Source organism: Neovison vison, chromosome 5 (assembly GCF_020171115.1).
Source record: "Neovison vison isolate M4711 chromosome 5, ASM_NN_V1, whole genome shotgun sequence".
Classification (NCBI taxonomy): Eukaryota; Metazoa; Chordata; class Mammalia; order Carnivora; family Mustelidae; genus Neogale; species Neogale vison.
This window is the reverse complement of record NC_058095.1, coordinates 66975462-67036311: the sequence shown is the minus strand read 5'-3', so window position 1 is coordinate 67036311 and position 60850 is coordinate 66975462. Positions and strand designations below refer to the sequence as shown.

At 52.1% G+C, this 60850-nt stretch overlaps 2 protein-coding genes across 3 annotated transcripts; both read right to left on the bottom strand.

Annotated features, from left to right (window-relative positions):
- Positions 1 to 3249: 3249 nt before the first annotated feature.
- Positions 3250 to 19603, bottom strand: P2RX1 (purinergic receptor P2X 1). Its single transcript, XM_044249226.1, has 12 exons — positions 19238 to 19603; positions 9952 to 10099; positions 9580 to 9651; positions 9074 to 9143; positions 8727 to 8823; positions 8313 to 8393; positions 7886 to 8027; positions 6035 to 6162; positions 5540 to 5630; positions 5046 to 5111; positions 4602 to 4703; positions 3250 to 4487 (listed from the first exon to the last, which is right to left on the bottom strand). The coding sequence occupies exons 1-12, from the start codon at positions 19372 to 19374 to the stop codon at positions 4422 to 4424; spliced, it is 1200 nt and encodes a 399-aa protein (XP_044105161.1). The 5' UTR covers positions 19375 to 19603; the 3' UTR covers positions 3250 to 4421.
- Positions 19604 to 25086: 5483 nt separating this feature from the next.
- On the bottom strand, positions 25087 to 58999 carry ATP2A3 (ATPase sarcoplasmic/endoplasmic reticulum Ca2+ transporting 3). Of its 2 annotated transcripts, none has more exons than XM_044249223.1 (21): positions 58732 to 58999; positions 49091 to 49108; positions 48738 to 48820; positions 47157 to 47261; positions 46845 to 46983; positions 46478 to 46558; positions 46288 to 46373; positions 44337 to 44801; positions 42627 to 42715; positions 42353 to 42455; positions 40943 to 41074; positions 40427 to 40552; positions 39038 to 39256; positions 38586 to 38921; positions 36616 to 36836; positions 35498 to 35700; positions 34835 to 34920; positions 30693 to 30826; positions 30115 to 30232; positions 29514 to 29631; positions 25087 to 26501 (listed from the first exon to the last, which is right to left on the bottom strand). In XM_044249223.1, exons 1-21 carry the CDS (start codon positions 58847 to 58849, stop codon positions 26482 to 26484), a joined length of 3000 nt encoding a protein of 999 aa, XP_044105158.1. In that variant the 5' UTR covers positions 58850 to 58999; the 3' UTR covers positions 25087 to 26481. The 2 variants fall into 2 exon arrangements, with proteins under 2 accessions (XP_044105158.1, XP_044105159.1); XM_044249224.1 differs by having other exon boundaries at positions 25087 to 26498.
- Between the last annotated feature and the right edge of the window lie 1851 nt (positions 59000 to 60850).

The window sequence follows — 60850 nt, the reverse complement described above, 5'->3', positions numbered from 1 at the left end:
TAGGGGGTGGGGGGTGGGGGTGGGGGTGGAGATACGCGGTTCCTGCTAGGAGGGGGGGATAGTGAGATCCGCGGCTAGGATGAGGCCGAGGTTGAGCGCCAGGGAGAAAGGCCAGGAATGGTAGACTCGGGAGTTTAGCCTTTTGCTGAGGGGGGCGAGGGGGTGGGTAGGGGAAAGAGGAAGGGGTTTATCACAGAGTGCTGGGGTCATACTCGGATTCATGTTTGGGGAAGAGCTCTATGAAACAGGGAGCAGGAATGGCCTAGCTGGGACAGAGGTCAGAACATCTTGACCTTCACGGTTGCAATTCCTGGGGACTGTGCCCATCCCCGTAACTCTTCTCTGGATCCCTCACCAACTCCGGGTTCAATTATGCTAAGTTCACTTGTGAACCCTTTGGCACCTCACCCCACCACTTGCCCAAAACAGAGTTCCATATCATTCCCCAAACCTGGCCTCTTGTGTCCCTGTCTGGGACCAGAAAACTAGTCTGAGGCCAGAAAACGAGGAGTCACTCTAGCCACAACCAGCCCTGCTCATGCTGGCTCTTAAATATCGCTGGAATCCATTCATTTCTCTCCAGCTCTCTGCCTCTTTCTTAGCTCCAGCCACCATCATTGTGTACCTTGACTGATTGCTGCAGCAGCCTCTTCACCCGCCTCCCATCCCCATCCAGTCTCACTCCTCCTACTGGCCTTTCTCCACTTGGCAGCCAGAGCAATGTTTTTGTTGTTGTTGTTTTTAAGCCAGAGCAATCTTTCAGAAACCCAAGTCTAAGTAAGTCAGCTCCTGCTTAGGAATCTTCTGTGGCTCATCAGTACCCTGAGAATAGGTCCAAACAAGCCCTCCATGATCTCAGTCCTAACCACCTTCCCTGTCTAACTCTTTTCAATTTTGGTTCAATGTCCCTCTGCCAGGAGTCCTTCCCTATGATGTCCTCAGTGCCCAGCATACGTTAATAGCCCCTTCTAGGGATTTCCATGTACTTAGTTAGCATCCATTTACCTGTGTGTTCCCCCTCTGGACAGGGTCTGTGTCTAATGCACCCAACATGCAGTCTGACACAACATGAGCATGTAGGTGCTCAAAAGATGTTTGTCTAATGAATAATTAGATATGGCACTCGGGTTGGATATGTGGGACTAGAGTTCAGGAAAGAGGGCCGGTCCAGAGAGGCAGTTTTGGAAGTTGTCAGAAAAGACCCATAATTCTAAGTGTAGCCATGGGAAAGGGTGAGATAACTCAGAGCAACTAAAGCAGAGGCCAAGGACAGAACACTTGCTTTTAAGGTAGAAAGATTTCTGTATCAAGTAGGATCTATTTTGACTCAGGTAACAGAAATTCCACATAAGAGCTTCAGAGAAGACAACCCAAGGTAAGTAGGTCAGCTCTGCTCCACAGGACCTTCCAGAGGTGGCTCTTTCCACTTACTATGCCAGCAACCTCTGGGTGTGACTCTCGTCTTCATGGTTCAGGGTGGTGGCTAGAGGTCCAGCCATCACATATGCATTCCAGGCAGTGGATAAAGACAAGGATGAAGAAGAGGGCAAAGGATCCGCAGCAGCTCTCCTTTAAGGAAAGTTCCCAAAAGGTGTCACATGATACTTCCACATATATCCCATTAGCTAAAACTTAGTCACATGGTCAGACCCAGCAGGGAGAAGAGGCTGGGAAATGCAGTTTCCATGCTAGGCAGCCACATACCCCGTGAAGAGCCAAGGGTTGCATCACTACAGAGAGGATAGAGACCCAGGGACAACCAGCTGACTCCACCATTGAAAGGGAGGCTGGATGAAGAGGCAGAGTGCTACTGGTATGCCAGGCACTTTACATATACATATCTTATCTTATCCCAACCCGAGTAGAGGCTGTTATTATCCCTGACTCCTCAAGAAGCTTGAAGAGTTAAGCAACTTGCCTACAGACATACAGTGACCCTTGGCAGAGCTGCAGTTGAAAACTCTTTTCCCTATATACTGGTCTGGCTGGAAAATCAGGAGAGGGTGGGTTCTAGGAGCTGTTGGAAGGAAATCTTTCAACAAAGGAGGGCTTGGTCAACAATGTCAGAGGCTGACAGGCCAAGCAGGATATGGGCTGAAGTGTCTGCTTGGATTTGGCAGCAAGGACACTGTTGGTAAACCTGACAAGGGCATTTAGGAGAACTGGCGGTGGGGGCTGGCAGCCAGGTGCAGAGGGTGGGATGCAGAGGGAAGTATAGAAATGTAGGTCTTTCTGGAATGGTGACAGGAAGGTAGAGCAGGAAGAGCTGCAGAGGAACAAGGGCCAGGAGGAGGCAGAAGAGAGGAGCAAATGCAGGTATTGGAGAGGAGAGGCAGCCTCTGCTAGCTAGGAGGCTTCTGGGCCAGATAGGAGGGTTGGTTACAAAGGAGGAATCCTTTGATCATTCAGGAAGGAAGGGGGCAGAAGGTGCAAAAGCACATAGGACTGGAGAGCAAAGGGAGGGAAAAAGAAGGAGTTCCCTTCTTCTAAAATCTAAAGGGTGATTCTTAGCTGGGGAAGAGAGTAGAAAGTCAAGGGCCTGAAGGACAGGGAGAGGCCTGGCCTGTGCTGTCCAATATCATTTCTTACTGCCACTAGCCATGTGTGGTGATTTAAATTAATTAAAAGTAAATAAAATTAAAAATTCAGTTCCTTGGTTTCACTAGCCGCATGTGGCTAGTGACGACTATTTTGGAAAGCACAGATAGAGAATGTTCCCATCACTGCTGTTGGAGAGCACTGGTCTAAATGGAATTTGATGATGGGGGGGGTGTTTTCCCAGAGACCCTTACTGGCCACAGGTCCAGACTGCAGGTCTTGCCCACTGCAGGGCCCCTGGAGAATCCTTCCACATTATCTCCATTCAAGACCTTCCTCCCCTCTTTGGGATTCCCTCAAGTCTCTCTCCCGGAGCAGCCAGTCCCGTTCTTATTCCTGCTTTCCTGAGGCCACTCCAGAGAATATCTGCTTGTCTGAGTGCCAGGCCTCTCAAAGCTGTGTTAGGGGTACATCGAGGACCAGAAGAGGTACATGGAGGTACATGGAGGGTCCAGTGTTTGGGTACAGTGGCCCATGGACAGAGGTGAGCTGACCTCCAACACTGACCCTGCCGGGCTCAGGGCCTAAGTGTCGACTCACCACACTGTCTAACAAGAGATCCAGAGGACCTCAAAGATCTCTCACCTCAACCCTGCATTCCACAGATGGGGACGCCTAGTTTCAGACAGGGAAAAGTACAGAAGGCGGAAGTTTGTCCTCATTCCTTTTATTGTACACCACCTCTCACTTTCCCCAGACCTTGTGTTCAGACAGAATTGGTCAGGCCTTGGGTGCTGAGGCTGGGCCATAAGCAGGGGGCGCAGGGTTTGGCCAGGGCTCCACCCCAACCCGAGGTAGCTGAGTGAGGATTCATGGCTAGAAGGGACTGTCCCGGCCTGACACACTTAGGGAGAAGCCTAGCTCTGTGGAGGTGCTGTTGCGTGGACCATGTGTCTGTACTTGAGGGCATAGGTCTGTCCAGATGGCTGTGTTTGCAGGGCCCCAGCTGTTCAAAGCCAGAGTGTGGATGGGAGAGGGTTGTGCATGTAGATGAGAGTGTACATGGGGGTGTGTACATGAGACACCATGTGGCTTGGAAGTACACCACACACCTACCCAAAGCCTGCATCTGCCAGGTCAGGCAGGCCTAGGCAAAATCTGATACCCAATCGGGAGCAGTTCTTAAACTTTAGCCTTTACAATGGCCTGGGGAGTTTGCCATCCTTGCATCTCCGTGGCCAGCCCTAGAGATGCTGGTTCGGGAGATCTGAGGTCGGCCCAGTTGCCTGCAATGTTGACAAGCTCCCTAGGAAAATCTGGGGCCAGTAAGAAACAGGGCTCAAGCAGAGCCATCCAATAGAACTTTCTGCAATATTCTATGTGGTCCAATATGGCAGCTATTAGGCACATGTATCTATTTAGCAGTTGTAATGTGGCTGGCTAGTTTTAGGAACTGAATTTTTTTATTTTATTCAGTTTAAATTAATATAAATTTAAATGGTCATCTCATCGTGACTAGTGTCTGCCATATGGGAAAGCATGAACCTAGAGACACGAGGCAGTGCAGTGCTTGAGGGCCCAGAGTAAGAAGCACACAGCTCTGATAGACGAGTGTGAGAGGAGCCCTGCCCAACCCCAGGCTCTCTAGACCAGGAGTGCCTGAGGCTGGAACAAAGCTCCCTTGGGGCTTGTGGAGATGGGGCTAGAGCCCAGACTCGAACAGGTCCCTCCCGGTGTCCCCACTGAGCTGACAAGACCCTAGTGTCTGCCTGGCTAAGAGAGCAGAGAGCTCCTGCAGAGACCATTCTGCCCTGGTTGGGACCCCACCAGGGCCCCTGCCTGAAGCCTCATGCTGTGTCCAGTCAGGAGTCAGGGGGTGAGGGTCAGGATGTCTTCATGTTCTCCTGCAGGCTCAGGGTGGAGCTGGTGGCTGCGGGATCACGCTCGCCCTGTGTAAGCATTGGAGGGAACAAAAAGTCAGCCTCAGGGAAGCAGCTGGCCCCCCAACACGGACATGTGGACCTAAGGCCTCAGAAAGGCCCCAACTCAGGGAAATCTCTTACCGCCCCTGACCCCATGTCCTCTGCATACTTGAACTTCTTCTGCTTGTAGTAGTGCCTTTTGGGCAGGATGTGGAGCAGCAACAGGTCACAGAGAACCGTGGCCTGAGGGCAAGGAAGGGGCAGATAGAGCATGGGAATCTTGGGGGCAGGGTCAGAACCCTCCATGTCCCACTTCAGTCCTTTCTGGCTGGGGGGCCTGGCTCAACCCTGCTCTATCTAGACCTCATATTCTGGAAGTGGGGATGAGGCACTGCATGTCCCTTGGGAGATCAAGACCACCCCCTCCCACTTCGGTCCTGCCCCAGCTCTGGGCCTCAGTTTCTTCAGACATACTGTGGGTCTGGGGTGGTGGGCTGGGCTCAGTAAGGATGGGGTAGCTGCCACTGAGATGTGGAAGGGGAGGGACTGACCTTAGTACAATGACCCTGTGACCCTAGCACTTACCACCCCAAAGATGCCAATCCCAGAGCCAATGGTTGTCATTGTGGGGATGATGTCAAACTTTCCAGCCTGGTGGCAGGGTCCAGGGAAAGAAGGATTAACAGTCAGAAGGAGCCAGGTAGAAAAGGCCTTCCTCAGAAACCCCAAGGCCAGACTTGGATCAAGGAGCTCCCCCTTTCTACCCTCTACCCCCACCATTAGCCAGCTCCACAGCCTGCTCCGCACAGCTCTGGCTCTATGTGGGGTCTTAGCTGCTGGTTAGAAGTCCTTGGTTTTGACCTTGGCTCTGCTTCCCTGGACAGAGGGAGTAGTGGAGGAGGTGAGGTCACTGGCTGGAAAGACCTGCCCTCAATGGTTATCAGGCCCATTGGTTATCAGCAGTAAAACTGCTGAATGAAGACCAGTCAACTTCCTGTTGTCTATAACCATGGACACCCAACAAGCACTCACAGGAACTAAAAACGTGTCTCTGGCTGTCCTTCACACTGGACGCTCACCTTGCCATCCACGAGAATGTCAAAGCGAATCCCAAACACCTTGAAGAGGTGGCGGTGGTTAGTCCCATTCTCCACAAAGTGTCTGGCAAACCTTGGGGGAAAGGGTGAGGTTGCAGAAGAGGGTGTGGAGAACAGTTTTGGGTCCAGTGTTCTTGGAGTCCAGCAGGAGCCCTCAGAGGTCCATGAGGACAGTCCCATGCCCCCAACACCCCAGGCCTCATTCCAGGAATGCTGTATTCAATCCTCACCCTAACTCTTGATGTCAGTGATTTCCCCTGCCAGTCCTGGCCAGGTGGGCCTCAAAGGGTGGGGGCTCAGGGTGCCAAGGTCTTGTTCCCTGCAGGCTCCCTGCAGTGGGAGTTGCCGTTTCCTCTGCTTTCTTCCTGGGGACACTTACTGGGCCTCAAGGGGTTCTGGGAGTACAAGACCCACAAAAAAACCCTCAACCTTCTGGGAGCCCAAGGAAGGGTGGACCGGTGGGGTCCTGGCAGGCACCTGAAATTGAAGCCTGGAGACAGGTTTTTGTCCTCATACAGTCCATGGAACTCATAGATGGGTTTGCAGTGGTGTACATGCCAGTCCAGGTCACAGTTCCAGTCAATGGTGATGCCGACCACCCCGCCCTGCAGGGAAACCGGTGTTTAAAACCCAGGCTTCAGGATCAAGAAACTCCTGTCTTATGCTGGTGCCAGCAATCTCTTGAAGTGGGGAGCATTTTTTTTGTTTGAGAAGAGACACTGAGAAGCTACTGCAGGGCAAGGTCCTGTTGACCTCTCTGGCCCCACCTCCCACTCATCACACTCTGAATTTCTGATGGTTTCTAGAATATACCAGGTTCTTTCTACCTCAGGGCCTTTGCATATATAGCTCCACGAGGCTGACCCTTTCTTATCCTTTGGTCACTTTCCCCGAGAGGCCTTCCCTAATGACCGCCTCTAGTCTAAAAACGTGTGCCTGTTAGACCCTCTGTTTTCTCTTGGAACATTTGTCACTTTGAAATCATATATTCATTTTGTGTGATTCTTAGCCCATCTCTTCTAAGACTATAAAGTCTGTGAGAGTGGGGCTGTCTGTCTCATTTGTCGCTAACTCCTGAAAGTTACAGTGTGGAAGGCAAGTAAATAATGTTGAATTAAAGAGTGAGTCTGTAAAGACCTGGGTTAGGAAGAGAAAACTTGAGAAAGTGAAGGTTCTCTGAGCAAGGTGAGGATCGGGGACAGGTGGGGGTAGGCTGAGCAACCGGAGAGCTGGGAAGTGGTCAGAACAGGAGAGGAGCTGGGCAACTAGGCAGGAGGTAGATATACAAGGATCTGTGGATGATAGTGAGGCATGAGAAGTTCCCAGTACAGGTGGCAGGGAGATTTTAGGAACGGGGAAGTCTAACATTCAGCTTTCTGTCTGTGTAAGTGTTGCTTCAGTATAAACTGCCTCCAGGGTTTGGGAAACTGAGGCCAAAGGGCCGAACTTGTTTACATATTTTCTGTGGCTGCTTTTGCTCTCTAACAGCTGACTTGAATAAGGTTGGAACAGAGTCCATATGGCCTGCAAAACTGAAACCTCTGGCCCTTTAAAGAAAAACTTTGCTGATCCCTGTTTTAGATAAATGTGTTGTGAGCAAGTTTTGTGTGTATGTGTGATATCACAGAAAAGAAGCTGATTTCCACCCCTAAATAGGCAACGATAAGAAAAGGCTGATGATGATCACGTGAGAACACGTACCCAGAGTCACCACACGCTGGGCGGTACTGAAGCGCCATCCTATGCATGAACCCACTTGATCTTTGAGACAACCCCACAAGCCTGGTGCTATTATTATCCCCACTATGTAGGTGCAAAAGCTCAGACACACTCAAGGTAAGAGACTAACTAGTCTGAGACCACATTGTTCATTAGGAGCAGAGCCAGGATTTGAACCCAGTCAGACAGGTCTGTGCTCCTTACAAGGTACTGCTTCTCTTGGAACCCCAGGTGACTGTACAGATCCCAGATTCTGGAATTTTCAAGATTCCTGAGCAGGGCACAGGCCTTCTTAGGGCCATAGAGCATGGAATTCAAGCTGCTTTCATCCCATATTTAAAAAACAGTGTGACCTCAGCAAACATCTGGGTGAAAATGTCTGCCCATAACCATTCGTTCTGGGCCACTCCTCTGTGTCAGATCCATACCAACCAGGCTCTGCTGAGGACTCAGGCCTGACCCTCAGGACTCCCCCATATTAGGGAATAAATCCATATAGATACTCAGTCCATACCTGAGAGGCTTGAGAGGGCATTACCTGGGATGGAAAAGCCTTCTTTGACCTGCTTATTCCAGGACCTAGCCCTCCTCATTAACCTGGCACCGTACCTTCTCAGCCAGGGTGCTAAAATTCTGTCCTGACTCCTGTACCACATAGCCAAGCTTGAACACGGGGCACAGTGGGTGCGAGATCTTGTGATAGAGGCAGGTCTTCATGTAGGCCGCATCCACCTCTTCCACCAGGTTGCGCCTACATAGGGGTGGAGAGCATCGGTAGCGGCAGGATGCCAGCAGGGTGGCGGGGGGATGGGGACCACCATGTCCCAAAGCTCTGGAGATTCCTCACAAGCTCCACAAACCCCCCTTCCACAGCCCTTGAGACTAAAGGTGGCCCACCCCAGGAGCCCGGCTCAGGCTTCTTCCCCCAAAGTGAAATCAGTCGAAGTGGAAGGTGACGGAGACAGTTGAGACCAGCTGGAGCAGCCTTGGAGGGGGGAGGTGGGTGCCTGTGTTTCTGCCCCCTTTTCCCACAAACCTGTTGACCTTGAAGCGTGGAAAGCTGATGCTGTTCTTGATGAAGAGTGTGAAGTTCTCGGCCTCTTGGAGAAGGGCAGGACTGGAGGACACCATACTCACTTACTCTCCTCTCCTCAGGAGTCCCCCATGTGCCCAACAGTGTTTGTCATGGGTATGGGGGTATGAGAACCCATGGGATTTCCCTGGTGCCCTGGAGTGGTGGCGGGGGTGGGGGGCGATGGGTGTGCTGTAATGATGGACTCTCAGGTCCCTTAACCAGGGGCCAGAGGGATCATTGGCTTGGGCCATACAGATGGGGTAAGGGTGGGGCTGGAAGAAGGGAGGACAGATCCTTTCCAGAACATGGATCCAGATGCCCCTTTGTCTGGGCCGGGGAACCTGCTCCCAGCTACCTGGATGGATAAGGCATTACCGTGGGACGTTGTCATCCACCTCCACAGGACACCAGCCAAAGATCTCACATGTCCGCACAGTGTCATTGAAAGCCACACACTTGCCTGTGCGTATGCCTGGAGCAAAGGAGGAACCCATGGGTGTCCACTCCAAGCTGGGGACAGAGAGAAGGCCCCTCATCCCTGAGAGCCCCCAGTGATGGGATAGCAAAAGCAGAATCCTGAGGACAGAAATGTGGCTGGGTCTGGCACAGGGCAGGCCAAGGTTAGAACGGCAGGAAGGGAGAGAGCAGGAAGGACTTCCTGGTGGTGGAAGCCTGGAGCTGAACAGGGCTTGTGCAGGGGGACAGGAGGAGGCCAACCTTACCTTGGGCCTTCCTTTCTGCCTTCCCTGGAGTGCAGCCACTGTCATCTGTGCATGTACCCCCTTCTGGGTGCTAGGGGAAGGGAGAGTGGCTGATCCCAGGCCTCTCAGTAGTGTCCTAAGGAGAGCCCCTCCCACCACCAGAGCCCTAGGGAAATCATGAGGCAGTGTTAGCTTTGGGGTGAATTTTGCTTACAGCTCCCTTCCCCAGTACCCTCCCAGGACCCCTCTGGGCTCATGCCAAGCTATGCCAGTGTCAGCTGGCAGGGACCAGAGACGTTAGGGCTTGTGGATTGGGTGGGCACCGTGGCTCAGCATCTTGCTTGACACACAGCTGGGAGGGAAGCATCACTATCAATAGCAGACTGTTACTTTGTGTGAATCTATGCCTAAAATTCCACCATAGCTTTGCCCTGAGAAATCCTGTCTTCAGTGCCCAAGGCAATTTCCTCTTCCATGATATTTTCCCCTGTAAGGAGTAGGGAGAGGGAATGGATGGCGGTCCTCACCTCTGCACAGTAGCCTTGAGCCTGGTGGGGGGTCGCAATGAAATTGGTCATGATCACGAAGGAGCTGTCCCCCTGGAAATGAGGAGTAGGGGAGGGAAGCACAGAGCTCTGAGTTGGGAGAACAGCCCCGAGAACACAAACACTGGCCCAACAAGCCCCTGAAATCCACATGGTACCCAGCAGCCTCCATACCCCGTGACATCAGAATGGGTTGCTACTACAATCTATTTTTGCCCCTCATTCACAGTCAGGGAAGCTGAGGCCCAGAAGGAGATGGGAGCTGCACTAGTCCAATACGGAGATTGGACAGAGTCCAACCTCCACTCTGAGCCAGGCCCTGTGGGTGGAATGTATACCCCTGAGTAAGCTTACCTGGGCGGGGAAGACGTAGTCAGCTACATCCCAGACCTGGGGGCCCAGGCCTGGAAGCTGCGTCACAGCCAGACCCTTGAGTTTCACAGACACGCTGCTGATGAGGCCACTTGAGGTCTGATAGCCCTTCTCGTAGACAAACACCCACCTGTGGGGTGTTTTGGGGGTTAAAGGAGTCAGAACTGGGCCAGGCCACTCAAAGATGGCATGAGGCTATACGGACTGCTGCCCTTTCTGGCACCAGCTAGACATTTCAAATATTTTCCCTTACCCTCTTCAGATGAGTCTCTGAGCCATTCTCTGCTTCTAAAGCTACATCTTGAGCTGGGGGCAGGAGAGCCTCACCTGCTTCCCTGGGCTGGCCTGTACCTAATGTTCCCCCCGTCTTTTTACTAGGAAAAATACTAATTCCTGGAGAGGAGATCCACTGAAGGACTCTTTCAGATCATTTTCCAAGAGCAGGATTTGCTGAGGCCTAGAGTCCAAGCTTCTTGGACCATAATCCTCAAGCCCAGAGTGTTCCTTCCTTCTTGAGATTCTTCCATTGAGAACTAGCAGAGCATGATGGCTGAAAACCTGGCCTTTGTTGCCCGAGAGGATGGATTGGAATCCCAGCTACACTACTCATGGGCTGCGTGATTTTGGATAAGCTATTCAATCCCTCTCTGCCTCAGTTTCCTCATCTGTAAAATGAGAATAACAATAATAGTGCTATTTGTACTTGCTGTGACTTACTGCATGTAAATCACTTAGAACGGGGGACTGGCATGCAGTAAGCACTCCATAGAGATTAGCTATGATTATCTCAGCCATGCTGGGAGCTTCTGGCAAGGGGGACAGGAAGGAAACAGAGGGGGTAAGTGGCCCTCTGCATTATGTGGCCCCAGTTGAGGCCCTTGTGGAGTAACTCAGGATGGAGGCCTCCCAGCTTTCTTTCTTTCTTTTTTCTTTTTAAAGATTTTATTTATTTATTTGACAGACAGAGATCACAAGTAGGCAGAAAGGCAAGCAGAGAGAGAGGGGGAAGCAGGCTCCCTGCTGAGCAAGGAGCCCGATGTGGGGCTCCATCCCATGACCCTGGGATCATGACCTGAGCTGAAGGCAGAGGCTTTAACCCACTGAGCCACCCTGGCGCCCCGCCTCCCAGCTTTTCTAGAAAATTCTGGCCTTCCCTTCTAGCATGAAGAAACCCTGTTCCTTTGGGTTCTCCATTTTCTGTCTGGGAGAGTCAATGAAATTAACCTCCCTCCTAGCTTTGGGTGTAGGGAGGGTGGGGCACATTACCAAGATTTGCCAACCACTGTTCCATTGCCCCTAGCAACAGGGATAGGTCCAAAGATGGACACACAACCTGGGGAGTTTCAGCAATGAGGCTAGGATTTTTCTGGGAATTATTGGGAAAGAATCCTTTCTGTTAGGTAACTAAGCAAGGTAGCCATAAGACCAAAACTATGGTTAGTCATTTTGCTATCTCACGGAGAGATAAGTCTAAGAATGAAGCCAACTTCAAGGAAAGTTAGACCAGGAGATGGAAGAGGGCAGTCTCCTGACAATGGTTGAGGACCCGGATCTAGCCAAGCCTGACTCATGTTTTAAAAAAAAAAAAAATCTACTTCTGGACTTTCCTGTTACAGAAGCTAATAAATTCCCTTTCTTTATTTAAGGCAGTTTGGGTTTTGTTTTTGTTGTTTACAACTGAGAGTCCTGGGTATTTCCTTCAGGAAAGACTGTATGATGTCCACGATAGCCAAACTATGGAAAGAGCCTAGATGTCCATCAACAGATGAATGGATAAAGGAGATGTGAGATACACACACACACACACACACACACACACACACACACACACAGGAATACTATGCAGCCATCAAAAACCCTGAAATCCTGGGGACGCCTGGGTGGCTCAGTTGGTTAAGCAGCTGCCTTCGGCTCAGGTCATGATCCCAGCATCCTGGGATCGAGTCCCACATCGGTCTCCTTGCTCAGCGGGGAGCCTGCTTCTCCCTCTGCCTCTGCCTGCCATTCTGTCTGCCTGTGCTCGCTCGTTCTCCCTCTCTCTCTCTGATAAATAAATAAAATCTTAAAAAAAAAAAAAAACCCTGAAATCCTGCCATTTGCAATGATGTGGATGGAACTAGAGAGTATTATGCTAGGGGAAACAAGTCAATCAGAGAAAGACAATTATCATGTGATCTCTCTGATATATGAGGAATTTGAAAGGCAGGGCAGGGGGTCGTGCAGGGTAGGGAGGGAAAAGATGAAGCAAGATGGGATGGGGAAGGGAGACCAACCATAAGACACTCTTAATCTCAGGAAACCTCAGGGTAGCTAGCAGGGTAGGGGGGAGGGATAGGGTGTCTGGGTTATGGACATTGGGGAGAGTATGTGCTATGGTGAGTGCTGTGAATTGTGTAAAGCTGATGATTCACAGACCTGTACCCCTGAAGCAAATAATACATTAAATGTTAATTAAAAAAAAAAAAAAGACTGAATGGAGGTGCAGTGTGACTGTGTTTGAGTGTGTGTGACCATTTGTGGTACCCATCAGAGTGTGTAGCTCTGTATCTCTGGGGAAAATCTGTGGCTCTGACTGCCCAAGCAGAGTTCAAAGACCCTCTCCTGTTTCCCAGAGCTCAGGTCTCATTGCAGTTCTCTGGACATCTTAATCTCAGAGTCAGTGCTAGGTCTCTGGGGGTGGTCTCCCAGCCCCAGGCTCCAGGAAGTCAGCCCACCCAAATTTTCCTCTCCCCTCCCATGGTCTCCCCTTTGTCTTCTCCAGGCCTCTCCCCCAGCTTGGTGCAGGAGGCGCCCTTCCCAAGCCTGAACATGGTCACTGCTGCCCCCTGCAGGTCCCAGATGGCACCAAGCAAGGCAGGACAAAGGCTTCCAGTCCTAAGTGATTCCAGCTTTATCATCAGGGAGACTGGGCGCATCACCTACCCCTACCCTCCTCAGCCTCCTTCTTCCAAGGAGGATCCTGACTCCATGCCCAAGCTCAGAGGAGCTGTTGGGGATTCTGGGGAGCTTCTCCATGTTCTGAACCTCTCTATATAGTGGAGTAACGAAGAGTGTGGCCCCCTCTCTATATAGTGGAGTAACCAAGAGTGTAACCAAGAGTGTGGCCCCTAACAGAAGCCATGATTCAGGTATCAGCACTGCCACTCACCACCTGTGTGACTTTAGCCTCACCAGGCTAAAGGCTAAACCTCTCTTGAGTCCTGGCTTTCTCAGTAAAACAGATGTGATGGCACTTACCTCAAAAATGCTGCTTTTCATTCAATAAATATGAGCAAGACCCTCCCATGTACTGAGCTATGGGCTGGGTCGCAGGAAGAAAGCAAGTCTAAATGACTGGGGGATTTCCCATGAGTTCTCATTAAGGAAATTAGCATGCAGTAGGCACATAATAAATAATCCTCTTATTTTCACTGTCTTGAGTCTGTAATTCCCCTTAATATGTTCACCTGCCTCCCATCCCCCTGGCTTCTAAGCCCCAGATTTTTTTTTTAATTTTTTTTTTAAGATTTTATTTATTTATTTGACAGAGAGAGATCACAAGCAGGCAGAGACAGGCAGAGAGAGAGAGGAGGAAGCAGGCTCCCTGCTGAGCAGAGAGCCCGATGCGGGACTCGATCCCAGGACCCTGAGATCATGACCTGAGCCGAAGGCAGCGGCTTAACCCACTGAGCCACCCAGGCGCCCTAAGCCCCAGATTTTTATCTCCACTTCTGCACTCTCCCTGGAGATCTAATTCCACACATACATTTGGTGATTCAACAAGTATTTATTGATTGAGTCCTTATTATGTGCCAAGCAGTGTTCTGGGCACTAAAAATACAGAAGTGAACAAAGCCAACCAAAATTCTGCACTCAACAGTCTTAAATACATTTCTATATGACACAATGTTTTGTGATACCAATTCCTTTCCCTCCCCTGGTCCCTCACCGCAGACATCATCACCCTCACCGCAGGTACCTCAAACTCAGCTTAAACCCTTGCAAAACAACCTGGCAATTCCTCAAGAAGTTAAATATGGAATTACCATTTGACTCAGCAAAATACCCAACAGAACTGAAAATACTTCCCTATAAAAACTTGTACACAAGTGTTCACAGAAACATTATACATAATAAGCAAAAGTGGAAGCAATCCAAATAACTATCAACCAATGAACAGATAAATGAAATGTGACATATCTATACAATGAAATAGTATTCAGCCATATAAAGGAAGGAACTCCTGACACATGTTATAACAAACATAGGACTTTACAAATATTATGCTAAGTGAAAGAAGCCAGACACGAAAGGCCACATATGATTTTATTTCTATGAGATATCCAGAGTGGACAAAGCAGGCTGTAGAGAGAAAGAATGAGGAGTTATTGCTAAGGAGTACAGAGTCTCCTACATGTTGTAGACTAGATAGTGGTGATGGTGACACAACTTTGTGATTATACAAACAAGCACTGAACTGAATCTTCCTAAAGGGTGAATGTTACGGCATTTCACTAATATCTCAGAACAAAAATTCAGTGTGACCAAACTGAGTGCCTCATGTCCCCTGCAGAACTTGCCCCTCTGGTGCCCTCGTCTTGGAGGATGGCACTATGCCTAACCCATCCTCCTCAAAGCTTCACACCCTCATTTTCTATTATCCCCACATTCTTTGTGGCCCTCTGTCCTCTTGGCTTTCATCTAAGGACCAAAAGGGGTTTTGCTGTGAGAGGCTGAGACACAGAGGAGCTGGGGCAGATGCCAGGGCAACTCTGGTGTGGGGATGCGACGGTAGGTTATGGCTTGTGGGGATACAAGGTGCAACCATGGGCAGGAGCTAACCAGACCAGGCAGATGCTATGGGGCACAGCAGCCTTGGGAAGAGGCAAGACCAGACTCCAGGCCCGGGAGGGATTGAGTTTAGAGCTGGGCCCCACACTGAGTGTTTGGAGATTAGTCTACATGTTGTCTACAGATAAATTAGGCTGACAATTCATGTTTAAACATTTTTTTAATGAGTCACCAACCTCTAAATACCAAAAGGCTCCTTTTGCTCATAAATTCCAATTTCTCACTGCTCTTAAGAAGTCAAGAACTCAAAAAAAAATTAATTAAAAAAAAAAAAGAAGTCAAAATCTCTGGCTGTGCTGGGCCATGAACTGCTGCAGCAATAATGGGCAGAAACTAAGCAGTGGGCACCCCCTCCACACACACACACCTCCCTGGTGTGGGGCTCACCAGGATGACTACTTCTGTTTTCCATGCTCACTGCTTCTGCCTTGGCATGGCGTCCTCCTCCCCTCCTGTTCCCTCCCCATCCCCTGCTTGCCCTGGGCCTTCCCCTGCTAGATATCCTTCTATGGCTCCCCAAAATCTGTAGGAGAAAGCTCATGTTCTTCAGTCTGGCATTCAGAGGCCTGAATCAGTGGCTGTATTCACCCTTCCACCTCCTTTCCCTTGGGTCCTTTCATGCTCCACAGCCTAACCTTAGTGACTCCTTTACTGTTCTTTTCCTGCCCCAGAGCCTTTGCTCACTCTCGGATTTCCAGCAGGAGTACCTGGACCACGTAGACACATGACGGGACTCTACCTACCAAAAGGGTTTTTCATTTCCTTGGCCATAACAATCGGTTTTGTAGTAGTCATTTGGTCTAATCCCTGCCAGTAAGAATTAGATCTGGGAGTTTTGCTGGAAGTCTGGAAAAAGAGATAGTCTTATGCCCTAGAGATGGCTAAGTTGGTGAGATGTCAGGTTGCAGATGCTGGTGGTCATTTTGTCACTATGAGGACAGAGAGACTGCCTAAGAATGAAGCCCAGAAGATAGTAGAGCTGGGAAAAAGAGAAAATCCTGGCTAGCTTCTTTGGAGAACCCAAATGGGACCCACCTGAATTCCCCATCTCCCTGCAGAACTTGCTCTTCCTGTGCCCTCAGCATGGAGGAGCCAGCCAGGCCTGAAGCCTTTACTGATTTTTTTTTTTTTCAGTTGCATAAACCACTTGATAGCCCCACTCTTCTCTAGGAACCAAAGGAATACTGGATAACTCATCCTCCACGCCTCACTTTTCCTTTGGTCACCCTGTACCGCACCTCTGTTGCATGGATCCCGGCACAGCAATAGGCCCAGAGAAGATGCTGTAGAAATGTCCCTGGGTGTCTTTTTCCGATCAATAATTTGTATCTATCCTTATTCCTGATTGGTATGCTGAGGGACCCATTTAAAAATCTCAGAAGCATGCAAACTCGAGAGCTCTGTGTGGAGGTAGATGAGGGAGGAGGGGGTAGTGGCAAAGAGAAAGCCAAGAGCAGGCTTGCCTGGCTTATAGCCCCCAGGCTTTTTTGCTCAAGGCTGGTTCCGCCACTCTGTTTTCTCTTCCAGGAAGGTTTCCGGGCTCCATTTACCACGTAGCATTCACAAATCCCATTGGGACCCCCTGTGTACCACAGCCAGACCTCTGTCCTCCCCAAACCAGACCTCTCCAGGCAGGGATACATCCCAGTACACTCCTTGTTTGGGCCTGTTAGGTCATGAATGAGAGCCCATGTATACTGCCTCTATACTGAGTTACAGAGAGCTCATCACCTCCCAGGAGACAGTTCTGACTGCATATTAACCAATTTGAGACAAAAAGAGTGTGATCTTAGCTCAGCCCACCAGGGCCTCAAGGCCCACTTGCTCCCTCCATTTGCCATGGACTCCCCAGAAGAGTGTGACTGATAGAGAACACAGCTTCAGTTTGCCTTCTCAGTGTTTGCTTGGGTTCTCAACATCAGCCTCTCGGCCTCTTAGTAATTGGCCATCTCTCAGTCTCAGGACCTCTCTCTTCATCTGAGTGGTTGTGTGTCAGTGTCTTTCCCTCTGTCTGGTTCTGTCTTTGTGTCTGCCCACCCTCCGTGCCTCTGTCTCTGGAATGCGGGAGTCTGGCTCGTCTCCCATTCTCGCCTTTGAACCCTGCAGCACCCACAGGACCAGACATTCCGACAGACAGGGGCCTTGGGAAGAGGGCTAATTAAGGAAAGGCATCCCTCCTCAGAAACGAGCCTGTGGACAGCATCTTTAGAGGGTTCCCCCCAAACCTTGGTCCATGGGACAGTTGGGAAACTAAAACTAGGGATAGTGAGACTAAGTCCAGGCCGGTTTCTGTCTGCAACTGAGCTGTCAGCAAAGCAGCGGGCAGAGGCCGGACAAGGATGCTAGAGACGGCAAGAGTTGTAGTCAGAACAGAAAGTCTGGGCTTGAGAGTGGGGTTGTGAGGGGGTGGGTGTTGTGGGGGACCCTGCCTTCCGCTCTCCACTGTATGACTTGGGCATGTCAATGCCCCACTCCCAGGATGTTTCCTTTCCAGGCTATGAAGGCCAAATTTGGAGCCATGCAGCTGGATTCAAATCTGGTTTAGCCTCTTTCTGGTTGTGAGATCCAGACTAAATCACCCATTGTCCCTGAGCCTCACCAACACTGAGGAGGCCACATCCATGTGGAAACCGAGTAGACTATCCTTGGAGGGAGGAAAGCAAGGAGGGAGGAAGGCAGGTCTCTGTTACTGGAGGTATGTGTTCAGGACTGGATGTTGGCTTGCGGGATACGGTACAATGAGGAGTGGGGTGGGAGGGCTGTCACTTTCCCTCTCACAGTCTGCCATCAATGCACAAGAGGGCCCTGGCACTGCTCCCACTGCTGACTTAAAGCAGAAATAAGGGGCAATAGGGCCACAGTGAGGACAATATTCTCCAGCCTCTTCTGGTGAAGCATGGGCTAGGCCTGGGCTGGCCTAGAAGGTCAGGAATGCAGCTAATGCTGAGCGTTTAGGCCCATCCTGTGCTTGGTATCAGAGCTTCAGTGTCCCATTACAATGTTCTCAGAGCCCTAGTGAGGTAGGAAAGGAGAAGGCAGTGCTGAGGACTGGGGGTCAAGAGGCCTCAGTTCTAGCTGGGACTTGCTATGTGACCACTACTCCTTTCTGGTCCTCAGTTTTCCTCACAAGCTCAAATGGCGTTACAGATGTCAAATTGGTCTGTGAACAGGAGGGAAGCAGAGGCTGAAAAGTGGAACAGGGTTAGCTCCTGGCTTGGACTCCACCTGAGCAGCCCTGAGGACTTGGGGGCCAGACAGGGTAGAGGGAGAGATGTTTTGGATATCAGAGGCCCTGGAGGGACCAGAATGATATGGCCGCTGTCTGGCCTCCTAGTCAGCCCATGCTGGGCTCTAGTCCCACAGCAAAAATGGGGATATGGACAGGAGAGGGGCAGGGCCTTCAGAATCCCACAGCACAGAGATTCTGCCGGGTATCCCCAAACCCCCTCAGCAGGAGCTGAAACTCCTTCATTGGCCCTGGGAGCTCCAAGAACCCTCTGCTGTCTCACCCTGAGTAGACATGATGCCCCCCTCCCACCGCCAGGGCACCCACATCAGGTGCCCAATCACCTTAGCCACACGACATACACATGTGGGTACTCAGACACAGAGAAACACCCAGCAGCCATCCCGTAGGCATGTGCCCAGACACAGAACACGTGCATCCACACAGAGCTCCAGGTATGACACACATACATACACACACCACCATGCACATGTGTGCTCATGGAAGCACACATATGTGTAAGCCATGATCAGGCCTGTCCTGGCTCCCAGGTTGGCAAGACTGCAGGGGAGCACCACCTTACTTCTGCTTCTGCTCTCCTGGGACAGTGGGACAGGTTTCAAGATGCTTAGAAAGGAGCAGTCATCCCTGGGACCAGAACTGACCTCCAATCCCTGCCTGACAGGCCACCATTAAGGTACCAGGTGTTCTGAATTTGGAAGTTTCTTTACTCTGGGGGTTTCAAGTATCTCAGGATGCCTCTAATTTAGGCAGGGCAGGTGGGAACAGGGCCTGTCCTATAAAATGGGGTGTGGCTTTGAAAATGGGGTGTGTCTCTGCCTGGCGTGGCAAGGAGGGTCAGAAGTAGAAGGAGTCTGGTTGTGGTTTGCTAGGGCCCTGGCCTCCGCCACCACTCACCACTTGAGAGACCGTTAATAGTGAGTCAGTTCCTTAGGGCCCAACGGCTTTGCCTCTTGTTCACCATATGACCCAGGGCAGGACTTCCCCTCTCTGCCGAACTGTCCCCATCTTGACAGTGAGTTAGCAGGCTTTCATTCCTTCTGAGTAACACTACAGTCTGTTAGGGAGGATGACAGCCAAGGAAGAGGAAGAGGCGCTCCTTGAGGTCATGGGAGCCTCCCAGAGCCTGGAGGAGAGGCCCAGGTTGGAAGCTGGTACAAGAAGGGTGGCAGGTAGGGGGCCCAGACTCACCCAATGACGTAGACCAGAACCACGAGCTGGATCAGGCGGAAGACGACGCCCACCTTCTTGTTGCGCACGAGCACCATTCGGGGAGTGTCATACTCAAAGAAAAAAGCAGCCAGTTCATCCTGGAGCCGCTGTGCCATGGTGGGCCAGGCTGGGGCCCGAGAACTGAGTCCTTTGCACAGCCTTTGCTCTTGAGGTGAGCCGGGTATCAATGCCCACGTCTACAGCGGAAGCCCGGGGGGCTTTCTGGCCCCTTAGGAAGGGTAGGACAGGATAGGGCAGCTGGGGCCAGAGGTCAGGAGTCAGGGGTCAGTGGAAGGCACTTGGGTTGAAAAATAGAATCCTTGGGTGATCAGAGCAGCTCTTGGCCCCTGGCAGGCAATGCACTGCGGGCCAGCAGCTTCTGTGGACAAATAAATTCCCAAAGATAGATGGGGGCGGGGCTGCTGGGGCCACCCAAGCCCAACCCCACAGCTCCTTCTGGCTCCGCCTGGGCCCTGCTGAGCCTCCGGAAAGAGGAGCTGTTGGCAGGAAACCACGGGCCACCCGTCACAAGGCAAAGATAAAGCTGCCAGCCCCCCATGAACCTGGGGGAACAGAACAAGGCCAGGACTTGGGTGGAGTGGCCTCAGGCTTAAGCCTTCCCCAAACCAGGGACCCATTCCGAAATCCAAACATCCTCCCCATTCTACCTGTGTCCCCAGGTGGGGAGCTCAGTCTCTGGGGGGTTTGTGGCCAGAAGAGCAGAAGAGGAAGTAGGGCCATTTCTGGAAGTATCAACTGTCTGATACTTCCAGTGCCTGCAGCAAGACCCCCACCTCTGTCCTTATAGCCCAGCTTCCGTCCACCTGTCCCTCTGAGTCCAAGCCTGGCCTTTGCCCAGTCAACCTTAGCATTGGCTGGCATCTCTATAGCTCCTCTCTTCTCTCCCATCATTTGTTCTGTCCCAGCCACATCTCCACCTCCCAAAAAACAAGCCGAAGGAGGCAAGTGCCTAAAAGATTCAGGGGCCACTTATTGCCACTGGGCTCCTGAGACAAAAGCGGGAAAGCCTGACATTGACATCAGACAGCCTCAGTTAATATCCTTGGCTCTGCTGCTAGCTGCCTTCAAGGTCTTGGGTAACTTGCCTCACCAGTCTGAACTTGCATCCTCATCTATGAAATGGGGATAATAATGGGATTCCCCTCCTTGGTAGAGGCCCCAAGGGGATGGGTCCCAACAACACTGAGGACAAAATCCTGAGGCTATTACTGATCTTAAGGTATAGACCCTCTGCAGACCCTGTCTTCAACCACAGCCCAGGGCATGAATGCAAGGGCCCCAGGGGACTGGGGGTGGGACAGAGGTATTACGTTTGCTTTTGGAGCCCTAGAGCTGGAGGCCTCCCCTGACCCAATGCCTTATTTTGCAGATGAAGAAATGAACTCAGAGAGGAGAAACGAATCGCCCAAACTCACCCTAAGCAGTACCAGAGGCCTCAACTTGAAGCAGGAAGGCCTCCCTCGTTGGCCATCAACCCTACCAGGTGTTCTTGGGACTTCCTCTGGAGATGGGAGATGGAGACTGGGTGTCCCCTGGGGGTGTGGGAAACTTCCCTGCAGTCCAAGGTGCCTCACTATGAAGGCTGATAGGAATCTTCTTCCTGGCAAGTCTTTAACTGGGAAATTGCTCTAGGCAATGAGCCAGGCTTTGGGGCTGGAAATCCCAGCCGCCTGTCTGAGTAGAGGGGCTTTCCTGGCAGCAAGGGCCTCCACAGAGGGCAAGTCCATGGCCCCTTCCAGCACCCTAGACCAATCTCCCCTCTCAAACAGATCAGCCTCATCAATCAGGCCCAACTGTCTGTCCAACACTACCTTCAAGAGGGGCAGGTCAGAACCATATCCTGGGCTTTCTAAGGAAAAAAAATCCAGAGATGCTAGGAGCCAGGCCTGTGGGTGTAATGTCCTCTTGGCCTGGTCTTGATCCCAGACAAAACGGCCTATTCCCTTTCCAGGTGATCCCATGGCTCTTGGGATAGCAGGTCCCAGGACGTGAATTGCTTGCAATCAAGCATGGGGTTGGGTGCTGACGCTGTACAGGAGCTGTCTCTGTGTCCCCCTCCACCCATGATTCCTGGACATTCAGGAGGGTAACAAGCACTAGATGAGGTGGGCAGAGGGGAGGAAGGAGAGGAAAGGAAGTCAGACAGTCATTCTCCAATCTGCACCTGACCTTTTCACATCATCACCATGATTTCATCCACCTCCTCCATCACCCCCTCTCCCCACTTCCAAGGAGAGAGGCTTCTGACAGATGGACTAATGGAAATATGGCTTCCTTTGCCTGGCTAAATTTAGCAACCACTGGAGCACAGAGGGGCCTATGCCCATCCCGAAGGCCAGCCCAGGTCCTCAAGCAGTTCGGCACAAGGCTCCGATGGGTCTCCTTAGATACTCAGACACCCTTGCTTGGAACACACACCTGTGTGTGCTCCTGTGCTCCTGTTAGAGCCTCACCTAACAGGACCTGTTAGGTCCTGTTCTGACCCTGACAGTTAGCAAACAGACTATCATGGGGGACTATCTCATTTGGGATTGTCATATCCAAAGCATGCCCAAAATAAAAAGAAATAAGAGCAATTATATTCATCTTCCCAATTATAAATCTCTTTTTTTGCTAATAACTTTGCCAGAGTACATACAACAGGCAGCTGCTAGGACCAATACCTCTTTCACTGATTCTAAAATACACCTTTCCATCCAGGCCTATGCTTTCCCTCCTTGCCCCAACTCTGGCATCCCCAAGAACAGACATCTGTGATTATTCTAGGCATCATCAGGGGGTGGTACAAAGATGAGCAGGGCCAGGGTCAGAGTTTACAGAGGACACAGTACTTTCATACTGAGCAGATTTCTTTTTTAAAACAGTCCCCCTGAAATAGGTACTGGAACCCCCATTTTACAGATAGGGAAACTGAGGCTCTAGAAATTGAGTGGCTTGCCCAAATAGCTTCCATGTCTGCTTGTGGCTGGAAGGAGGCTCCCCAAAGTCTGAGAGTTTGGCCAAGAGCCCACCCCAAGACTCCAGCACTTGAGAGCTTCTAGACCTGCCTTATAAGCCCAAAGGCCGAGTGGCCAGCTCCGGTAGTGGGCCAGACCTTGTAGGGAGACAAGGCAATGCTGCCAAGCCCTTAGACCCAGGACAGCCTCCTCTGCCTGGCTAAATTTAGCAGTTCTGTGGAGTATGGAGGGGGCCTGTGTCCACCCTGGAGGCCAGCCCAGGCCCTCAAGGGGTTTGGCACAGATTCCAGTGGGTCTCCTTAGCCATTCGGCGTCCCAAGGTTGCGGGGATGACACCTCTGCTTGCAGACTTCAGTCCAATTCCCCACGCTGGGCATGTCAGTGTCCCAGGGCTCACTCAGTGCCACTCAGCCCCTTAGATGCTGGCTAGAGTAGGGCCCTGGGTCAGCCTAACAGAGACTGTCCAAGGGAGGTTGTGGGAATGGGGATCTATAGGGAAGCTGCAGCAGGGGTCCTCGTGCTTTGTTTCTCCTCTTGCCTAGACCTTGCACAGCTCCTCTGGCCTTTTCTAATCCTCCCCACCCCCAACTATGAGCTCCTTCTCCCCAGCATCTGAGCCATCACAACCCTCTGGTTCTCCTCCATCCTGTTGGGACATTTCCTCTTGGTCCCCATCCTCTTCCTGTCCCTGGAATGTGGAGACTCCTTGGGGCTCATCTAGCTCCCTGCCCCTCAAACACTAAACACCCCTGGGGAGGCTTGTCTCCTTGCCTCCTGAGGTTGCTGAAACCTCTAACCCCCATGACAGCCACATGCCCACCCCCCTCCTCTGGCTCCTACCTCTTTCTTTTCTTCTAAATCAAGCTGTATTGAGGTATAATTGATGTACAGTAAAATGTACCCATTGTAGACACACAGTTTAATGAGTTTTGACAAATGCATATAACCCCTGGCATCACCATCTGTCACCCTAGAATGTTCGCACCTGCTGTTTCGCTGCCAATCCCTCCCCAACCCAGGCAATCACTGGTCTGTTTTGTCACTACGGATTTGCTTTGCCTTTTCTAGACATTCACAGAGGTGGAATTGCACAGTACGAGCTTCTTTTACTCAGCACAAGGGGTTAAGCTTCATCCACGCTGCGGCATAGAGATGTAGTCTGCTCCTTTTGATTGCTGAGCAGTATTCTGTTGTGTGGGCATACCACAGCTTGTCCGTCTCCTGTTGATGCTTATTTTGTTATTTTGTTTCCTGTTTGGGGCTATGATGAGTAAAACTGCCAGGGTTCAGCTCTTTGTGTGCAGATTAGGTCTTCATTTCCTAATTTTGCCCTTCCATTCCTCCCAGTGAGGCACCAATAGAGTCTCTCCTAGCCCTCTGTGGGGTACAGTGTGGGAGACATGGGGAATAACACAACAGGGGCCGATGGAGGGGGCAGGGTGAGGCCTTCGGCATTTTGGCAGCTGCCCTCCCTGAGCCAGTGAGAAGTGTGCCAGGGCTTGCCCTGGAATTCCCTCTTGGGTGAGTGGCTGTGAGGTAGGAAACCTCTGTTTACCTTGGCTGCTCAATCTTGACCTGCGAGGCTCCATGCTGTGGACTGGCAGGGCTGCACTTGTGCAGGCTGGTTATGAGCTCCAGCAGCTGATGGGAGTAGCAAAGCTGGCCTGTCTCCTAGCCAACCCTCCAAGCCCATCTCCACTCCATGCTCTGACCGCCATGATGGAACCAGCTAGACAGTCAGGCTTTCAGAGAGCTTCGGGGTATTCATCTGTAGATGGGGCCCTCACCCCTGCCTGGCCCGCCTCAAGGAGTCAGTCGAGTGCCCAGGGAGATGAGGCATATGGAATGGTTTTGGGATCTGAGAGGCCTCCTGAATGGACTGTGCAGAAGGAAGAAGCCTTCTGCCCATCCTTGGCTCCCACTGTGAACTATGCACCAAATGTTGCCCTTCCCCAAAATAAAAGTCAGGAGCTCCTGAAGGTGGGTTTTGTCTCTTCCAGACATAGCACCTAGGCAGCAGCACAGAACCCCCATGCCCAGAAAGGCCCTGAATTTCATTTTCATACTCTGCTGTCCCTTCTAGGAAACTATTAATGGCTAAACAAGGGATCCACATTTTCATTTTGCACTGAGCCCCACAAATCACATAGTCAGTCCTGCCTCTGGATCTGTGGGCAGGGCCTGATTTCCCTTTGCAGGGCAGCTGGGCAGAAGATTAGATACAGAAACTTCATGAGTGAATCTACCCTCCAGAGGAAGGAGAGGAAGGAGACAGGGACACATAGCTATTCGTGCCACAGAGTCCCTGCTCCTAGAGAGTAGGGCCGCCTGAGTGAGTCAGGAATGAACACCAAGCAACCTCTCCAAGGTCCCTGGACAATCTGAGTTGAGGGAAGCCTTGGGGAGGTGTTCTTGAGCTGGGCCTAGGAGGGCAAGAAGTCGATGGCATCCTGGGGTTCAAAGAGGGCAAGTAAACAGAGAGAGAAACCTCAGGGAGAGATGTAGGACCCAGGGAATGGCCAGGGCTGGAGGCTCCTGATACTTTGGCTCTAGGCCTAGCCCTGCCCCAGGCCATCATGAACCCCTCCCAGCCTGTTTCCCCAGTGACGACATTTGAATCTTAACGTGTGCAAAGGGCTTTGAACACATACACAAACTATCAAGTGCTGTCTCTGTGAGCAGAGTCATGCATCTGCCCTTTGAGTGTGGGTCAGGAAATCAGTGCATCTCCTGGGTCTTGTCTTAGAAGACAGCAAACCCTGGCTGGCAATGTGGGAATCCCAGACCCTGGCTCCAGTTTCCTGATGTGAGTGGGTGTGGGTTGTGGGAACCCAGGTGAACACACAGGCGGATGGTGGAACCACTCTCTAGGAAAACAGAAGGTGACGGTCCTCTGTTGCCCCAGGCACTCAACCTTTATTTCTCTACTGGCTGCATGTCAACAGATGGGTACAGAGCCCTGCCATCCTCCCCCACTTCAAAGACTGCCTTCCCTCCAGCAGGAAAGAAACAGAGAATCTCTGTGGGCTGGTTCCCAGGGGAGCCTTGCCCAACCCTGCATCTCTTATGGCCTCTCTGGAGACTTGGAGGGCACAGGGGAGGGAGGAGAAGAAGAGGCCACGGTACCTGGAGCCCATTTGCCCAATTTTTGCCAAAGGGGCAAAAGCTGAGTTAGAAAACATTTGTGTCCATCAAACACTTTTCCCATCATTTGACATGATGTGACAGGCATTCCTCCACCAAGGAGGGAGGGAAAGGAAGTGCCCTTGGGTAACTAGCCATTCTCATTGACATCCTTTCAGCACATGGGGATGTAGGGTTGGGGGCAAAGAGTGAGGCCAAGAGTCTAGGGCACTCAGAACCACCCAGCCATGCAGACTGTGGGATGGTGCACACAGGACAGGGCTGGGCTGAAAGGGCACAGTGATTAGGTACCCAAGGATGTCTGGGTTCTTAGGCACCAGGGACATGAAGGGCAAATCCGTCCTCTGCTTGGCAGACTGGGCAGCACCGAGAGAGACTTGGCATGTCTCTCATTTGCTTAGGACAGGAACTCTGAGTCTGGGAGTACCCAGAGCAAGGCAGACAAGCCAGCTGTCTCCTGGGAAGGGGATCCTTGCCCAGCCCCCTTCCCCTACCACCATGTCCCTCTCTCTGACCCTTTAATCCACTGTACATATAAACAGTAAGAGGCTCAAGCCCTCGTGAGACCTCTGTTTGTGGAAACAGAGTGAAGGGGGGTTGTCTGCCCTTGCTGTGCACAGCTGGGCCCAGATGTTTCCCCTACTTCACTCGCTTACTGACCAGGCCCCAGACCAGTCACTAAGCAAGAGGTCAGAGCTGGCAAGAACTCTGGGAGTCCTCCATCAGTCAGTAGAGGCACCAGTCACCAAGTAAATGACCAGCCTCCAAGCAAGAGGGTGCCTACTCCAGAGTGTGCTCATGGATTTGGGGGTAGAGGGCTCTGCATGTCTGGACTGACTGCCAGCTCTGGCTTCTGGGCAGATCTCCCCCAACCCCCCATCCAGGCTGTAGCTCCTGGGCTAGAGCTTCATAGGTGAACTTCCCAGGAGAGTCCCAAAGACATGAATTACAGAGCCCCCGTGTGTATGGAAGCAGGGACAGAGACTCTTGGCAGGGCCCGGTGAGCAAGCGATGAACGTGATGGCAGTGTGGAGAGCAGAGGGGAAGGCCTGGGCATCATCAGTCTGAGGTACACACCGGAGACTCCACTGTTCCCAGAATTCACTTCTGGTCCTTTTCTTCTGGAAGAAAAACCCAAGAGTACACTGAGAGATGTATGTGTGACAGTGCGTACCCACACTGGTTCCTTCTATCCTCCTTCCTCCTTCCATCCTCCATTTCTCCTGGGACAGCTGCATTCTCCCATAGTGTTCATCAGGGGATCTCCAGTTCTACTGTGTCTCCTGATGTGCCCCACATATCCAGATGCTGCCCAGACACATTTCTCTGAAGTCCACTGGGCCTCTTCCATTCCACATGTTCTATCAACAACCCCAGCCCAGCCCAGGGCATATTTTCCTCTTGATTTTTAGTTTGGGAGGTAACTACCCAGTAGGAGGAGATCCAGAATCTGGTGATATCAATGCTTCATTCATCTCAAACACTCAGGCCTGCTGATTCTACCTACACCTCTTGAGTTCATCTCTTTCTCCTGCTGCCCCCAGGCTTCAGGTCCTCTCAGCCCTGCCCTTAGCCCCCTCTTACCTCACCGTCACACTCCCTGGCATCACACTACAAATCCAAGCTATCATCCCCTTTGGTGGTTCTCTATTGCCTTCAGAATAAAATGCAAGCCCACCTTGTATCCTGGACTCTCCCAGATATGCCCCCACTTAGTTTCTCCAGGCCTCCTCTCCCTTCAGTCTGGCCCACTGGCTTCTGCTTGATAGCTGCTCAGCCACAACTGGGTACAGCCAAGAGACGGGGCAAGGGGACCCCCGCCCCCACCCCTCACCTACCCCCTGGAGCTGACTAGGCATCTGTAATTCTCCCCAGGACACATCCCTCATAAATCAGAGGGAAGCTGCAAGCATCAAGCCTCAGCAAAACTTCCCTAAAAGGCCACCAGGCTGGCTTGGGAATGCAACAGGGTCCCCTCTCTCACCCCCGCGCCATCCGGCTTTAGGAGGCCCGAGGGACTGCAGGCACACAGGGCAAAGCTGTTTGGCTTACAGCAGGCACACAGCACTCCACCTCTCAGATGTGGCCACAGATGCCCAGCCCGAATCTTTCTTGTGGGCCCCACAGCCACTCCCTAGAGCAGGACACCACCTTCTCAAGCCAAGCCTCACCAGGACCATAGTCAACATCTCAGGTTCATGGTTGAGGTGGAGGTGTTGCCCAGAACCAGCTTGCTCTGGGCTGGACTCAGTGTCTGCCCTCAGATCAGCTCAACACAACCCATCAGCCTCCCTGCCTTGCCCCTCCCATGTGTCCTCCATGTTATCCCAGTCCCTTCCATGCTTCCACCCATCTGTGGCTCTCACTGCCTTGAAGATAATGTCCAGAGTCCTTAACCTGGCATTCAAGGCCCTTTTCACACTCTAGCCTTACTTCTCTACCTTGCACTCTGAGCCCCCAGCCCCACTAGAGACGCCAAACCATGCTGCTTAGCTCTTTCTCCACCAAGATCCATCCTCCCCTTTCAAACCTCTGCTCGGACTTGTCTCTTCTAGAAATCACCTCCAACCCTTGGCCCAGCAGGGATTGCTCCTTCCAACCTGCCCCATCCTGTTAGGGGCCCCCTCCCAAATCCTCCACCATCCAGCAGCTGGGACTGAACAGTGCCCGAGACACAGGCTCTTCCCCATTGGCTAAGAAATTTTCTAAGTTTTCTTAAGAAAATGTGCTGAACTCCTTGGCAGTTGTGGCTGCTAGGGAAAGCTCTCAAGGAAGACAGAGAAGCTGCCTGAGCTGCCAATGAGGCTTGACTTCTCAAGTGAGTTAGTGTGATCAAGGTTGGTGGATGGATTTCCTGGTAGACCACCTCTGGGCTTCAGCCAGAAATGTGGAGGCCTTGGGCTCCCGAGGACAGAGTTTTAGATGATCGACCCATTTCACTTTCTTCAGCTCCCTAGGAGTATCCACAGTGAGTGGGTCAGAAGGAACCATACAGGGGGCAAAATGCCTTGCCTTGCTTCCTACTTCCTCACCCATGTGCTCTAACAAGGTCTTGCATTGGCTGAGTACCTACTTCTACCCTCAGGTAAGCCCCTCTGTGTGTGTCTGCTATGGACAGACCTGCGGTGGGCCAGCTTCCCCAGAGAGAGGAGGCTGACTTGTTTTGGCCTCTTTAATAAGATAAAATGTTTGCAGCACCCAGGAGCACTGGCCAGCGTGGGAGATAGGAGCCGATTGATTGCCCTGGCCCCTATGGAATGACAAGCACGTGATCTATTTATAGACCCTCCAACTCAGACTCCCTCCCGAAGCTGGGACACATTCCTGCCAGAGATGGCCCTCAAGGACCCAGCTGCTCCCGGGCAGGCCTTGGCCATTGCTGGGCCTAATCCAGACCCTCCGCAGCAGCCTGGCCTGGGGGCTACTGCCTTGGCTCACACTCCCAGGAAAAGGGAGGTTTTTTTTTGCCCCTGCTTCTCACTCTAAGCAGCTCTGACAGTGAGAAGATCCTGGCTCCCTCACCCTCGGGAGGTTCAGAATCACCCACTCTCTGAGGCTCCTCTGCCAGCAGGGGTCCCCAGCTTCCCCCACGACCCTGCCCTCAACCCCGACTCTGCCATTTTCCCTCCAGTACCAGATTAAGGTAGACCCAGAGCTGTGAGCTCAGAAACAGAGAACCCCCTCTTCTACCCTCCTATGAGGTGACACCAAAGAGGCCAATCCAGTGTGGTCTGGGGTCCCAGAGGGGGTCAGGAGCTGCCCACTCCATGCCCGGGAGACTGTCCTGAGAATGCCTGCCTAAAGACAGGCTGGGTTCAGAGGAGTTAGAGGCCAAGGCCCAAAGGAGGGTCCAGGGGGCCTAGCCATGCAGGGTTGGTGGCGAGTGAGGAGAAGGAGGGAGCAGGGCTCTGAGCGGTGCTCTTGGCCCCTATAGCATAAGACCCTGCTGATACCACAGGCCCTAGTCACCAGAGCAGAGCCCCTACTTGTCCTCCACTTGCTGATCCAAGAATACTTCTTTTCCCCGGGCAGACAGGGAGGCTACAGCCTGGGAGCGGAGGCAGGCAGGGAGGGGGGCAGGGAGGCAGGCTGGAGACAAGCAGGGTAGGGAGGGTCTGGAGCTTCCCACTCACCATCCATGTGGTTCCGGGACAGGTACTTGAGGGCTTCATCAAGCAGGATGACAGGCAGAGATATCTGGAGCACGACCACCCACTGGCGCCCGCTCAGTGGGGTCACCTGGAAAATAAGCTGCGGCGGGGGAGGGGTGGTTAAAGGTATGCCCCCACAATCTATCTGCTTCATACACTTGGGCTACAACGGACTCCTCATGAGCAATTTCAAGACGCTCCTTGAGGTCCCACCTCCAGGTCTTTGTCTACCCTGGGTCCTCTACCAGCAGTGCCTGCCCCCGCCCTCACCCAATTACCAAATCTTCCCGGTCCTGTCTGATAAGTGGGCGGGATTCTGCACTGGGGAGGAACATAGTCTCCTCCCACCCTGGCCTCGGGGAAAGTCCCCATAGCAAGAGGTCTTATCGCTGCCTCTTCAGTTCCCCAAATCTGAGGGTCCCCAAGGCACAAGCTGTCTGTACCAAGCACCTTAAGATCTCTCCATTCCCAGTCCTCCATGCAAAAGGTCCCAGAGAGGTCCACTGACCAACCCAGGGCCAGGCTGTTGCAGGAGGGTTTGGACCCTGTCACAGAAGAGGATTGGGGCAGGGTGGAAACTCACGGGCAGGGGTGGCACCAGTAGGATGAGGAAGTGCAGGGCCATGGACATGGCCACAGCGGCCAGCAGCCAAGGGTTCAGCCAGGGTGGCATCCGCAGCAGCGACTGGTTCTCTGAGACACTGCCGAGGGCACAGGGTGCTCACTGCAGGCCTGGACGTGAGCATGCCCTGCTGTGGGCAGCCATCAGGCGTGGGGGTGGCCTGGGCTTCAGCATTTCCCTAATTGGGCCTGTAGGCTGGAGCACTTCTGGGAGGCCAGTGTAGCCAGAAGGGGTGGGTCACAGTTATTTGCTCAGGCCCCAGTGGCCTGTCCCAGGGCTTGGATGCCCTTTCTCTGTCCCTCAGACCCAATCTTGTCCCCTCTATTTATTCAGGCCCTGATCATGGCCTTCTTTGTTCCCTAAATCTCAATTCTGGCCCCACTTACTCTCAAAAGCCACTCTGGGACCCTCTGACACTTGGGCCCTAATTCCGACCCCCCTGATCCTCAGATCTGGGCCCTGACTGACCCTCAGCCCCCCAACTTAGGCCTCACTCCCCCTCTCTCAGTCCCAGCTCCAGGCCCCTCTGCCTAGCCCACCTGTTGAGGGCGTTGCACATTTCAATGGTCACCAGCACAGACAAGGCCATGGTTGTGGGAAAGCGTGACTCGAAGACCTCACAGTCAATGTCAGCAAAGAGCAGGTTGTCCTTGGAGCACTTCAGGAAGTTCCTCTGAGGGCACCAAGGTGGGGTGGGGTTAGGGAAAACAGTGATCAGGGAGGGGCCAGTGTGTGGGAAAAGGGAAGCCTGGTTCCATCTTCAACCCCCATCTGAGAACATAATACAACCACTGGGCAAAGTGCTGCCTTGCGGTGGGCCCAAGGAGGGGCACTGATCAGGGATGGGGCCCAAGGAGGGGCTACATGGTGCTGGAGAAAAAGGCAGGCCATTGTGGGGCAGGAGTATGGAGGGACAGAGAGAGATCAGCTAGCATTAGGATGGGGAGGACAGAAGAGGGCCCCGGGCTGAGAGGGAGGAGGATATGGGGGCTCTACCCTGAAGGTGCCTGGAATATGGGAGGTGCAGGAGTGGGGGTGGTGACTTACTGGGACCATGGAATAAGTAAATGTACATGAAATCCAATCAGCCAAATTGCTTGAATAGAATTCACCTTTGGTGCTATTAAATAAGATTCCATTCGTATCTCCCTCCATTTCTGCCACTGAAATTGAGCTCTACCAGACTCGCCTTTTGCTTACAACGTGGATTAATGAATTGCTAGGTGCAGGCTTACTACATGGCTTCTTCATAATTAAGAAGGAGATCTCAGGGCTCTATAGAGGATGTGGCCACTGCCGCTGCAGTCCTAGGGGACAGTGTTCTTCCTGTTCATAGACTTCGCTTACAGATTCTGCTGTGATAAGATGCTGAGCTGAGGACAGGCGTGAGAACTACTCTGTTTTCTTCCATAATACTGGGATGAGTGTGAATGTTTGTAACAGTTAAACAGCTTCCTTCTTCCAATAACATAAAATTTTTTCTCTGGACTATCATCTGAACACAGAGATCTTTTCAGCTAAAGGTTTAAAACCTGGATCCACCCTCGTAGAGAAATCTATACGATGACGGGCTGTCCGAGTTCCTGTCCAGTAAATAGATCCGTTTTCCCACACTCCATAAATATGGGTAAGGTGAATGTCAGCCAGAAGGGGCCGCTAGCACTTTCTTCTTCTCTCTCCTGCAGGATGAAAATTTCTAAAAGACTACGGCTTGGTTAGATTTCTTATTTTAACAAAGAGATGGAGATTCTGGTCTCATTTAAATCAACAGGGAGAGTTTCTCCAAAATCAAGCTCCAGTATTTGGAACAAGTGCATGTTTTTATTTGGCACTGATCATAGAGCAAAGAAAATGTCCTGAAATTTGATTCCACCCAGAGAACAGGAGGACCAAGGGCCACTTTGTATTTTACCACTCTGGTCAGGCCCCACTTTCCCAGATCTTAATGGCCTACGCAGACATGTGCATACAAATGCAGTGTACACACCTTCCACTTGAGCTTGTGCAAGCCTAGAGCCTTATGCATGTGCAGGGCAGAAAAAGGACAAACAGGATCATAGCAAGATGTTGCTATAGAAAAACGCCCTGCCCTTTCAGACCTTCTGGGTTTGTGCCCCTGGTCATGAGTCATGGTGTGGCCTCTTGAATTGTTTATTAGAAGGTACTCAGGGCTGGAACTTTGGTCTCATAGGTTCATTGTGAGCCTTGTGGGGGTGGGGGCTTGATTTCTCTGGGTGACGCCACTGTTCTGCCTACTCCTTCCCTTTGCTTCCCTGGCTATTTCCTATTTACCTCATCCTACACAGCCTTCTCGTGTTTCATTAATATAATAAATACTTACACAACTCTTACTACGTGCCAAATGTTGGTCTAAGTACTTTACAAGAAATCACTCCGTTCATCCTCCTGACAGCCTTATGAGGCTGAGGCGGGGACCATTATTACCCATTTTATAGATGAGGAAGCTAACTGAGATGTTAAATAGACTGTCCAAAGTTACACAGCCAGTGTGCGGCAGAACTAGGCTCCATGCTCTGTGCTCTTAACCACTCTGTGCCTTCTGACAGCTTCCTTCAGGAACCAAGGGCGGTTCTAGGCAGCTCTGCTGAAACTCCAACAACAGAAGCTGAAAGTTCTACCTTAGGTCTAACCATTGACCACCTCCAAGTCCCACAGCCACCTGTATATTTTTGGCTAAAGATTTTCTTTTGTTTTCTTTTTAAAGATTTTATTTATTTATTCCATTTATTTATTTATTTGATACAGAGAGAGCGTGCACAAGATGGGGAATACTAGGGCGAAAGGAAAGGGAGAAGCAGGCTCCCCACAGAGCAGGGGCAACCCGATGTGGGACTCGATCCCAGGACCCCAGGATCATGACCTGAGCCGAAGGCAGTCGCTTAACCAGCTGAGCCACCCAGGTCCCCGGCTGAAGCTTTTCACCTTAAAATGTGACTGCCACTTCCATGCTCTTCCCAGGTCTTTGCAGAGCCTTGGTCTGCTTGGTGACTGGCATCCAGTCGATGCTTACTAGCCATTTCTTGGCCAGATGGATAAATGAGAAATGGAATAACCTGAAGACAGTTGGTAAGGTGGCACCAATGGGACGGGGGACTAATGAGTAGTGGGTGTGGGGTATGACCTCCAGCTGGCTGGCATGGGTGACCAGGTCAGCAGTAGAACAGAGATGGGGGTAAAGGAAAGGGATTATCTGGAGAAAGATGATAGATTTGATTTTGGTAAGTGCAATGGGCCTGTAGGGCATCCCAGAGGAGAGACCCAGCTGGATATATGGGACTAGGCTCAGAAGAAAGATCAGGGTGGGGGTGGGCTGTCCTAGGATGTTTGAGATCTACTGATAAAGGAGGGTAATAGAGAGAGTGCTGGAAGAAGGCATAGACAGGGTGGTCAGCACACCATTGTTCTATACCTTGCTGCTCCCGTAGGAGCTAAATGAGCAAAGGGGGCCTGAGCCTGGCCTGATTTGCCTTTCTGGCAAGGGCTGGGGGCATCAGCCTTTGGGATGAGAGTGCAGGCCTATGCTCTGCACTGCTGCCAGGTCAGAGAGCCCACATGCTTGAGGGCTAGTGGGTACCAGGAAAGTGTCCCTGAGCTAACTGTACCTAGATGTGAATACTGCAATAATGCCCGTAATCACAGAGCCTCCCAGGGACCACAGCCAGTGACATGGCAAAGGGTGAGGTACCCCCTTTGAGCTCTTCTATCTACAAGAAGGTAACAAAGACAGGTACACTCAGAGGAAGAAGATCCTAAATCCCTGCAGCTCTCAGCTTTAAATGAAAAATTCACAACTGGCTTTGCTAGATTTGGTGCAAACATTCTTTGAGGTAAAGGAGATGCCCAGGCAGTGGTGCCCAGGTGGCACAGTCAGTTAAGTGCCCAACTTGGTTTTGGCTCAGGTTGTCAGCATTGTGAGATCTACCCCCGCACTGGGCTCTGTACTCAGCATGGAGTCTGCCTGTATTCTTTTCCCCTTCCCTTCTTCCTCTCTACCCCATGTTTATTCTCTCTCTCTCAAATAAATAAATAAATATTTAAAAATAAAAAAAGGAAATGCCCAGACAGAGGGACGGAGTGACAGACAGCTGCTGAGGGGTCTCCTTGGTTGCTTCTAGAGCTATGCTGAGCTAAGCTAGCTCTGTTGTGAGCACCTGCTAACCAGGTGACTTGAAGAGGTCAGTGGATTCCTTTCTCAAGAAGCGTGTTGTTAAAGAGGTGGAGGAGGAGCCTGGCAGATTCCTTCCTTCCACTCTCAGTCCCCTTTCTTCGACCCTCTGCCTGAAGTTTTACCTTTCAGGGATTCATATTTCTGAGCCCTCAATTATTTACAGCCCTCAATTTATCAGGGGTTCCCTGATAAAGGTAAGATACTTCTTGCACAGTTACGCCCCTTGCTAGCCCCCTAACCAAATGAATGGGAGAAGGAGTAACCACTTCTCTGGCTCAGGAGCTGGGCTGCTATCTCTAGTAGTTTCCAGTGGCTTCTGAGATTAGCTCCTTAGATGGTGGATGTCCATGTATGTGTATGGGGGTAGTGAGGGACAGCCATGGCCAACCATGGGGTTAGAGATCCCTTTCCCCTGGAACTCCAACAACTACTTGGGCTGTGAGTTCTACCTCAGAAATAATCCCAACATGGTCCCTGGCCCTTCTTGCTTACCAGTTGGTAGAAGGTGACGTGAGGTCCCTCGGCATCATAAAGGAACCACCAGGTGGCGGCAGCCACCGTGGCCAGGCCCACGTATACTGCAAGGAGGACAGGAGGAAACTGGCTTTAGTGGCTAGCTGTGGTTTTCTGGCAACCATTTCCCCTTCCTAATAATCACCTGAATTTCTGTCAGGGAACCACCTTCTTCCTCTCTGAGCCCCGTGGTTTGCAAGCACCTGTCCCTAGTAACAATGGTGGGCCCTGATTGGCAATCAGCATCTGCCACACCCCTGGCCATGGTGATTAGCTAGGAGATAAGCAATCTTGACCCAATGTGGGCCAAGAACAGGCGTGAGACTTTTATCATATTACTGAGGGATAGCTCTCTCTTCTGTTGAATTTGGGGTTATAATGGAGTAAACATGACGGCTACAGCTGCAGCAGCTATCCTTCTACTCCAAGGGGCACCTGCCTAAGCATGGAGTTGAGGCAGAGCCAAAATGTGCCAACAATACTGAGGCCTGGATGCAGCCATACCTGAGGCATGCACTAGTCTTTCCCATTGGATGAGTCCACAATTTCTTTTGGCATAAGCCAGGCTCAGTCATACTATATGTACTATGCAAGCCTATGTGATAGAAACTCTCAAGAAACTCCACTGAGGGCCCCACTCACCTCCAATAGCCAGATATCGAAAAAAGAGCCAGCCACTGATGAGGGCCTCACGAGGGTTTCTTGGCAGCTTCTCCATGATGTCCAGGTCTGGTGGGTTGAAGCCCAGGGCTGTGGCAGGTAGACCATCTGTCACCAGGTTCACCCAGAGCAGCTGCACAGGGATCAGGGCTTCCGGGAGGCCCAGAATTGCCGTGAGGAAGATGCTGGAACCAGAGTCATAGGCTCTAGTCCCCAGCAACTGGAGGGTCCTGCTCCTACTTATACCCCAGGCTGGGAAGCTCACCTACTGTCTCCACAGGAGCCCCTTCCCACTTTGCTAGTTCTGATGTGAGTGCATGGTCCTGCCACACACTCGGTCACTCCTGCTCCCAATCTCAGCTCTGGAGCCTGGACATATCTGCTCTTTAGGCCTCTCCTCTTTAGGCCATAATTCCTTTAGGGCATGTATGCATGTGGACAACACATGCCTAAGTACATACACAGGGGTTTTTTTTTTTCCAGACAGGAGCAAAACTTAGCACAGGCTACACAATCACACAAACACAAGTACCTAGATGCTTATCTGGATATGTAGAGATGGCAGAATTCACATGTGTCCAGGCAAACATGTGCTCACCATTCCCCATAGGCATCTCTCACATATGAACCCAAGAATGTACAAATTATATACTGGCACAAATCCTCTGTGCTTATATGTATGCCCAAAGATTCCCAAAGGCACACATGCACACGTGTACACACACTTTTCACTTGGGTACACACACATCATGCTCACCCAACTGTGTGCACACATTCATGTACACATGTAAACACATTACCGCCCTGAAGAGCAGCTAATTCTCACATCTTGCCAACTCTGAATGTAGGAGTTATGGCTAGAGAGATGATAGGGGACTTTTTAGGCACCTCCTAGAGGGCTGGAGTACGTACTCCAAAGCCTCTGGAGGAATGATGAGGAGCTCCTGCCCCTGCCCTCCTTGAGGTGAGATCCTAGAAGGCCCCAGCCAGAGCAGGATATGTGTCCCTCCATCCCTATAGCCCCATCCCAGGATCAGGCATTTCCCTTGGTGACCTAGAGCTGGTCCAGAGAGCTGGGAAGAGGAAATACAGGGCCTCACCAGACAACCTCGCCTACATTGGAGGAGATGAGGTAGCGGATGAATTGCTTCATGTTGTTGTAGATGGCCCGGCCCTCCTCCACTGCAGCCACGATGGAGGCAAAGTTGTCATCTGATAGCACCATCTCGGCTGCCGACTTTGCCACAGCTGTGCCAGAGCCCATGGCAATACCAATCTCTGCTTTCTTCAGAGCTGGGGCGTCATTCACCCCATCTCCAGTCTAGGGGCCAAGTTAGGTAGGATCATGCCTAAGGAACTTCATTCTCCTTCCTTGACTCCCCTCAACTAAGCCTATCCCCAAACCCAGGAGATGTCCCCAAGGAAGCAGAAAGCTGAATAGAAAAATGGTAAGGTTGAAAATGAACTTAGTGATTGGGCTGGGGATGAGGCTTAAGGAAGGCAAGGGTTGCAGACCAGCACAATTTTGAAGAGGAGATCAGTTTGAATGTTCTCATCTTCCTGGTGAGGTGGACTTGGGAAAGAAGGTGGATCTCTGATGATGGTGGAGATGAAATTCAGGTTGGATGTGGTATAGAAGATGAAATTGAGGTTAAGGACAAAATTAAGGTTAAGTCAAGGATGAGGTCTAGGCTGTGGCTCACGTAAAGGACCAGGTAGGAGTGATAGCTAAGGTAAAGTTTGAAGCCAAGGTCAAGGTCAAGGTCAAGGTCAACACTGGACTCAGGTTCAAAACTAAAAATTAGACTAAGGTAAAGGTCAAGTCAAAATCGGATGACAAATCAAGGTTATGGTCCACATCAGGAGTGATGTTACAGTCAAGGTTGGAGATGCAGTCAAGGTCAAGATTAGAGGCCATTTAAAGTTGAGGTCTACATAAAATATTGGGTTAGGGGTCAAGATCAATGTCAAGGATCTGGTCAGGGTGCAGGTTAAGACTGCAGCCCATAATAGGGTTGAGCTCAAAGTAAAAATCAGATTAAGATGGTCAAGTTCAAGGTCAGAAACCAAGTCAACATGAAGGTCAAAAATAGTCAAGAACCAGGTTACAACTGTAGTCAAGATTGATGACCAACGCAGTGTCAAGGTCAAGACTGGGCCCAGGTTAATATTAAAGTCAAGATGAAGGAGTGGGGGTGAAGGTCAACAGAGGCCAGGTCAGGAGTGAGACTGGGGTCAAGAATCAATCAGTGTTGCAAATAGGTCTGTAATCAAGAATGAGACAAAAACTGGGCCCAAACAAAAGGTCCATCCAAAGGTGAATGGATAAATTGTGGTTATATGTACATGGTGGAATGCTACTAATGATAAAAAAAGCAGTCATCTACTGATACCCAAAAAACATGGGAAAATTTCAGAAGAAAAAAGCCAGACACAAGAGTACATACTATATGATCCCATTCATATGAAAATCTAGGACAGGCAATTTATGGTGAAAAAATGGCCTGTTGTGAGAGGGGAGCCCATTGGAGAAGGTACATGAGGGAACTTCTTGTGTCCGTAGTAATGTTCCTCATCTTGATAAGGGTTTGGATGACATGCAAAGGTGTGTCTGCACTTATCAAAACACATCAAATGAATGATATGCTCAAGATTGTGCATTTTATTGCATGTAAGTTTTGCCTCAAAAAGGAAAAGAAATAGAACCACAAAAAAAGGCTGCTCTCTAGAGCATGGATTCTAAATTATGTGAAGGTGAAGTGTACTGACGTCTGCAACTTACTTTGAAATTTATTTAAGAAAAGATGGATTAAGGTTGGATAGATGGATAGGTATTTGCAAAGCAAATAGAATGTTACTTGTAGAATCTAGATCATAGATATTTCAGGTGTTTGCTATAAAACTATTTTCATTTTTTTCTGTGTTTGAGATTTTTTTTTGTAATAAAATGTTTGAAAAAATAAGAATGAATCAGAGGCAGAGGTTGTATGTGTTGCTCTTGCTAAGCTCCATGGCCAGTGTTCCCTCCACACCTCCCCACCTCCTCTAGGCTCCCATCTGGTGGCCTCACCATGGCAGTGATCTCGTTAAAGGACTGTAGGTTCTCTATGATCCGGGACTTGTGCACAGGTTCTACACGGGCAAAACAGCATGCTGTGCGACAGGCATGGCGCTGCTGCTCAGGGCTGAGATCATCGAACTCGCGACCTGTGTAGGCCTTCCCTACGACGTCCTCTGTGTCCCCGAAGATGCCAAGCCGGCGGCAGATGGCCACAGCTGTGCCTTTGTTGTCCCCTGTGATCATGACCACACGGATGCCAGCTTGGTGGCAGCGTGCGATGCAAGCAGCCACCTCAGGCCTTGGGGGATCCAGCATGCCCACGCAGCCCACAAAAGTCAGGTCCGTCTGTAGGGAGGGGGCAGATGCAAGTGGGGTCTGGGCCCATGCTCAACCTCCTACCTGCCCAGCCTTTGCAGGGAGACACACAGCTCCCAGCCCAAGGGTTCTGCCCTGCCACCCACCTCGTACTGTACAAACTTGCTACAGTCGTCCAGCTGCATATCCTCCTTCCGTGGGGGTGCATCCCGAGTGGCCAGCGCCAGGCAGCGCAATGTGTCTGAGCCTGAGCCCCAGTCCCGAATCTTGGCCAGGATTTGCTCCCTGGAGGTGGCATTCAGGGGTACCGTGTGGCTTCCCACTCGGACTGAGCTGCAGCGCTCAATCACACTCTCAGGAGCCCCCTGCATCATGGGGGAGGGGAGAGGCAACTCTGTCAGTCAGGACCCCTTCCTTCCTCTCTTGCCCAACTGAGGAAGTTAAGGCCCAGGCATGGGAAAAGGCCATCCAAGAGGACACAAAGTGAGATAAGGACCAGATTCCATTCTTTGAAAGTTCAGAGTGAGAATCAAGGGGACCTCGCTGTGAGGAAACCCAAAAGGAATGGGGGTTGTGGCTGACCATTGGATGGTACCCTCCCCCTACGAACTCAAGGCTGAGAAGGTCTGCTGGAGCATTTGGGGAGGTGGGGATAGAACTGGCAGCCCTCCTACAGGCAATGCAACCCTGCCAATCCAGTACTGCTGGGATCCCAATTCTGTAGGGGTCTCAGCAACAGGAGGCAGGCTGAGCCCTGCCTGGGGACCAGAAATAGAGCCATGCTGAAGGTGTGGCTCTGGGAAGGTATTCTTGGGGGTGACAGGTTCCTCAGCAGCGTTGGAGTCTCAACTTGGGGTCTTGCTCCTATTCTCACCTTGGGAATAGCCTCTGAACCCTCCATCAATGCCTCCTCCCTCTCCTCCAAAGGGCACCCCAAATGCTAAGTTTTCAAAGTGGCCTCAGATCCCAATACAGAAGACTTTTCATTTCAAAAGGGGTTCAACCCTCCATTTCAGTGTGAAGTTAGGGCTGTCATTCCTACTTCAGGTTGAAAAGCAGTGAGAGGCTCTGCGATGGGCAAAAGTCTAAATGAGAAACTTCCCTCCCTAGGACTCAGTTTCCAGAACATGTAGCACCAAAGATGGGCACCAACTACCTCAATACCCCGTTCAGAGGTGAAAAGCTTCTGAGACCTTCCAGCTTAACCTTGCCATTCAGAAGGGGAGACTGAGGCCCACGGAGGAGCATAGGAGACCCCAAAGTCATGTGACAAGGCAGTGCCTCTCAGTCTAGAGCTGGGACCATGGTGAGCGGCAGGCCTTGGTGCCTGGCTCTGGCTTTATCTCCACCAAGACTGGATCTGTCCCCAGTTCCCCATGGCGGGCTGACCACCCTCGTTCCAGATTCACTGCTTTGACAATGGGCCTCCCTCTGTCCCCCATAATTGTAGTCACTAGCTCTTCAGAGGATTGAAGATCAGATCTCCCAGGGACTCCTCGTGCACAGAAGCCCCAGGCCAGTTACGCAGGTCCCACCTTCACAAACATCTTGCTGCCCTGGGCTGCCAGGTCAGGGCTAGTAGGTATGCAGTATACGGACATGGACTTCCTGTCTCGGGAGAACTCCAAAGTAAACTCCTTCCGCATCAGCTGCTTGATGACCTATAGGGGTCAGAAGGGTCAGGATGTGAGGGGCAGAGCCAGGCAGAGCCTAACTGCTTTCTTCCCAGCTTCCTGGAAAAGAGCCTCTTGCTCCCTGTGGGATGGTGTCTATCCCTTCTCTCATCCTGACATTTGAGCCCCCATCTCCCTCTTCAGCCTGAGAAATGCCACAAGGTTGTCACTTCCTGACCATGCTGTGCACTTCCCAATTCTGGGTCCTTGCCCACACTCAAGTCTTTTCCTTCCTTTTCTCTCTAGCCAAGTCTTATTAGGGTCTGAGGTCCGTCCTCCTCCCAGAGACCTCCCAAGGCCTTGTCCTTTTCTCTTTCTCCTCTAGATGCCCAGAAGCCCAGCTACGAGGCCTGTGGCCAGAGCCCTCACTCTGCTCACCGCATTGCAGGCGCTGGCTCGCTCCACCAGTGATAGGGCCCGTAGGTTGGTGTCAAACACATTCATTTTCTCCACCAGGCAAGTCAGAGCCGTCTCCGTGGCCTCTCCCACCTTCTCATACACGCCCTTAGCCTGGTGGGGCCCAGAATACAGGGTGTGAATAGCAGGGTCTCCTCCAGGGGACCCCCCAAGCCTTACCTCCCACTCACTCCCTGACCCCTGGAGCTCCCTTTACCACAGTTACCTCTAACCTCCATTGCACCAAGCCAGTGGGGCCCTTCCCAGTCCAGCTGACATGGGGTCTGGGTAGTGTCTGATACTGAGACTTTCCTTCCCTTCTGACCACGCCGCCCCCCTGCCCACCCAGGCATCAGTAAACATGGATCCTTCCTGCCATCCACCTCTCTCTCCACAGGCTCCTTCTCAGCCTCCTTCCCCAGATTCCCCACATTCCTCTTTCTAGACTCTGCTGTCCAGGCCCTGCTCCTTCTCTCCCACCTTTTCTCCCTAAGGCCTCATAGACCCCCCGCTTCCCCACTTTTCATGTGCTTGACTTCCGGTGCCCAGCCTGGCAGTGACATTTCCCTTGAACTCCGAGCCCACATATCTAACTGCTGCCTGTTGGACTTGGTTCCTTAGTGACCCTCAAGTCACCTCCCCTTCTCCCTATATTTGCCGCTCCAGCGACTGTCCCAGCCAGGACAGCAACCAGGAGGTACCCTCTCTCTCTTTCACCTAACTAGTCACCCAGTCCCATCCTAAATCTCTAACCCAAGCTTTCTTCCCTTTCCCTGAAGCCCTAGCTAACAACTCTCTGACCTGGAGGACCACACAGGGGCTCCTGAATCCAGTCTTGCCCCGTCTGTTCCATCCTCCACACAGAAGCTCAGGTGATCGGTTAATGCAGTTCTGACCCTATCACTTCCCTGCTCAACACTGCGTGGTGGCTGCCTACTGCCTTCAGCTTATTATGGAACAGGATTTGGTCTGGTCAAGTCCTTTCCCCAGGCAGGAGTATCTTCATGCATGTTCCATTCCACTGCTCCAGCAGCAGGTAAGGGCATTCACTGCCTGCATCACATCAGGTTATGACTTGTGGGACTTTCCTGGGCTGTGTCCTCTACTTTAAACACCCTCTCTAGTCCTATTTCCCAAATCTCTTCCTCTAGACACCCTGGCACTACAGTCCCTTACATTAGTCTTCCACAGCCCAAGAGCCCTAGGGCACAGTTTCAAAGCCAGTGTGCGAAAGGAGGGGTAGTGGGGGTATTCAGGGGTGGCAGTGTTCCTGGGCTGTGGCACTCCAAAAGGGCAGGGACTGCCAATCCTGGGAGTTTTGAGACTCTGGGAGAACGGTCTGTCCTGGGCACCCGGACACTAGTGAGGTCACAGAAGAGAGCTGGGTCCCACCTCATTGTAGTCCAGCGCTGAGTCATTGCACAGGGCACAGATCGTCGCCAGCTCCACTAGCCCATCGAACTGCCCACAGCGCACGAGCCGCTCCGCCTGTCTCCTGTGGGGCTGGGTCTTGGTACAAGGGCATTTGGCCCCATCCCTGGGAGGTGCATGGCCTCTCGATCCCACCCCAGGAAGCCTTGCCCACTCACAGCTCTCTGAGCTCTCTGGTGTAGCCCAGGTCCCCCGGGGAACCCTGCCCACCTGCAACCCCTTGCCCAGCACTCACACTTCACCCTCCGGGGCATAAGTGGTGCCTGAGATGGTGAACTCATGCAAACGGCAGGAGCCCGCTTCGGCCTCAGCTACCACGAACATCTGGGGAGCACAGAGGCATGCTTAGGCAAGCCCTCACCTCTCTCCTCTTTGGGCAGCCAGTCTGAATAGAGCCTGACCAAAGGTGGGATCCTCTGGGCCCCTAAAGAAGCTGCTGGCCTTCCCTCCTGCCAAGGTCTGGAAGAGTCGGGTTCAGGCCAAGGCAGGGCCTCTGCTCTGGACCCCTGAGGGGTATATGGCAGATTCTTCAGTGTCCTGGATGGAGCCCTGACACGGGGTAGGAAGCCTGGATCCTTGCCCATTTTGTTATGTGACTCCTGGCTGAGCACCAGAGCATTAGTTTCTCCACTGGTAACAGGAGAAGAGAGTGGGATCCGAGTACAGCTGCCCCTCTTTTTCCCTTGAAAGGATGAGTTCCTGGCCTCTAAGGGTGGAAACCCACATACTGCTCTGAGACACAGACCCCTGCCCAAAGGTGTTCTCACACAGTGAGCTCTTGCCTCCAGGGCCTGCTGGGTCACCCAGACCCTACCCGTGTATCTCAGTGTCAGGGCTTTACCCCTCCCAGGGTGGCCCATTTTCTTGCCTGGAAGCCAGCTTTACCAAGGAGATAATTCTTGTTTCCTAGAAATTGCCTTGGTGTACATTTCCAAGTCAATGGCCAGCTCAGCACACAGTAGGTGCTCAACAAATGTCCCTTTTTTCGTGCTCCCCTCCCTACTCCTGAGGGGACTAGGGAGAAGCCCTCCAGCCAGCATACCTCCTGACAAGTCAAGTTTCTTTGGCCCCCTCCCAACAAGTAAGGCCTGTACAACTTCCCTGCAGTATGTTTTTTAAACCTTTATTTCAATGAAGGAACACTCTGTTCCAATGAAGTCCTCCTAGAGATTTTAACAGGTCAGGGGACGCAAAATTTAAAACTTGCTTGTGCCCCTTCCCCTGTGGCAGGGCTTCCTTCCCCTTCCCCAAGGTTTTGGGCTTCCAGGTTTTGGATACAGAGTCTGAGTTTCCCAGTGGGCAGATCATGGGAGCAGAGGTGGGAGAAGAATGACTGGGACTCTAAGAGGGGTGGGAAACCCACAGCATTCACCACTACCCACCCACCCCTCTGCCCCCTAGGCCTACTGGAGTTTCAGCCAGAATGCCTGGAACATACAGGCAACAAGCCCAGGATCTGGGATTGAAGGCCAGGAAATGAATAATTCCTTTCCCAGCCCTGCCCAAGTCACTGGAGCTGGCATATCTGGTGACTGGTGACGGGCATCGACTGTGGAGTGATGGAGGAGCGGGACAGAACTTGTTTGGGTCCAGGCCCAGCTTGGCTCAGATGCCAAGGCTGTAGTTGACCCCCTGCAGTATCCTTTATGGTTGTCTGTCCAAGCTTGCATACCCAAACTTCAGATGAAGAAACTGAGGTTCACAGACAGACAATGACCTGCCAGGGCCGTACAGTGATATCTGGGTCCTAGTGATACTCATCTGGCCAGACCTTGCTGCTCTGCCCCATGAAAAAGGATCTCCTCCCCACTTTGCGGGTAGCCCACAGGTTCTCTCCTCCATCCCCTGCCAAAAAGGAGTTGGGGGCAGCCCCAAGAAGGAGTTCAGCCCGCTGAGCTTCACACAGCAATAGCAGCGGGACCCCAAGCCGGCTGCAGCCACTCACCCGGCACACAGACATCTGGTTGGTGGTGAGGGTGCCCGTCTTGTCAGAGCAGATGACGGAGGTGCAGCCCAGGGTCTCCACAGACGGCAGGCTCCGCACAATGGCATTCTTGCGTGCCATACGCCGTGTGCCCAGAGCCAGGCATGTAGTGATAACAGCCGGGAGGCCCTCAGGGATGGCGGCCACCGCCAGGGCCACGGCAATCTTGAAGTAGTAGACGGCGCCACGGAGCCAGGAGCCACCATGGGCCGGGTCGGCAAAGTGGCCAATGTTGATGACCCACACAGCCACACAGATCACAGAGATGGCATGGGACAGCTGCCGCCCAAACTCATCCAGCTTGCGCTGCAGTGGCGTCCGCTCTGGCTCCACTGCCACCATCTGGCTCCTGATCTTCCCCAGCTCTGTGTGCAGGCCTGTGGCCACTGCCACGCCCAGGGCCTTCCCCGATGCAATGTTGGTGCCCTGGCCAATGGAGAGACAAGGAGAGCTGCTTAGCATCCCCGCAGGGCCTGGGACCCCTTGACCTCTACCATAGCATTCCTATCCCCCTACTTGGCTTGTTTTTTTCTCCATGTCACTTAATGCTCCCAGGCTTACGAAGCTATCTAGTGCTAAGCCGTGGCTGGCATCCCCATGACAGTGTTAGCTTCACGAAGGCAAGGACTTGGTTCAGCACTGTATCCCCAGTGCCTATCACGAGGCCTGGCACACAAAGCACTGGACCAATACAGACTATGTGACCGACTAGCACAGCACAATACCAACCTATAAAAATGTGATTTGTAAAAAGCCAACGTGGCCACATGGGAGTGCCAGGCTGACTGTGATCCTAGGTAAATGATCTGTAAATATTTGCTGAAGAATCCAGAAAATCTGAGCTTAAGTCCATCCAATCCCAAGGCCCACGTAAAATCCCTAAGTCCCAGTAAAAAAGGCTAATTAGCCTTGAGCTTCTAGCTTGTATAAAATGGTTCAAGAAAGGAGCTGCTCAGAGGAGGCTAATGATGTGGTACCCTTCAGAAAGGTGCCCTGTGCTGAGGCTGGAGAAAAGGTAGGGACCTCTCGTAACCTCAGCTTCTCTTCTTTTATCCTGAGCAATGAAACTTCCACTCCCCCATGCGTCCGCCCACTTGCAGGCCCCTCAGCTAAGGAAATAATCTGCAGTTAGCCAGAGCATCTTCCTTAGAAAGCTGCCTAGTGACAGCTGCTGATGCTTGATCTTGCCTTGTAGAGTCCCCTCCTCACTTCAAAGCAGCTTGTCTAAGGCTTCCATACATCTAAGCAGGAGGGGTCTCCTTAAGAACTCTGGGTGAGTATTGCTTTCTCCATCTCTGTCCGCTTCTGGGGAGGTTTTCTAGCCTTATAACTTGGTGCCCTGGGCCACGGCCAAATGGCCTGACCAATCCTTGTGGCTTCCATGTTCAGCTTCAGGCTGTTTCTGGGCAGCTTGTAAGCATCAGTGCTCTCTCTGAGGCCTCAGAGGCCTATCATGCCCACCAGTGCTGAGCTGGTTTTCCCATCTGAGAAATGGACTCCACCACTTTGGTAACGCTTATCACTAGAGGAATCTCCATTGGGTGATTATAGGCTAGCTCTGTCCCTCTCCAGTTTAAAGCAGGATAAGCCTAGCAGGTAAGAGGAAAAGCTCTGGATTCAGAATGTCTGAGTTCACATCCCAGCTCTACCATTCACTGGCTGTGTGACCTGGAAAATGCAAATAACAAGAGTACTTATTTTAAAAGCACCGTGAGGACTAAATATACGTAAAGGGCTTAGAACAGTTGCAGGCACACAGCCTTGAGTAAACACAAGCTGTTACCAGTACTATAAATTTGTACATACTGTCAATAATTGATGAGGTTCATTCTTGTTGGGCTTTAACTGATTGAGTGTTAAAGTTTTTATTATCAGTGTCCAGACAAAGGCCCCAGCCATCCCAGGAACTTACAGAGAATAGCATGTTCTTCTTGTCCTGGTTCACAGCTCTGGGATCTTGGATGGCATCTGTGTGCTTGGTGACAGATACAGATTCACCTGGTCATGGAATCAGAAATGGGAAACCCTACATGAAGACACCCCCATGCCTGGACCTGCTCAGCCCTGCTCAGCCCTGCTCAGCCCTGGTCTCTGGGCCTCACCTGTCAGGATGGACTGGTCCACTCTCAGGGTGGTGGACTTGATCTCGATGAGGCGGAGGTCAGCGGGTACTTTATCTCCCACTGTGGAGAGAGAGTAGCTGAGTGTGGCTTTTTTGGGCACCACCCCTTGGCAGAGCCAGGAGGACTGCCAGGAACCAAGGGTGAGAGGTAGGGGCCTAGGCTGTGATCCCTGAGATAGACGCTGCTCCTTTGCTCACAGTGTCCTTATCTGTCCAACGAGGTTTTGGCTGAAGAGCTTTGGAAGGATCCCACAGCTCCCTGCTCTGTGTATATAGCCAGAAAGATGGGAGTACAGAGAGGGAAGGGCTCACCAGCATCACATAATGGAAAGACACCCCCAGTGTACCTGCCACCTCTACGATGTCTCCAGGGACGATGTCCCGGGCTCGGACCCTCTGCACACCTTTGCGGTCTGAGCGGATCACCTTGCCCATCTCAGGTTCATACTCCTTCAAGGCCTCAATGGCACTCTCAGCATTGCGTTCCTATAGAACAGGAGGCAGGTAGGTGCTCTGCCCTCACTGGCCCTTGCAGGCTGACCCCTTGGAATGACACCCCTGGCGCCCGGGATGGAGCTGCAGGACTCTTAACACCAAGTGGCAGTCACATGGAACAGCCAGGACACCTGAATGCCCAGGCCCACCTCTGTGCCTCCCACCTGCCATACGCCCACGATAGCATTGGCCACAAGGATCAGCATGATGACCAGGGGCTCCACGAAGGCTGTTGTGGTTTCTTCGCCCTCTTCGAAGCAGGCCAGGACCTATGGAGTCAGAGCTGGTGAGCTGGGGATCTTCTGTGGCCCAGGGGCTGCTCCCTATTTCCTTTATACCCTGGGTCTGCTGCCTCCTGCCTTGGAAGAGATAGCCCTGGGGAGGCCTGGGCTGGGAGAGGGCTGCACGGAGGCCTTGGCTTATCTATAGGCAGTGACTGCCACCATTCACGCCCCACCCAGCCAACTTTCAGGATGTGGGGCAGTTGTACAGCTGGAGGTCTCACTCTCTGCCTAGATGTGGTTTTCCAAGTTTGATGCCACACTGGCCACCACAGTATCCCATGGAAACTTGCTAAAAACGCAATTCTCGGGGTCTATCCCAGTCTTCCTGTGTCAGAAACTTTGGGGTGAGGCCCTGCAGTCCATGTGTTAGCAAACTCAGATGCTCCCGCTACAGGCTCATTTTGAAGTCCATTGGCCAGAGAGGTATAACTCCAGCCAGAGCCCAGGCCTGGAGGTAGAATACCTGGTTAAGGTCCTGTTCCCACCTCTTGGCCCAAGGGGGCACTTCTCACTCCCTTCCACGGGTCTCAGAGTGTCCATCGCACTGTGGAGGGGTGCTGACACCATTTTAGCTAAGCTGTTATAAGGCACCTGCCCCGACAGGCTTTTTTCTCTGTAAGAGTCATCAGTTTCCACAAGAACAGCTGCCAGGAAGGCCAGACACAGCTGGCTGGGCCCCTGCTTCCCTGCACTCCATGTCACCAACATGAGGTCTCCTCCCCAGGCCCTGCTGGGCACAGGGCCAAGAGCAGGAACTGCATCCACTCTCAGGGTGGCCATTTCCCTGCATTACCTTCGGATTTCTGCTGCTCAGCCATCAGTGACAAGTAGTGTTCCACCTCCCCAGGGCCCAGCAAGGTCCAGGAGGGGTTCAGGCAATAAGAATGGGGGAAGGGCAAAAGGAGAGCAGCCACAGACAAGCTGTAAGAGGTTAAGACCCACATTCTTCTGTGGGGCACTGGGAGCCATGGAAGGGGCTCTCCACGAGGGATAATTTGGCAATATCTGGAGACTTTAGACTGTCACAACTGGGCAGTACCACTGGCATTGGTAGGTAGAGGTCCGGAATGCTTCCGAATGCTTCTAAATATTCCCGAGCTCATAGGACAGCCTCCAGACAAAGAATTATCTGGTCCAAAATGTCAACAGTGCTGTGGTTGAGTGCTTAGGTTGTGCCCTAAGACGGGGAGGGGTAGGGATCATACCTGTGCTTCTGAAAGTTCACTCTGACAGCCAGAGTGGAAGGGGACAGATGGGAGCAGTCCAGTGTGTAGGGGGCAGGCTTTGAGGGTTCAGGCAAGGGAAGCTGAAGTCTGAGCAAGGAAGGGAATGGGTAGAGGCCCAGGGATGTCCATGGCTGAGAGAACAGACCTCTAGTTCAGAGTCTGGGCCTCTGAGCACTGCCCCAGCCTGGCTTTCCCTTCCAGGCTTTCTGATGCTGTGCGATGGGGCCTTACTTACGAAGGAGACCAGGGCAGCCAACAGCAGGATGCGCACCAGGAGGTCCTCAAACTGTTCCAGCACCAGCTCCCACAGCGACTTCCCTGAGAATTGGAGCACCATGTAAACCTTGGGTCCCTTACCAACTGACCTACCCTCATTCAGAGCTGGGACCACCTAGGAGACCACCTGTCCCATTCCCTCCCTACCATTCAAAGAGCAAGAGCCTGAGGCCTTAGAGGCATAGATGGGTGATACTGGTGGGGGAGGGGGAGTGTGTGTCAGCAAATCCTCACTCTGTTGGGGAGAGGGAGGAACACAACCCGAGAGTGAATGGCTCAAGGCCTTGCAGCCCACCCTGGCCCAAGACTCACCTTCCTCAGTTGGGAGCTCTTCAGGATCCAGGCAAGCCACAGGAGCCATGAGGAGACAAGAGATAACCGAATTATGCAGTAGGACCATGGAGGAGTCTCAGCCGTTCTCCCAGCTGTGCCTACCCGGGCCATCATAATGGTCTAGACATGCTCCCACAGCTCTCTGAGGTCACAGAATGGATGGTCTGAGCCCAGAGGCTTCCATTCCTCCACTCACTTCATCCCACCCTGGTTAAGGAAGATCTGGTATGGCCTGACAAGACCAGAGCCAGGAGGGCCCTTCTGGTCCCTCCCCCATGTACAGAGGAGTAATGGACCAAACTGAAGGAGAGAGGGACCCCTGAGATCACAGTAAGTTGACAGCCCCCCTGTAGTGCTCTTTCTCAGATGGCTGCACAATCCTATTCAAGGCCCCACATAGCCACAGCAAGGGAGTCCCTCCCGCAAATTGAGATCATCAGTCCAGGCCACCTCTGACATACCTGCTCCTCCAGGAGCACTGAGGTAAGGCCTACAGTATGGCCAGGCCAGCCTGCTGAGCCCTGCCCTACGTGGGGGTTCCCTCCGACATGACCTCAGCAGCCAGCATCCCAGGCAGTGTCTAACCTGCCATGGTTCAGTTCCTGGAGGTTGAGTCTCAACTTGTCCCCTCCCAGCCCCTCTACTTGGGGGCAAGCCCCATCCCATATGTCCAGTCTGCAACCCACAGAACATTCTGAGGAATGATGTTCCCAAACACCACTAGGACCTGCTGTCACTTTACAAGCTCTATTTGTATCTCTTACATTTCCTGAAGCACTTTTTATTCCAGACAGAGTGGGCTACCTGGGTACCTGAAGTCTTTGAATCTTCCTTCCCAACAGCCCAAAGGTTCACAGGGCAGGTGTTCACCCTGTTTCACAGCTGCAAGAACTGAGATCCAGGGTGGAAACATGACTTGAACAAGATCACACAGCAAATAGGCAGGTCTATGGGAAGAGGCAGGAGCTGGCCCTCAAAGGGTGGATTCCAATGGGCCTCTCTCTCCATAGGCTGAGCTTAGGTCCTGCTGAGGCCTGTCTGGGGTACCTCCCAGACTGAGCCTACCCGAGCCCCGCTGCTGAGTAGAGTTTCCAGGCCAGCAGCATTGACATCACCTGGGAGCTTGTGAGCAATGCAGACTCTGAGCCTCTACCCTAGGCTGGCTCTCCCTTCTTCTTCCTCCTTCTTGACACAGGCCCTTGTATCTGCTCACCTGTTTTTCACTCAGGGATCAATAAAGACTTTTCCTGTGGGAGCCCTCTCCTGAGACCATCTGTGTGGAAGATCTGGGGCACCTGGCAGCTGAACCATGGAGAGTACCAAGCAGCCCACTGGACTGCAGGAACCCAGGAGGGAAACATATAACCTAAAAATACATTTTCTAGCTTTTTCTCCCTGGTCCTATTTTAGGCAACAGCTGACATTTTCCGTGGAAAATGTAATCTCCAGTGTCCTGCATTGAGATTAAAATCAAACAGACTTTTTCCTTCTGATCTATTTAGCTGAAGTGAACAGGAAAGGCAGGGGGGAGGGCCAGGCCTGGTTTTCTGGGCCAGTTCTCCAATGGAGCAGGGTCCTGTAGAGGTCATCTCTGCCATGCACCGGCCTTGGCACAGAACTGTTCTAACCTCATGACACACATCAGTCTGCTTTTGCCACGCTCTACCCAGGAGAGACTTCTAAACCCCCTACCTCTGTGAATGCCTTCAAGGTTCCTGACCAGAGGAAGAGTTTATCCATAAGATTAACCTGAGTCCCTCCTGTGGTCTCCCTCACCCCTACCCTCTGTCAGGCATGTAGCCCCTAGACCACTGTAGAAGGGCATTCTTTCTGGGCAGGGTCAAGGCCTGGGATTGGGAAGCAATGTCACAGGGCACACAGAGCAGCTTGAGTTCCCCACGAGCTGCCCTCTGTCTGGCTGGGTGATCTCTCATGTTCTCCCCTTCTGCATTCTGACCCAAAATCTGACTCAGGAACCACTCTTTGGTGGTCATTTGTTCCCCCAGATACTTCTGATTCTTTCCCCCCTGTGCGCACATAGTAGGACTGCGGATGTCGTGCAAGTTACAAAAAGAAGGATGCAAGTTAGTTCTGGCCAGGGGCACTAACGTGGTGGCAGGAGACTCTGGAGTTAGAAAAGGCAGTGTCCTGGAGAACTTTCTGTACTGATGGAAGTGCCCTTTAGCTGCACTGTCTCATACGGTAGCTACTAACTGCACACACCTATCGAGCACTGGCAATGTGGTTAATGTGAGTGAGGAGCCAAATTTTAAATTCTACTTAATTCTCGTTCCTTTAAATAAAGAACCACCCAAGGCTAGTGGCTGCGTATTGGACAGTGCAGATTTAGAGCTCTCTGGCCCTCTGTGGTCCAGTAACCAGCAACCTGTCAGATGGTGTCTGCTCTGTGAACCAGAATCACAGAATATAGGAAACATGAAGCCCCCAGATAACCTGCCACTGAGATATGTATATACATACAGTGTGAGGAAGAAATGACCTGTATGAAGTCATTGAGACATGGGGTTTGTTCCTGGATCCTGACTGGCACCCCCATCTCCCCAGACCTACAAGGTTCCCCTTCTACCCTTACCCACTCCCTTGGGGAAGGCTCAGCCAGCCACGAGGTCACAGAAGACCTGCCTACCTCTGCACAGACAATGTACACGCTTCTAGTCTTGCCTGAGCAGCTGGCTCCCCAGTGCAGTCCTGAACCTCATTTGGAAGGTAAATCCTGAATGGCTGCTGTGAGGATTATCATCATTATTAATAAAAACCACATTTACCGAGCACCTTCTATGTCCTAAGCAGCGTGCCAAGTGCTCTACCTCCATTATTTCCGGAGATCGATGGGGAGGTATCATACACAAAGCATACACGAGGGCCCTCCACAGCTAGAATAACTACAGCGGAATTATTAGTGTTGAGTGTGCCAGGTCCCATGCATCATCTAGTGCTTTAACTCTCACGGGATTCCCCAACAACCTGACAAGGAAGAGACAATTATTATTCCCATTTTATAGAGCAGACAACTGAGGCACAGAGAGGTTGAATGACTAGTTTGTGGTCATACAGCTGGGAGGTGGCAGCCCTGAACTCAGGTGGTCTGGCTTTTGTCCCCCTGCTTGGCACCTCCTGATTAGCTCCTAAGCTGCTCTGCCTTCCTACCCCATCCCACTGCCTTCCCTGGCCAAAGTTACTTGAGAGAGAAAACTTGGCATCCTATGTCCCGATTGTTAGGTTGGATGCCCTCACCACATCGACTAACTCACCCTTCCATTGTGACCCCAGAACCACTAGCCAAATCAGCCCTGCCCCAAAAGGCTCTGCTATCCTCACAAGTGGTTTTAGTGAGGGTTTTTTGAGAGTTACTAGGCTCTGTCTCCTCAGGCCTGGTCTTCTTCAAATTCTAATCCTGCCAAGACCCCAGACAACCCAATTTTCTCTTCACATGACTGGCTCTCTGGGCCATGGAGGAACTAGGAGGGGCCAGGAGACTAGCAGCGATTAGGAGAGCACCCTCCCAGCCTCTCCCCAGGCATCCCTGTTAGATGTTATTTCCCTCTTGCTATCCTCAGGCTGTGTTGGGGAGGGAGTTGAGCCCTCAGCAGTGCCAGATACCCCACTTTTTCAATGGGGAGAATGGCCCAGCCCTGCCTGCCTCTTGATGTCATTCGCCAAGCTGTGCAGGAAAAGATGGCAGTAGGAAACACTGCCCCCATCCTAGCTGGGCCTGCCTGGTGGGAAGTAAACCCTCATTATTCTTCTGAAATAGTGTAGCTCTGGCCCTCCCACCTGGTGGACTCTGCCAGACAACCCCTGCTCTGGGTCACTGATGCCAGATTGAGCTGGCCTACACCCCCATATGCTCAATGTGGGGCTGGCCTGGAGGGGTCTGAAGTTAGTCTGTGGGTCCTGGGGGGCAAAAAGGAGTATATGATCAGAGAAGCTTCATGGTTTAGAGCAAGGAGTCTGGCCCAGAGGGCTAAGTTCATGTCTTGCTCTAACTCTTGATAGTTCTCTGGCTATGGAAAAGCTACTTAACCCCTTCTGTGCCTCAGTTTCCCATCTGCAAAATAAGTATAATAGTAACTCCTCTTAAAGTCACTGTGAAGATTAAATGACATGCTATTCATAAATTTCTTAGAACAGGCACAGCACATGGTAAGTACTCAGTAAACATTAGCTACAATACTAGTTATTAAAATGAAGCTCCATGCCAGTAGGATTTTGTTAAGTGCAGTGTTTCCAGTGTTTCCAACGCCTGAAGCAGTGCCTGGCACATAGTAGGTGCTCAAAAATATCTGTGAGCGAGTGAATGACCCTTCCTGTGCCCTACTCATGGACCCTCAATGGCTCTTCTTGGCCAGCAGAATTAAGACCAACCTTAGGATGACCTTCAGGGCCTTCCTGGATCTGCCTGAACCTGGCCATCCAGAATCCTCTTATGGCTTAGGCATATGTCCGTCTGCCAGCCAAGCGAGATGCCTCAGAATTGCTACCACCTTCCCTGGTTTTGCTAAAGCTTTTTCCCCCTCCAAGAGTTTGTTCAGGCCATTCCTTCTGCACAGAGTACCCTTCCCTAACCCCCAGCCTTTCAGGAAGGCTTCCTGGAAAGCCCCTCTCCCTATCACCCTGCCCTTCTTTACCAGTCATCAGTATCAGGGCCACCCGCACCTGACTTGAGCACTTCCAGGGTGGGGAGGGACTGAGTCATCCCTGGGTCCACAAAGAGCCTCACAGAATTGTTTAATTGTTTACTCAGTTGCCCCATGGTTCAGCTAAAGGCCCTGGGCCCAGTGCCTGGAGCCCAGGAGAAGTGGGTTGCAGGGCCAAGGCTGCCCTAGGCTCCATGCACCACCTGTTCTCCTAACCTACCCTCTCGACTCCTTTCTTCTCATCTCAAAACATTGGAAACTGGTATTTCAACTTCTAAATGTCGGTTCCAGCCTGGAGAGGCAAGAGCTCACCAAGGTCTTCCTCAAAGGTCAGGTTTACAGAGCAATTAAATCACCACTTGCAGAGTCAGGGAGACGCCTTCACTGAGCAGACCCCACCCAGCCCACCTGGCCCTGTCTGGGTCTCAAGGACCTACCTAGAGTGGACAACATGGTTCTGCTCTCAAGGGGGCCTTGGGAAGCAGCTGTCCCAGTGCAGGGATCTACAGCCAACCTAGCTGATCTGGCACTAGGAAACCCTGGCAACGGGGTTGCTTAGCATCTGTGTGCCAGCTGTGTGCCAGCTGTGTGCTATGGACAGACTCAGCCTTGCCTCAGGGAGCTCCTGGTACAAAGGGAGTGGTGGCTGCTCCTGGGAGGGGGCTCTAAGACTCCAAGAGGGCCAGTGGGCATGGAATCTACAAGGAAGCCTGAAAGACCAACACCTGCAAGCAAAACAAACCTCCCTCAGATCCCAGAGCCATTTCACATCCTGAAAGGCCTTCAGGAGATCTCTTTAGGGGTTCCATGTCTGTAACTGAGGAGGACACTGAGGTCAAGGAGGGACAAGTCTTCCTGAGGCCAGCCAGCGATTTGGACCACTCAGACCTCACCCCGTCCTCCTGCTTGGCCCCACTCCCCTTGGCCAATTTTCCAAGGGCCACAAATCTGTATTTTCTGAGTTCCAGAGGCCAGCTGGGGTATGGGCTGAGGGCAGGAGATAAGGTCACAGCCCCAGGGACCACTGGCAGTAATCTAAATCTGGCCATCCCTTCCACCTGCAGCTCTGGTGCCACTGTATCCATGACACAGATGGGCAGTGTAAGGCCCAGGATAGCAGGCTCTGGTTCCTGTTAGAGACCCTCCTCCAGAAGGGGAACAACCCCAGACTTCTGGGATCTTGCATGACTCCCATATCACTGGGCTCTCCAGGACCACTGGGTGTTGGTGCACTTGGAAGGAGAAGCCCAACACGATTCAGCCTCTTGCTTTGGGCTCATGTCCAGCAAAGGTGATGGGCAGTCCGTTCAAGGACATGAGGAAATCAAATAGCTCCTAAATATATGGAAAAATGCCCAACCCAATTTGTAAATAGTGAAATGCAAAGTAAAACTATGAGAAGACCCTTTCTTTACCACCCGGTAGGCACGGATCAAAATGTCCGGTAATGCACTGCAGTTGTGCAGGGGTGTGGAAACAGGCATGTCTACTTTAAGGAAAACAACTTAATAACAGCTGTCAAATTTACACTACAGATGCCTTTTGACCCAAGGATTCCACTTCTAGGAATTTAACCTTTGGCAATATTGACAAGTGTGTGAGGACAAGAGTATGCCTTGTAACGAGTCATAGGAGAGGCTATGAACAATTCAAGTGCCCTCCAAAAGCCAGGCAAAGAAATACTACAACAGCCACATGAAACTCTGCAAAGAAGACTGCAGACCCCACATGGCACCATCTCCAAGAGTGATTATCACGGAAAAACAGGGGCAAAACAACACTCACGATCATTACTGTTTGCGTAGAAAAGATCACAGATCTAGATGTGTATGTACACAGAATATCTTGGAAAGGAGACACAAAGCACTGGGAACACTGTGGTTGGGGACAGGTCTAGAGAGACTTTATAATGTCTTCTGTCCCCTTTGAATGTTGTACTATGTGCACAGTTTCACAGTTTCATTTAAAAAAAAAATTGAAAGGATGTAGAAAGCCTTTGGAAGAAGCTGAGTCCTGTGGGCACCTCTGGGACCTACAGAGCAGGGCATGCTCACAAGAGGTGCTGGGCCAGGAGCCTCCTACTCACTACCCTGTTGGGGTTCCAGAGGACATTGTCTATTCACTGGTTGAGATAGGCTGTGTTCTGTGCATATGGGGGACTCCTGGGTGGCAAACTCACCAGCACTGCTGAGGAAGGAGGAAGAGAAGGTGGCAGGGCAGGACCCCCAGTCCCTGCTTTACAGCCTCCCTTCCTCCATCCACCAGCAGAATTTGCAAACCCTAGGACTTAAGCAAATGAGTTCTTTGTGGTTTTTAGCACTAACGACTTTGCAGGTGCATAGACTCCTGGGTGGGGGAGGACACTAGTCCCTGGGGTGTTTCCCTCCACCTGTAGGTTTGGCTCAGCCCCACCAGCCAGCTGGCCTGGAGCCTGGCCCAGACTCTTCTGCTACAAGGAGGGATGGCTTGGTGTACGCACTTACAAGCAACCCTATGATGAGGAAATCAAGACACAGAGAGAAGTGGCTTATTTAGGATGACACAGCTATGAAGAGGGCAGAGCTAAGGTTCAAAACTCTGTCAGCCCTACCCAAGAGATGCGTATACCACTCCAGATCACCCAAGAGAGAAAGACCTCCCCGGTGCCTATAGAAACTGCAGGACCCCCATGCCTCCTCTTCAGCTGGGGCTGATCAGAGTAAGAGTGTCAGGCAGGAAGGGGCAACTGGCTCCCCTCTCCACCTGAAATGCTTCCAAAGGAAGAAGCCAGTCAGTGATCCGAGGGATCTCTGGGGCCGTGTGAGGCTGGTGGCATTGCTGGGATAGCTACTGCCTAGTTAACCCACCTCCTAGCACAGCCACCAATACCACGGATCCAAGGCCTGTAGAACAAGTGACTCCCTTGTACAGACAGAAAAAGTGAGGCTAAAGAGGGTTAGGTACCCAATACCAGTTCTACCAAGTATTGTGTGACCTTGGGCAAGCTAATATGCTGGTGACTCAGTTACCTCCTCCATAAAATGGGAGTGACAACAGTTGTTTACATGGAGTTGTATGGAGGAATAAATAAGAGAGGCAAAGTGTTAAGAACAGTGCCTGGCACATAGTAAGTGCTCAGTGATCACTAGCTTTTATTATTATTATTATTACCAAAACACAAGGGGAACCCATCAACAGCCCCCAACCAATGGCTGCATTCCTGCCATCCCCTGAATGCACATCCACCTCTTCGGGGACCTATACTCCAACATCCTTATCCATCACCTCACACAGATGCTCTGTGGCTTGCTCACCCCCAATCCCCTTACCCACACAAAACAACATAGGGAAGAACAAGAGGTTCCCTCCTTCTCAGGCAGCCCCCTGCTGGATCAATGAACACATGGGAACCAGGAAGAAGACGGTTGTTTCCCAGGGCTACACAGGGCGTCTGGAGGCAGAACCAAAGGCTGAGTCTCCAGTTTTCCTTGGGATTCAGGACTCCCAAGATTGAGGCCACAGCAGCACAAAAGAGGCTATGGAACCCCAGATCTGCTGCCCTAACCCCCATCCCCACCCCAAGGTTCGGGGACAGGTCCTGCTGTCGTGCCCTCTAGCAGCAATGACACCCTCCCTGCCAAGTCACTAATGGAGGATATTAAATAATATTTATCTCTCTAGTTCCTCCCACAGCTCAACTAAATATAGCAACTAATTTTTTCGGAAAAGGATTTCTGCTCCAGAAAGATAATATTTATATAAGAGGTGGTTTTCATAAGCCAATACAAAACCCAAAGCTTCCTTTCTGACAGCTCTCAGTAATTTTAGCCATCCCTGAGCCATGAGACACTCAGGCCCGAGCACTCTCCCTTCTGGCTGGCTGGGATCCCTGAATGGGTGAGGCCCCAAGTCCTAACACAAAGTGGGTCCAGGCTGCACTTTGGGGATGGAGGGGACATTTTCATCTGGATCCCTAACATTGTGCCCAATGCCCTGGGGGTGGATGAAGAGAGTGGCAAGTGACTTGACAAGGGGGTCTCCACATTTTCCACCTTCACAGGGCCTCCAAATGTGCCTGGGGCCCCATCTGGATAGTACTTGGTATTTGTTATGCCTTCTGGCAGATGGAGAATCACAAACTCCTGTGAAGCTGAGGAAGAAATAATGCCATTTCCACCCAAACAGCAATAGCGGGAAGGCTCCCTCCCAGCCCAGAGATGGTCAGGTGCTGCTCCAGGTCACACAAGAAGGAAAGGCATTCCCTGGCTTCCCGAGTGAGGCCTTGAGTCGGCCCGCCCCGCCCCCCGCCCCCGCCCCGCTCCAACCCCCGCAAAAGGTGGGTCTCCTGCCTCAGCAGTTCAAAGCCCCCACTGACTCCCGCCAGCCACATCCGCCTTGGGTTGCTGAAAGAGGAAGACCTGGGGTGGGGGTGGGGGCACCAAGGCTGCCAGCTGACAAGCTGCACCTTCTGGAGGTTTTACTGAGCCCCCAGGGAGACCCTCAGGGCCAGCTGGGAGGCTGGGTCTCAGGGTCCCTGACTGGTCCCTGGCCAGCTGATCTCTGCGTGTGCATCTGCATGAGGAGGGCAGGCTGCAGGGCGGACAGTGTCCGCCCTGTGTGCATCTGCATGATGAGGGCGGCTGCATAGTCCTGGATTCACGCTTAAGGGAGTGGATAGGGTCGGGGGTGTATGTGGGAAGCTCGGAAGGACTGCACGGGTCCCTAGGTTTTGGGGGAAGGGGAGTCAGGCGTCAGGTCTCTAAACCCGGAATCCGCCCAACCTCCCGCGAAGGTGGCCGCACAGCCCCTCCGAGCGCCCCAAAGGCATCTGCAGAAGTTTCCGGAGCTCTCGCTTCCTGCCAGCCTCCGGGGACCCGAAGGCTGTAAGGGGGGAGGACCGCTCCCCGGTATCGGAGTAGGAGAGTAAACTGAGACCGCGGCGCGTGCGGCCCCTAGCTTCCCCGGCCAGGCCCGCGCTCTCACCGTTGGGGCCGTAGCGCTCCCGCGCGTCAGACACCTGCTCCGGCCTCAGGCCGCTCTCGACCGTCACCGAGAAGTGCCTCAGCACGTCGGCGGCCGGGAGCAGGTGCGCCGCCTCCATGCCGCCCGCCTGATTTTCTTCGCGGTCGGCACGGTCGAGTCCGCCTCTTCGCGGGGCTACTGCGCGGGGCGCCGGGAGTTTGGGCCCGGGCGAGAGCCACGCGATGTCATGTCAGCGCCAGGACCTTCCCCGACGGCAGTGGCTGCAGCGGCTTCGGAGGCGGGCGCCAGGATGCAGCGTCCTGGGCTCCCTCCCCGGGGCGGGGCGGCGCGGAGCCCGCCCCCGCACTCACACCCCTTCCGGCAGCCCTCGGAGCCCGCTGCCGCCCCGCCCCCGCAGCGCCCCAGGACCCGGAGGCCAATTGGTTTGCCGGTTCTGCTGAAGAGGGAACTGAGGCAGCCTGCGAGGAGTGCGCCCAGCGTGGTCTGCAGGGGTGTCATTCCCTGTCGGGAGAGCCCCCAGGGGCGGAGAGCTGCGGCGGTCTGCGGAGCACGGGTCTGTGAGCTGCCTTCATCTGACCCTTCCTGGGTCCAGGGAGGTGGCAAAATAGAGGTGTCCACGGAAGGGCTTCCTACCCCAGAAAATTGGAATTATGCAAAGGGTGACCCTGGATCTAGAGAGAACCCAAAAGCCTGTGAATAAGCGCATCTACAGAGATTACTTAATGTATTCTTCTTTGGAAGTTTGTGCTTTCTTTATCTCTAACACATTTTTTGCACTGCACGGTTATTCCTCGTGCAACCGAACCTCGGACAATGAAGTGGTATATGTGAAAGAAAACCAGTCTTGTTATCTTGGACTCATACCCTCACCCCAGCAGGAAATGTAACTTCGTAGGTGGGCACAGGGCTCCCTAAAGGCCTGAAGGGGTGAGGTGGAGGCCTCTGGCCAGGGCCCCCAGAGACAGTGATCCTGAGCGGCGAAGGGGGAGTGACTGAAGAACCCCCATTCCAGCGCTTTGCTTTCTGAGTCTCTGCTCTAGGGGTGACAAGAGAAAGGGCTGCAGGTCAGGAAAGCAATCTGTTGAAGGCAGAAACCACTGACCCCACCAAAAGGAGGAGCAAGGAGAGCAGTCTACCTCAGGCACCCCTTTTAAGACCCAGCCAGTCTCATCCCATGGGCCATTTTACCCCCCAGCCAAGCTGGCCTCTGCTGTCTTGCCCCTCTGGGTTCCACCTTGGCCACACAAGGTCCTAGATTCCAGGATTGAGCCCACCCAGACAGCTGTTCAGACAGTAAACTCGATAGTGTGTATGTAGCCAGAAAGCCTTCCCAGATACTGCAGTTGCACACACGGGCCCCAGCCTCCAGCCTGGCCCCTGGTTGCTGACCTCTATGCAAACCTTGTGTACCCCTAACATTTGATCACTTCCTGTCAGGAGAGAACTGTAGTCCTCCTCCTCTATCTCATCTTCACTATGCCTCCTTGAGCATAGAGACTCTCAGTGAGTTTATGCTTTATCTGCACTTAGACAAACAGCTAGTGGCCAAAGTGGCATGGTCACAGGCATGCTGTCCAAAGGGCAGGCTTTTCCTCTCCACCTCCCAGCTGCCCTACTGAGAACTTCAGTACTGGCATCTGGTTCCAGCTCTTTCCTCAGAGCTTCTACCGTACTTCTGCCCTTGGCTTGCTAAGATTCCACAGGCTACAATTGTGTGCACTTTGCACAGATCTTTATTTGTCAAAGTTTGGGCAGGTTTTGTCTTTTGCAGCCAAGGGCTATGACTAGAGTCAGATAGGCCCAGCTTTGACTTGAATCCTCACAGCAACACTAGCATAAGTGCTACACAATTATTACCCCCATGCAGGCCAGCTATGTGGGCATACAGACTGTATGGTCCCGCAGGGCCTGATGCTTGGTTAATGCTCTGCTATCATTGTCTTGAAATTCTTAATTTTATCTCTGAACTTGTGCTTTGTAAGTGAAGTCAGCGGGCATGCATGTGAGCAGAGAAGATAAGTCGACTATGCTGTCCCATTCCAATCTAGTGTGTGATGCTCCACGAGCTTAGAATTCGGGTGGACTCATGGGAGTTCAGTGAGACTCAAATCAAATATTA

Coding starts and splice junctions, on each gene's coding strand:
- P2RX1 (XM_044249226.1), bottom strand. CDS start 19,374: ATGGCACAGCGGCTCCAGGATGAACTGGCTGCTTTTTTCTTTGAGTAT. Junction 8,824..9,073: donor GGCAGAAAGGAAGGCCCAAG/GTAAGGTTGGCC, acceptor CCTTTGCTCCAG/GCATACGCACAGGCAAGTGT. Junction 4,488..4,601: donor AGGACATGGGGTCAGGGGCG/GTAAGAGATTTC, acceptor ATGCTTACACAG/GGCGAGCGTGATCCCGCAGC.
- ATP2A3 (XM_044249223.1), bottom strand. CDS start 58,849: ATGGAGGCGGCGCACCTGCTCCCGGCCGCCGACGTGCTGAGGCACTTC. Junction 42,716..44,336: donor ACCAGATGTCTGTGTGCCGG/GTGAGTGGCTGC, acceptor TGTGCTCCCCAG/ATGTTCGTGGTAGCTGAGGC. Junction 39,257..40,426: donor GCAGCAAGATGTTTGTGAAG/GTGGGACCTGCG, acceptor CCCATGATGCAG/GGGGCTCCTGAGAGTGTGAT.